Below are 72,089 nucleotides of genomic sequence, written 5' to 3'. Positions count from 1 at the left end.
TAAAATATATAAATATTAAATTCTTCTTCTTCGATCTAATTAACGACTTAATTATATATTAATAATATATAAATAATATTCTATTTAAGTATCTAAATAACTTCTATTAGATCTATCTCGATAATATACTTATTTATAATAAGATAAAAAAGAAATATATTTAATACGTTAGATAAATTCTCTAGAAATTAAAAAATATCGATCTTTTAGATAAATATTCTTAAATATAAATTTTATATCTAGAAAATTAAATTTCTAGATCTATTAATATCTATAGATGGGTTATAAATAAACTCTATTAAAATCTAGATTATTATTAAGTAAACTATATCTATTAATCTTAAAGAGATATAGATCTTTATCGAATTTTATAATTTTTATTAATAATTTATTAGAGACTTCTCTAAAATAGTTAAATCTATAATAAAACTTATAATAAAAGAAGATTATATTTAATTAGTTTCTAGTATATTAAGAGATCTTTTATTTTCTAAAAGTCGTTATTATTAAAGCTTTAATTCTATATTATTTTGATAGAATAAAAAAAATTATTTTAGAGACTAACTCTTTTAACTATATTAATAAAGATATTCTTTTCTAATATAATAATAAGAAAGTACTTTACTCGAATAGTCTTCTATAGTAAAAATCTAATCTTTAATTAAATATAATTATTAGATCTATAATAAGAAATTATTAATAATTATTCGCTATCTAGAATATTTAGCGCTTAAATTAAAATATATAAATATCTTTATTAGTAAAATCTTTATCGATTATAAAGAACTAATATATTTTATTAAGAGAAAGAAATCTTAGTTAACGCTAGACTCGATATTTAAATATATTATTAAAATTTAATATAAAGATTATTTATTAATCTAAATCTTAGAATATTAAGATAAATATATTTATATAAATAACTTAAATATAAATTAATTAATTTCGAAGAATAAATAATTACGCTAATAGTATTAAATAATTCTTATCTCTAATCGATTAAAATTAAATAGCGAATATATCGATATATATATAATTAATAATCTTATTTATTATAAGATAGTAGAGACTAATAAGAAAGATAAATATTATATAAAAATTTATAAGGCTATCGTCGAAAATAAGAATAAGTTTTAAGAAATTACTCTTAATAAATACTTTATATAAGATAAGATACTTTATTATAAGAATCGTTTATAAATATTTAATAATATATATATCGATATTATTCGAGAGATATATAATTAATTATTCTACGACTATTTCGAGATAGTATATATTTATAAACTTACTTAAAAGAAAATATTATTAGCGAGATATAAGAACTATTATAACTATCTATATTAAGAATTACTATATCTATTAAAGAATTAAAATGTCTTATAATTAAGAGTATAATTTATTATAGTCTCTATTAATCTCTATAAAAATAATAATAAGATATATTAATCGACTTCGTTATAGACTTATTTATATTTAATAACTATAACGCTATTTAAATAGCGATTAATTAATTTATTAAGAAATATTATTATATAGTCTATTTTGATATTAATAAAGATATTATCGCTAAGAAGATAGTTAACTTACTATTTAAGAAAGTATTTTATTTATATAATTTATCGATCTTAATAATATTAAATTAAGACTCTTAATTTATAGCTATTATATAAAAGTCTTTTTATAAGAGATTAGATATTATAGTTAAGCTATTAATAGTCTTTTATTCTAAAATTAATAAATAAATTAAATAAGCGAATTAGAATATAAAGCGTTATTTTTAAATATATTATAATTATATATAGAACGACTAGATAAGATAATTATCTATTATCAAGTTCGTCGATAATAATACTATCTTATTAACTATTAATATCTTATCTTTTCTTATAAATAAGAGATTTTATTCTTAAATAACTTTTAGTTTAAATATTATCGACTATAAGATTATATATAAGCGTCTTAATACTACTTAAATAAAGAATATTATAAATTATATAAAATAAGTTTTTAAGTATATTTAAAGTAATATAAATCGCGTTTAGAAGACTATAATTATATAAGTTAATAAGTATTAATAAAAGATTACTTTTTAAATAGACGATAAGATCTTTTTAAATAGTAAGAATATTATCTTTAATCGCTCTTTTTATAAATTAAATTATAAGAGACTTAATTTATTTAAGATTATAGATCTTATAAAAATCTTATATTATCTAAAACTTTCGCTAAGTATAAGAATTTATAACGTCTTTTATTTTAATCTCTTAAGTCTTATAATAAATAACCTCTTATTAGAGTAGATAAATTCTTCGTTAAAATATATTACTATTAATAATTAAATCGAATAAATTATTAAAGAAATATTTATCTTTAAATTAATCTATAGTTATCTTAAGTATAAAGTTAAATAAAAAGATTTTAATAATAATCTTATTTAATATAATACGAATAGCGATAAATTCGAAAATTACTAGAATCTAATAGACGACTTTTATAAGCGATATTTCGAAGAGTCTTATCTATAAAGAATTAACTAATAAGATTTCGAAACTATCTCGAATACTCTCGTTTTTAATTAAATTAAAATCGTTCGATATCTTCGTAATAGCCTTATTTTTTTAGAGTCGAGAATCGATTTCTCTAGATCTATATCGATCGAAAATTATATTATATATAATCTTTCGCGTAGAGTTCTCTTATTAATTAATATTTAAGTATCTTTTAAAGCTATAATACGTATTATCTATAAATCTTACTATCGTCGTCGATAGTCTTTATTAATATCGATTATATAATATTCTATAAAGAAACTTACTTAATATTAAATTAGAGTTTTTAGCGTCTATAACTTAATTTGATTCGAGAGCTCTCGATTAATTACGTTATATTATTTTATCGATATTTTACTCGCTTAGATATAAATTCGAAAATTATTATTATTTATCTCTACGTCTATAAATCTTATTTTTGCTATATTATATCGATTTTCTCTTAACTAGACTCTCTATATACGTCTTAAATTATGACTAACGATATCGCTATAATATAATTAAGAAGAGCTACTATTATTATTAATATCGCTCTTTAAAGAAAGATATTATATTAAAAGATTTTAGATATAATTATTTCTTTACTACTTTTATTATTTTTTAGACGTTAAGCGTATATATATATTTATTTTTCTATCTTTTTACTTATTAATTATAAAATATAATTTAATAAAGAAGAGAGATAGTATTATAAGCGTATTCTTAATATATCTTCTTAGCTCTATAACTAGCGAGCCTTAGCGAAGATATTCTCTATTATATTATATCTTCTTTTTATCTATATAATTCGATATCTTAGTTATCTTATTTAATATATCTATATTAATATTATATCTATATCGATTCTAATATAACTCTTTAAACTTTCTCTTTTAACTCTATTTACTCTCTTAAGAATAGAGATAAATAATTTATCTATTAATAATAAGACGATTAATCTATATAAAAAGTATATATTATTAATAAATAATAGATAAAACTCTTTCTTCGTTAACTTCTCTCTTTTTCTCTTATCTCGCTTCGCTTTTATAGTTATTAAATATTAAAATTATATTATAACTTCTTAAAACTTTTTTTTTTTTTTTTTTTTTTTTTTTTTTTTTTTTTTTTTTTTTTTATATTTAAATTTTTTTTTTTTTTTTTTTTTTTTAATTTTTTTTTTTTTTTAATTTTTTTTTTTTTTAAATAAAAAAAAATAAAAAAAAAAATATAAATTTTTTTTTTTTTTTTAAAAATTTTTTTTTTATAATTTTTTTTTTATTATTTTTTTTTTTTTTTTATAAAAAATTTTTTTATTTTTTATATATTAAAAAATACTTAAAAATAAAACCTAATATCTTTTATTTATTCTATTATTTAATATATATTAAAATAGAGAAGATATAAATTTAAAAGAAGTTTAAGAGATTAATATTTTAGAATAAATAATAATATTATTACTAAGAGTTTAAGATATTAAAAAAAAAAAGAAAATAAATAGAAGAAGAAATAAGAGATTTAGAATTTAAATGAAATTTAAAAAGTAAAGCGAAATTATATTTATATACGAATCTTAAATATAAATATAAAACTTCGAACTTATTAAAGATAAATTACAAGTATAAATTATATTTAAAATAATAACTTAATAATTAGCGAGCTATTTCGCTTTCTATATATAGAATAAAGTTAATAAAAATATAATAATATAATATAATTAAATATATTACTTCGTTTACTCTCTCGAAAATAATATAAAATATTTAATTTAAGTTTTTATATATATAATTAATAAGATTAACTCTTAATTAATTAAGATTTAATTAAAATATATTATTTTAGAAAACTAACTATCGAGCTTTAAGAAATCTTTATTTATAAAATTTTAATATATATAAAAGATTATAATACTTAATAATATTTTATAATTAAATTTATAGATATAGAGACGCTAGCTTTTCTAATAATTAAAATTAAAAATAAATCTCGATAAATTAAGATCTAATTTTATTATAATATAAAGAAAAGAAATTATTATAATTAAAAGAGATAGAAGATTATAAGATTATAATATTATAAATATATTATATATAGATTATATATAGCATTAAAAAATCTTACGCTCTAACTAGCTCGCTTAAATAAAATTAATAATTATTATTTTTATCGTTATATCTTAACGCTTATTCTTTTCTTTCTAATAGACTTATTATAATAGACTTATTATATATCTTATACTCTCGCTATTATTTATAATATATATCTTATAATTATTTTTAAATTATAAGATAATATTTAAATATTAAAGATAATAATTTAAATTATTAATATATCTTGAAAGTTAACTTTATTATAATAGTTATTATAATTAAATAATAATTAAATTATTATAGATTTTAATAAAAAGATAATTATATATTCTATTAACTCGATAAATTATAACTTAATATTATATATATTATTAGAAAATCTCTAATTATATAATTATTATTTAAGATTAAACTCTTATAAAGTTATATATTTATTATTATTTATAATAAGATAATATAGAAAGCTATAAATCTATTATAATATATTTATTATAATATATTTATTATAATATACTTATTATAATATACTTATTATAATATATTATTTATCTTTACTTATAAAATTAATATTAAAATTCGCTTAATTTTTATTATATTATATATTATTTAATATTAATAATATTATAAAACACTTCTTATTATAAAATATCGCGAGATATATAAAAATATATTTTTTATATTAATAAATTTAGATTAATAAAATTAACTTTTTTATATATATTTAGATTATTAAAATAAAAAAGAAAATCGTCTAGCGAATAATAAAAGCTTCGATATATATTTAAAGTCTTTTTATTAAAATTCTATTAATAATAATAAATTAATCTTCTTTCTTTTCGATAATTTCTCTCTCTCTTTCTTCGCTAACTTCTCTTTTTCTCTCTTATTTTACTTTCTTAAAAGTAAAGCTTTCTTTATCTTAATTATTAAATATTAAAATTAAATTATAACTTTTTACTCTTAACTCTATAAACGCTCTTTTTTTAACTTTATTTACTTTTTTAAAAGTAGAAATAAATAATTTATTCGCTAGCGATAAAGATAATTAATTTATATAAGAGATATATATTATTAATAAATAATAGATAAGATAAAAGATAACGAATATTACTTTTATATTAAAAAGATAATTAATAATAAAAGATTATATATAATAATTTACTATTTTATATATAAAAAGTTTAAGTATTTTTCTTATATTAAAAGATACTTAAATATAAAAGCTAATATCTTTTATTTATTTTATTATTTAATATATATTAAAATAAAAAAGCTATAAACTTAAAAGAAATTAAAAAAATTAAGATTTTTAGATAAATAATAATACTATTCGCTAAGAGTTTTAAATATTAAAGAATAAATTAAAAAATAAATAAGAAGAAGAGATAAGAGATTTAAAATCTTAACGAAATTTAAAAGTAAGATAAAATTACAAATCTAGATTATTAAAATAAAGAAGAAAATCGCTCGACGAATAATAAAAGCTTTAATATATATTTAAAGTTTTTTTATTAAAATTCTATTAATAACGATAGATTAGCTTCTTTCTCTTCGATAACTTTTCTTTCTCTTCTTTATTAACTTCTCTTTTTTACTTTTATCTTACTCTCTTAAAAACGAAAGCTTTTTTAGCTTTAATTATTAAATATTAAAATCAAATTATAGCTTTCTACGCTAAACTCTTTAAATACTCTTTTTTTAACTTTATTTACTTTCTTAAAAATAAAGAGTAAATAATTTATTTATTAGCGATAAGATAATTAATTAATATAAAAGAGATATATATTATTAATAAATAATAGATAAGATAGAAGATAATAAATATTACTACTACGTCGAAAAGAATAATTAATAATAAAAAATTATATATAATAATTTACTATTTTACTTATAAGAAATTCTAGATATTTTTTTTATATTAAAAGATACTTAAGTATATAAAGTTAATATCTCTTATTTATTCTATTATATAATATATATTAAAATAAAAAACTATAAACTTAAAAGAATAAATTATCTCTACTTCGCTCTTCGCTCTACTCTTTATAAATTTAATTACTTATTTATTTATATATATTATCGCGACGATACTCTATTTATTTATTTACTTATATATATTATTATAATAACTCTTATAAATTTAATTATTTAAAAAATAAGAAGAAGATTATAATATTTAATTAAAGTAATAAACTAATTAATAAGATTATAATATTTTTTTTAATATATTATATTATTAATTTAGCGAGTATTATAATAATTATCTCGAGAATTATATATTATAAAAGAAATTTCTATATAATATTACGCGTTTATTAAAATATATAATATTTTTAAATATTAATATCGCTATTATAACTAAATTAGCTAAATTTTTTAATAAAATAAAATTAAAAATTTACTTTTTAATTATTATATTATAGCTTCTAATTTAATAAAAATCTATTTAATTATTTATTTAACTTTTATTAAAAATTTTAAAAAGACTATATTACGTAATTATATATTTTTATTAAGAATTATATATATATAAAATATAAATATTATATATTAAATAATATATTAAAAAATTAAATTTTAATAAAATTTTCTATTTAGATTTATCTTAAAATCGATAAAATTAAATTAAAATTATATATAAAAGATTATAACACTTAATAATATTATATATTAAATTAATATAATATTAAGATTTAATATATATAATTAATAAATATAAAAAAAAAGTATATTATAACTTATATAAAGAAGAATAAATTTTAATATTAATAATATAAGATTTATATAATATTAAATTTTAATATATATAAACAAATATATAACGTTAAATTTTACGATATATAAAAATATATAACTTAAATTTTTATATATAAACGAATATATAACGTTAAATTCTAGCGTATATAAACGAATATATAACGTTAAATTTTAACGTATATAAATAAATATATAACGTTAAATTTTGACGTATATAAACGAATATATAACGTTAAATTTTAATATATATAAATAAATATATAACGTTAAATTTTAATATATATAAATACGAATATATAACGTTAAATTTTAATATTAAATAGTATATAAATAAATATATAACGTTAAATTTTAATATATATAAATAAATATATAACGTTAAATTTTAAAACGTATATAAATAAATATATAATATTAAATTTTAAATATATATAAATAAATATATAACGTTAAATTTTAATATATATAAACGAATATATAACGTTAAATTTTAACGTATATAAATAAATATATACGTTAAATTTTAACGTATATAAACGAATATATAATATTAAATTTTAACGTATATAAACGAATATATAACGTTAAATTCTAACGTATATAAACGAATATATAACGCTAAATTCTAGCGTATATAAAAACGAATATATAACGCTAAATTCTAATATATATAAACGAAAATATCGCGCTATAGTAATCTTATTTTTTTTTATAAAGACAAATCTCGAATTCGATTTCGAAGATCTTTAAATCTATATTTTATTTACTATTAAGTATTTATATTAATAATTATACTATATAAGATATTTAAATAATATAAAATAATTTAAATAATAGAAATTAAGTTAGATTTTAAAAATTTTATAGAGAAAATTTAAATTATAATTAGATTTATAAATATAAACTACTAAAAAGTAAATAAATTTAATTAAAATTAAGAATTATAATAAAATAGTTATATCTATTTATAAAAATTAAATTTTATATTTAATTTAATATTTAGCTTAAAGTCTAATTATAATCTTATAAGCGAAGATATATTTTTCTTTTAAGATTTTTTTAAAATAAATTATTATAATAAAGAAAAGAGAGTAAAGAAAGAAAGATTATATTTTTATAAGAGATAAAATTAAATTAAATTAAATATATAATAAACGCGTAGTAAATATAAGTTAAAGATAAAATTCTATATTAAAATAATTAGAAATAAAATAAAAGAGAATTTATTTTTTATTTAAATAAATATTATCTATAGATAATAATAACTTATTAATAATATTTAATTAAATAAATTATATATAATAATAATAGCGTAAAGCTAAATTTAATTAAATATATTATTTATAATAATAAATAATATTAATTTTTAAGTAAAGTAAAGTTAAATTTAATTAAATATATTACTTATAATAATATATAATATTAAAATATTTAACTTCGCGTATTATAATATATAAAAGTTATTATTAAATAAAATATATTAAAATAAATATAATCTATAGATTTTAGCGTCGCGATTATAGATTATTAAAAGATTTTAAATAAAGTAATATATAAAGAAGAAAGTAGATTAGATAATTAAAAATCGAGAATATTATTAGATTTAGCGTATTCGCTTTTATAATCTTAAATCTTAATATTATTATAAAAAGACGTAAAATAATAAAATGAAAATCTAAAAGAAATTTTTTTTTTTTTTTTCTCTAAGTTTTATGTATTCGTCGCTATACATAATTGTCTAAATCTTGATAATAAATAAATTAAGAATTTTTAGTATATTAATAACGTATCTCTTTTCTATTCTTCTTAATAACTTTATTATATTATATTTATCTATAATTAAAATTACTATCTATCGCTTCTAATAAAGATTAAAGTAGCTTAAAAGATAATTTAAGCGTTATTAAAAGAAGCTTAATATTTAAAATAAGAAAGAATATTCTATAAAAGTATTATATTCTTCTTAAATAATAAATATATCTAAATTATTAAAGTATTAATTAATAAAGATTTTATATTATATAGATCGTTAAATATATTTTAAAAATCTTTAAAAGTTACTTTATATTATTAAATTTTCTCTTATATAAACTATTATTATATAAAAAATATAATTATAATAATATTAATTTATATATCTATAGAATATTATTAGTTTATATTTAAAATATTTTAAAATCTATAAAGCTAATAAATCTTATATATAATAATTATTATAATATAGTAATTTATATTACTTTTAATAATTATTTTAATTATTAAAGATAAAATAATATTAAATTAATAAAATTATTAATAAATTAAATTTAAATTTTTTTTATTATTCTTTATATATATATAATTATTCTAATCTAGAATAATTTTATAATCTATTATTAAATAAAATATCTTATTAATTTATATTATATTAAATTTATTTTATATCGATAAATATTAAATTTATTTAAAAAATTATATATATTAATTTATTATATTTAATATATAAATATTAATTAAGAAGATAAAGTATAATTATTTTATTATAGCTTTATTATTATTAGTTCAATAAAGTTAAATTAATAATTATTAATAGAATTTATAATTAAATAATTATTAATAATTCTAATTAAATTTAATAGATTAAAATTAAAGATAAATATATTATATTTAATATTTAAATTAAATTTATAAACTTATTTATTAAATTCTTTATATAATAATATATATTAGAATCGATATAGATATAATATTAATATAGATATATTAAATAAGATAACTAAGATATCGAATTATATAGATAAAAAGAAGATATAATATAATAGAGAATATCTTCGCTAAGGCTCGCTAGTTATAGAGCTAAGAAAGTATATTAAGAATACACTTATAATATTATTTCTCTTCTTTATTAAATTATATTTTATAATTAATAAGTAAAAAGATAGAAAAATAGAGTATATATATACGCTTAACATCTAAAAAAATAATAAAAGTAGTAAAGAAATAATTATATTCGAGAATCTTAATATTATATCTTTCTTTATTAGAGATATTAAAACGATAGTAGCTTTTTATATTTACGCTATAGCGATATCGTTAATTAAGATATAAACGTATATAGAAGAGTCTAGTTAAAAGAAAATCGATATAATATAATAAAAATTATATCTATAGACGTAGAGATAAATAATAATAATTTTCGAATTTATATTTAAGTAAATAAAATATTGATAAAATAATATAACGTAATTAATTAAGAGCTCTTTAAATCGAATTAAGTTATAGACGCTAAAAACTCTAATTTAATATTAAATAACTTTAATATAGTCTTCTCTATAATATATTATTTAGTTAATATTAATTATATTTTATAATAATAATAATATAGATTTATATATATATTAATATAGCTTTAAAAGATCTTTAGAGTTATATTAATAATAAGAGAATTTACGCAAAAGATTATATATAAGATAATTTCTAATTAATATAGATCTAAGAAATTAATTCTCGATTTTAAAAAAAATAAGACTATTATAAAGATATCGAACGATTTTAATTTAATTAAAAATAAGATATTCGAGATAGTTTGTCGAAATTCTATTAAAGTTAATTTCTTTATAGATAAGACTCTTTGAAATATCGCTTATAAAAGTTATCTATTAGATTCTAGTAATTTTCGAATTTATCGTTATTCGTATTATATTAAATAAGATTATTATTAAAATCTTTTTATTTAACTTTATATTTAAGAATAATTATAAATTAATTTAAAGATAAATATTTCTTTAATAATCTATTTGATTTAATTATTAATAGTAATATATTTTAACGAAGAGTTTATCTATTTTAATAAGAGATTATTTATTATAAGACTTAAGAGATTAAAATAAAAGATATCGTAAATTTTTATAATTAGTGAAAGTTTTAGATAATATAAGATTTTTATAAGATCTATAATCTCGAATAAATTAAGTCTCTTATAATTTAATTTATAAAAAGAGCGATTAAAGATAATATTCTTACTATTTAAAAAGATCTTATCGTCTATTTAAAAAGTAATCTTTTATTAATACTTATTAACTTATATAATTATAGTCTTCTAAACGCGATCTATATTACTTTAAATATATTTAAAAACTTATTTTATATAATTTATAATATTCTTTATTTAAGTAATATTAAGACGCTTATATATAATCTTATAATCGATAATATTTAAATTAAAAGTTATTTAAGAATAAAATCTCTTATTTATAAGAAAAGATAAAATATTAATAGTTAATAAGATAGTATTATTATCGACGAACTTAATAATAGATAGTTATTTTATCTTAGTTATTCTATATATAATTATAATATATTTAAAAATAACGCTTTATATTCTAATTCGCTTATTTAATTTATTTATTAATTTTAAAATAAAAGACTATTAATAGCTTAACTATAATATTTAATCTTTTATAAAAAAACTTTTATATAATAGCTATAAATTAAGAGTCTTAATTTAATATTATTAAGATTAATAAATTATATAAATAAAATACTTTCTTAAGTAGTAAGTTAACTATCTTCTTAGCGATAATATCTTTTATTAATATTAAAATAGATTATATAATAATATTTCTTAATAAATTAATTAATCGCTATTTAAATAGCGTTATAGTTATTAAATATAAATAAGTCTATAATAAAGTTAATTAATATATCTTATTATTATTTTTATAAAATTAATAGAGACTATAATAAATTATACTTTTAATTATAAGATATTTTAGCTTTTTAATAAATATAGTAATTCTTAATATAGATAATTATAATAGTTCTTATATCTCGTTAATAATATTCTCTTTTAAATAGTTTATAAATATATATTATCTCGAAATAGTCGTAGAATAATTAATTATATATCTCTTAAATAATATTAATATATATATTATTAAATATTTATAAACGATTCTTATAATAAAGTATCTCTTCTTATATAAAAGTATTTATTAAGAGTAATTTCTTAAAACTTATTCTTATCTTCGACGATAGCGTTATAAATTTTTATATAATAGTTATTTTTTTTATTAGCTCTCTACTATCTTATAATAAATAAAGTTATTAATTATATATATATTAATATATTCGCTATTTAATTTTAATTAATTAGAAATAAGAATTATTTAATATTATTAACGTAATTATTTATTTTTAAAATTAATTAATTTATATTTAGTTATTTATATAAATATATTTATCTTAATATTCTAAGATTTAAATTAATAAATAATCTTTATATTAAATTTTAATAATATATTTAAATATCGAGTCTAGCGTTAACTAAGATCTCTTTCTCTTAATAAAATATATTAATTCTTTTATAATTAATAAAGATTTTAATAAAGATATTTATATATTTTAATTTAAGACTATTAATATTCTAAATAGCGAATAATTATTAATAATTTCTTATTATAGATCTAATAATTATATTTAATTAAGATTAGATTTTTATTATAAAAGACTATTAAATAAAATACTTTCTTATTATTATATTAAAAAAGAATATCTTTATTAATATAGTCGAAAGAGTTAATCTCTAAAATAATCTTTTTTATTTTATTAAAATAATATAGAATTAAAGCTTTAATAATAGCGACTTTTAAGAAAGTAAAAGATCTCTTAATATACTAGAGATTAATTAAATATAATCTTTCTTTATTATAAATTTTATTATAAATTTAACTATTTTAGAGAAGTCTCTAATAAATCGTTAATAAAAATTATAAAATTCGATAAAGATTTATATCTCTTTAAGATTAATAGATATAATTTACTTAATAATAATCTAAATTTTAATAAAGTTTATTTATAATCTATCTATAGATATTAATAAATCTAAAAATTTAATTTTCTAAATATAGAATTCGTATTTAAGAATATTTATCTAAAGATCGATATTTTTTAATTTCTAAAGAATTTATCTAATATATTAAATATATTTCTTTTTTATCTTATTATAAATAAGTATATTATCGAGATAGATCTAATAGAAGTTATTTAGATATTTAAATAGAATATTATTTATATATTATTAATATATAATTAAGTCGTTAATTAGATTAAAGAAGAAGAATTTAATATTTATATACTTTAAGAAAGATAATAAAAGTAATAAAATTCTCGCTATTAAAATATATATATAGTTTATTAAACGCGACTATAATATCTAATCGAGTAAGATATTTATATTTCTAAATTCTTATTAAAATCTTATCTATTAATAAAATTAAATATTAATTTCTTTTAATAATAGCGTTTAGCTTTCGATAGTTTATATAAAAATATAATTCTTTATTTGAGCTTTTTCGCGAATAGAATAAGATAAGATAAATAATATATAACTTAATATTATAAATCTCTTCTTTAGATATTTATTTAGATACTTCTTTATCTATTTTAATTTATATTCTAATATTAAATAGATTCTACTTTTTAAAAATTTTATTTTATTAAAGCTATTATTAAATTTTAATTTATAATTATAAGAATAATATAAAGAAAAGTATATTTATTTTAGTTTTATTAAAAATATTAAGATAGTTATAATACTTCGAAGATAACTTATATTTTATCTTTTTAGAATTAATCTTATTAATATTATTAATCTAAATAAGATAATTAAAATTATAATATCTTTTATATTTCTTTTCTAAGTTATAGAAATAGAGTTTATTAATTAATATATAAGTTTCGCGAGATATTTAAATAATAAGAGATATATATAATATATAGGAAGATTATTATAGATCTTATTTATTATTAATATAAATAGTTTATTATCTTTTTTATACGAGCTAGTTAATAGTAAGTCGCTATATTAATCTTAGCGATATTAATAAACTTAGACTTCTTATTATTCTTATTCTTATTTAATAAAAAAATATTTAAATTAATCTTATTATTATAAGTAAATAAAGAAAGAGCTTTATTATTTTAATATAATAGATAAAGAGATAAGTAATATAAATAGTCGAAGCTTCGAAGTTAATAGAAAAGAGAGAGTTCGTTTATTATTAATATTTAATTATTATTATAATTATATCGATCGAAATAAAAAAAGTATCTTATTTTATAATATATTAAGAACTATCTTATATTTATTTATTTAAGATTTTTTAATTATTATATTATATTTTAATAATATAATTAATATTAAATATATTTCTTCTTAATAATTTTTATTATTATTATTAGAAAGTAAATAATATATAATTAATTATTTTATAATCTAGTTATTATAATCTTTTAATAATTTAAATTATAATAGTAAAAGTAATTTTAAATATAAGACTTTATATATTATTAAGAATTAAGAACTTATTTATAACTATATAAGTATTAATATATTTATTATTTATAAGAGAGTTCTTAAATAAATAAATTCTCTTTTATAAAAAGAAAGTGTAATTTATATATAAAAAGAATAACGTATTAGAGACGTTATTAAGAGTATCTATTAAATATACTTTATAAGTATCTCTTATTATAACTTTAAAAGAGACTATTTATTTCTCGAAATTTAAAAAAGAATTATCGCTACTCGTAATATCGACGTTATTAATTTTAAATTCTTTATTTATTTCTATCGCGTAAAGTTATACTTTCTTAAAGATCTTTTTATTAATCTTAATTTAAATAGTTATTATATAATTCTTTTAATAGTAATCTTTTTTATTATAATTATAATATATTAATTTTCTTAATTTTAAATTAATTATAATATTTAAAGACGTAATAATTATATTTAAATTAAATTTAATAATAAATATAAGATATATATTAATCGCGAATATTATTATTAATATTTATATTATAATTAACTTAATAATAATCTTTATAAATTTAAAATTCTTATAATTAATATATTATAAGTTATTTAATTTTTAAAGATATTCTTTTATAATCTTTAAGATAGTAAAATCTTTTATAATCTATTATAACTTCTTTAATTTCTTTCTTAATTTCTTAAAAAGATAATTCTTTAATATTTAAGATTTTCTTAATATTAAGAATAATATCTAATTAAATAAAATCTAAATAGAAATTAATAAAGAATTAAGTTTTTTATTATAAAGTATATATATTATATAATATATTATTATATTAATTTAAATTCTTATAAATATTAATTAACTTATTTATAATTTTAATAAAAAATTAATATAAATTAATAAAGTTTCAAAGTTTTTTATATATTATATATTATATAATCTTATTATCGAGTTATAAGATTATATAAATTATTTTAAAGTTTTTAATAAGATAATAATCGCTATTAATCTTAAATTTCTATTTTATTTTAAAGAATTAGTTATTTTAAATAAAGTTAATATTATTAATAAATAGAGATAAATTTAAAATCTTAATTAATTTTTCTTTTAATTATCTAGATATATGTTTCTTCTTAATTAAGAATAATTATAAATCTTTTATAGATTATAAATTAAGATTATTAACTTTTCGCTATAAAGAAGTTATATTTTTTTAAAAATCTTAAACTAATTAATTTATCTTCTTAATTATTTTATAAATCTAAAATAAATTATTTATAATTAGATTCTTTTTTATTATAACGATATAATATTAAATAATAATCTTTTAAAAATTATCTTGCTTCTAATAAATCTTATTTAATATAATTATAAATTTATTAAATTAATATTTAATTTAATATTATAATTATAAAATATTAATAATATTTTAAAATATTTTTATTAAGTTAAACTTGTTAACTATATTATCTAATAGAATTAATATTTATTAAAATTTAATTTACTTAAATAAAGTCTTAATTTAATTTATTCTTTTAATATTAGACTTTATTATAAAAAAGGGGAAAGAAGATTTAAAATAAAGTAAAGAGAAGTTTAAATACTTTAAAAGAATAGATATTAAGAATATTAGATATATTAGAGAATAATAAAATTTCTTAAAAACGTATTAAAATTATTCGATATTAAGAATAAAAATTTTTTACTATAAAGTCTAAAATAAGATTATTTCTTTATAAGAATTTAATATACTTATTTCTTAATTATTTAAGACGTATTAAAAAGATTATAAATACTTTAAATAGTAGTTTTTTAAGTATATTTACTTCGCTTAGAGAGTTTCTTATCTTATAGAGAAGTTATATATAAAAAGTTTTAAAAAATAATATTTTAAATTAATTATAACTCGATTATTTCTTATCTAATTAAAACTTTATTAAAACTCTTAGATATTATAATATATAAAGTTATAAGTAATACTATTAATATATATTTTAAATATAAAAATATAAAATAATATTAGCTATTTCTTTTGATTCGCTAGTTATATAAATAATTTAATATCTTCTTTATTTCTTAACTACTATTTATTAAGATCGTTTCGCTATCTTTATTTAAACTCTTTAAAATTAATTTATCTATTTAATAGATTTATTTAGAAATATAAATAGTAACTAATTATAATTTCTTATTAAAGCCTCTATTAGCGCGTTTCTTTAAATTTATTTACATTAATATAAATAAAATAAGTAAATTAATCTTAATTATAGTATTAGAATTAATATAGAATATAATATTAATATAGATATATTAAATAAGATAATTAAGATATATCTAAGGTACGTGTATAACGTAATAGAATGTCTTCTAATATCTCGCTCGTCTTAATATCGAACTTATCGTCGCTAGTTAGCATGCCTATAGGCTTCGGTGTAGATAGATAAGCAAAATTTCTACACAGAGAATTGCTAAGACCATGGATTTGATTAATCAGAAAGCTTACATAAGGATTACTAAGTGTTTTACATGATTTACACGCTGTTACACAGTTTTTGCCTTACAATACTATAATTACTGTAAGGCACATGGCCTTACATGTAAAATTACATCCCTACTGTCCGGAGTCAAGTTGCAGATCAGTGACTCACCGCTTCAGCAGAATCAGCACGCAACCATCATGTCAGCCCAGCCTCACAATTTTTGATGACCTTTCGCTGTCAACATAATCCCTAAAAGGATGGTGTAACCTCACATTCGATGTCTCACCACAACTCGGGATCCGTGTAAGCCCTAAGGCTGCTTAGCTGGAAATCCATCCCGAAATACGAAATCGCTCGTACTCTTGCCTCGAGTGAGAGCTGAAAGGCGGGATAAGTGACCTGCGTTCGGATTGAAGTTAAAACACACGATTTCCGTTCCGAATTCTTGATCCGCCTTTCGTTGTAGAGAAATCGATCCCGAAGAGCAAACACTCTGCCATTAGTGATCTGTCAAAAACACCTTCAAAGACCTCAACGATTCTTAGATCGACCGGGTTTGGAACTCACTTCCATTTCAAAAGAAGCGCCATGATGTACAAGCAACTCCTCAATGCCGCGCTTGCTTTCGCCGCCATCTCGAAAGCTAGTCCCATTGCACCACGACAAAACACCTCCTCATCGATGCTCTCTTCCGCTGTACCGCCTTCCAACCCAGAAATTTCCCAGGACCTCATCAACCAACTTGAACTCGCCGCCGACAGTGTGGATCGTTTCACCATCCTCCAAGCGCAAGGCCCAGCCGACACCTGGCTCAAGTATGATTTCAATCCGAGTGCCAACCCAAATCCCGGAGGAGGCAAAGGGAGCCGGTGGCCAAGGAGATCTCGCAAACCGGAAAACATTCCCCGCCCTTATAAATCTCGGTGTCGCAGCCTCAGCTGGATTCATGAACCCTTGCGGCATGAATAAACCTCATATCCACCCGCGCGCAACCGAATTCTTAATCCTTGCCACCGGCGCTAATGTGAGGACCGGATTTCTTCTTGAGAATGGCTTGCAGACTCAGATGAGCACAACATTATCGCAATACCAGGGTGCTATACTGCCTCAGGGAAGCATCCATTATGAGTTCAATGACAACTGCGAGCCAGCAGTATTTATCGCCGCCTTCAGTAATGAGGATCCTGGCCTGAGCACTGTTGGGAAGAACTTTTTTTCGCTGGACCCGGATATTGTCGATGCCGATTTGGGGTTCCCGGATTTCCTTGATCACACGAACATCAGGCAGTTTGCGAAGAGCATTCCCAAGTCTTTTAGTAACGGTGCCATGGAATGCCTGGACCGTTGTCATATCAAGTATTGATTTAGTCTGACAACGAATTCACTTCATTGTAGGAGATGGTATGACGATGGAGGACTGCAATTGGTGCTGGATAGGACCCCAGTCATGCCCTTTCCTCACGTAAAATGGTTAGCACTACCTTGACCTACGCTGAAGATGATGGACGAAACATCGAGCTCAGCATGCTGACCACATTCGAATGCGGTAATGAAGGGTGCCGCGGAGAAGCAGGCTAGGCCCTTTGGTTTTTTGACTCTACCTAGTTTCGTAATACCGATTTCTCCTCGGCAAACAAAGTCTTAATGATTGTGCATCAAAAGTTTCTCGACGCGAATGTACCATAGCCCTTTTTCCAGTCTCCTAAATAGTCCTTACATACTTGCCCTCGACTTCTCCCGCCTTTACTTGAGAGGAAGTTCCAGGCTCTCGACTGAAGTCCTCGCCACAAAATGACCGGTGGCCCAACAGTCCAAGCAGTCCGTTCTATCTTGGAGGGTTCATACACGAATTCCTGTGGCTGCACCACCTATAGCAGTTGACTTGGCAATTGATGTGGTAACCCAAGCCATGTGGTAACCCAAGCCATGTACGTCTTCTAATAGCAATTTCCCTGGTAGATGACAGATATCTCCATGGCAGCGATAGACATGTCCCCTTTTCTCCCGTCAACTTAAGATCATCTAGACAGCAGGGTAAGACAGCTGGAAAAAGGAGAACGTAAGAGGGTCAGCAGAGATGCGGCAACATGGGTGCGAAAAGATGCGTTATTCTGAGTGGCGGGAACAAGGACAGGGAAATGCTGGGAGAGCTGGGAGAGTCGCGCGTGCATTTCTATGTTTAGTATCGGCCTTTATTGCGAAGAGGGCTGACAGCCAATAGGAAAGTCCACGTCACGTACTATTGATTGTCTCTAGGACTCCCGGCCCTAAAAATGCGCAGGCGAGATAGGACTGGAAAATAATCAGGGTCAGCGCAGCTTGTGCGGAAAACGCGCCACAGTGGGACTGTGTTAGCTTTGCTCATGGCTAAGGGTCCCTTCGGTAACCACATATTTTCAAAATATGACATTTGACTTTTCGTTAGTCAATTATCATTCAATACGTACATGAAAATATTATGTAAGCTTAGCGCCAAGACTAAAATTTGATAATTGAGATTTCAGCCCTAAGGGTTAAATATTTAAAAATATCTAAATTATAGATTAATCTATAATTTAAATTTAGAAAAGACGATATCTAAATAGATAATTTATAAAAATTAGAAATCTTAACGTAATAACGATTTAAATTTTACGCTTTTCGTCTAAGTAAATAAAAAGACTTATTTCTATTAATTATACTCTTTCGAATAGTATTAATTAATAATAATACTACTATATTTTATATAATTTAACGATTCTTAAAGAGATTCTCGAGAAAAGTATTACGAGCGATTATAAAATATACTAGTACTCTTAATATAATATATTATCTCTATTTAAAAATTAAATTAAAAATATATAAGTATATTTTAAAAATATATAATTATCGAAGAGACTTTAAGAGACTTAATATAGAAGCTTAAGAGAGCGATATTCTATAGTCTTACTATTAAAAATTATTAAAATAACGCGTTTATTAAACTTTAGATAAAAGTTAAATAGTCTAAAAAATTAATAAAAATATCTCGCGATAAGATATTAAATAATTTAAATTACGTAAGAAAGAATTTAATATTAAAATTTCTTTACGAATATTCTTTTAAGTAATAACTATTATCTAATTATATATTACGAGTAAAGATTTATAAATAAAATTTATAATTATTTTTTCTAATTAAAGCTATCGAGTAAATTTAATAAGCGAACTTTTAATAGAGAATATTTAAATTCGTTATCTTTAAATATCTATAAGACTAAATTTAGTAATTATTATTTTATTTAAAAGCTTATATTTCGTTCTATAATTTAAAATTTTAATAGAAAATAAAAAAGTTATTTTAAAATTAAATAATATCTATCTAATTAAAGTTATTCGACTATCGAGCGAACTTTAATAAGCGATATTTAAATTTCTTACGCTTTAATAACTATAAGACTAAATTTAGAAATTTCTTTCTTATTTAAAAACCTAGATTTCGTTTTATAATTTAAAAAAAAATCTTAAAAATTTAATAGAAAATAAAAAAGTTATTCTATATATTAATAATATATACTTATTATTTTTTAATAGTTACGAATATTAATTTATTAGTATATACGAGTAAAGATTTATAAATTAAATTTATAATTTTTTTTTAAATTAGAGCTATCGAGTAAATTTAATAAGCGAACTTTAATAAGCGAACTTTAATAAGTAATATTTAAATTTCTTACGCTATAATAACTATAAGACTAAATTTAAATATTCTTTTTTAATCTAAAAGCTTATATTTTATTCTATAATTTAGAAAAAAAATCTTTAAAATTTAATAGAAAATAAAAAATAAAAGTTATTCTATATATTAATAACGATATATCTATTTTTAATAAGAGAGATATAAGAGAAGAAGATTTTAATAATTACGAATATTAATTTATTTACTCGCGATAACTTAGTTAATTTAATTAAAAAGCGTAGATCTAATAAATTAATAATTAATTATATATATAAATTTAAGATTTTTAAACTTAACTTTATCTTATTCTATTATATATATTAATAATAAAATAAGATAAAGTTAAACTTAAAAATCTTAAATTTATATATATAATTAATTATAAATTTAAGTTTACTTCTCTTTTAATTAGATCGATTAAATTATTATAAATAAATAAATTAATATTTATAACTATTAAAATCTCGCTCTCTCCGCGTCTTCTTTATTAAAAAAATAGATATATATTATTAATATATAGAATAACTTTTTTATTTTCTATTAAAATTTTTTTTTTTTTTAAATTATAGAACGAAATATAAGCTTTTAGATAAAAAAAAGAAATTTTAAATTTAGTTATATAATTATTAAAGCGTAAGAAATTTAAATATCGTTTATTAAATTCGCTCGATAGTCGAATAGCCCGCTTATTAAAGTTCGCTTATTAAAGATTACTTATATATTTACTCGATAGCTCTAATTAAAAAAAAATTATAAATTTAATTTATAGATCTTTACTCGTTTATTTATAAATTATAATAACTTAGTCGATTTAATTAAAAAGCGTAGATCTATAATCTATTAAATTTATAATTAGCTATATATATAAATTTAAGATTTTTAAACTTAACTCTATCTTATTCTTTTATATATATTAATTAAAAATTAATAATTCTCTTATTTATAACTAGAGCTATTTATCTAATATTATTACTTTTAATAACTCTTATAATATTTTTAACTTATTCTTTATTAAAGAGATTTTATAAGTTTTTATATAATACGAGTAAAGATCTATAAATTAAATTTATAATTTTTTTTTAATTAAAGCTATCGAGTAAGTAGATAAGCGCTTATAATTTAATAATTATAAAATTAAATTTAATAATTCTTTTTTTTTTCTAAAAGCCTATATTTTATTCTATAGTTTAAAAAAAATCTTAAAATTTTAATAGAAAATAAAAAAAGTTATTTTAAAATTAAATAATATATATCTAATTAAGACTATTTAACTATTAAGCGAATCTTTAATAAGCGATATTTAAATTTCTTACGCTTTAATAATTATAAGACTTAGTTACTTAATTTTAAAATTTCTAAAAATTCGAAAAGTATAAACGACGCTATAAAATTTAAAAAAAAAATCTTAAAATTTTAATAGAAAATAAAAAAGTTATTCTATATATTAATAATATACGTTTATTTTTTTAATAAGAGAGACGCGAAAGAGCGAGATTTTAATAATTATAAACGCTAATTTATTTATTTATAATAACTTAGTCGATCTAGTTAAAAGACGTAATAATCTCGAATTTATAATTAATTATATATATAAATTTAAGATTTTCTAATTTAACTCTATCTTATTCTTTTATATATATTAATATAAATAAGTATACTTTCTTATATCTAATAGTCGAAAAGATATAATATATTTTATAAAATATTTTATATTAAGTAATATTATATTATACTCGAATATAATATAAATAAAGTCGATAAATTTTTTATTTTCTATTAAATTTTTAGAATTTTTTTTAATTATAGAATAAAATATAAGCTTTTATATAAGAAAAGAATTTTTAAATTTAATCTTATAATTATTAAAGCGTAAGAAATTTAAATATTATTTATTAAAAACTTATTTACGAAGAGTAATATTAAAAGTTTTATATATACGTTAAATCTCTTAATATACTTAATATTTTAATAAATCTAATCTTTTTCTTAAATAGCTTTATTTTTCTAGTAATAATACTTTATATAGCTATATATATACTTATTTACTCGCTTCGTAAAGTTATAAAATTATATATTATCTTTCTTATAATCTTTTCTATACTTATTATCGCTTTTAAGATAAATAATCTTTATAATATATCTCGATATTCGCTCTATTTACTTCTAAATTCTCTTCTATATAAGCTTATAATTTTAGTAATATAGTTATTGTTTCTCGATATCTTTATGAGTTTTTAATATATCTTTTTAAATAGTTTAACGCTTTATTTATAACTAATAAGACTCGATTATATTAAGATTTAAAGAGTTATCGTATTAAAGTATTCGAATAATATTTATTAATATATAAACTACTTTCTAATACTTTAATATATAGATCGAGGTCTTATCTTCTATAACTATTATATTAAGTCGCTCTTATTTATACTTCTAAGCGAATTTTAAAAGCTTTAAAATAAGAATCTATATCTAGTAAGAAGAAGAAGTATAAGATATATAAGCGTATATATCTTTTTCTAATAGCGATATCAATTAATTTTCTTCTTCTTCTTCTTAATAATAACTTTTCTAGTCTTAATAGTAAACTTTTACTCGAATTTCTTATTAGAAAGATTTCGTAGATTTATTTATTATATATCGATTTTAAATAATAGTAGTAATAATTTTAACTATAATATTAGCTTCGATTAAAGTAAGTATTTAAAGTCTAATATCGTTATTATAATTAATAGCTTAAGCTTTATTTATAAATATTTTAATATAGAGAATATAGAGAGAATTACTTCTTATAGCTATATTAAAAACTTTATATATAATATAAAGTCTTAAAATTCTTCTTCTTTTCTTATAGACTAGTACGTTTAGTATTAACGTCGTAATTTAATAAATATACTCTTTATATATAACTATAACGTCGCTATAACGCGTATATACTTTATATATATATATCTTATATATATAGTATTAACGTCGCTATTAAGTAAAAAGTAATAATATTAAGAATATTTAAAATATTTAGAATATTTATTAAGTATATTAAGAGATTTAGCGTATATATAGAATTTTTAATATTATTCTTCGTACTTTAATAAGAATACTCTTTTATAGAAGCTTAGATAGTCGAGAGATAATAACTTTAATAAAACTCGAAACTATTTCGCTTCGTTCTCGATTCGAATTTATTAATCTCTCTTATTAAAAAATCGTAAAATCGTAAAAATCGTAAAGTTAATAAAAAATTATAAAAATATAAAAATAATAATATTAGAAATTAAAATAAAAAGGCTATAATAGATATTAAAATTAACTTCTTATTAATTAAATTTAAATATATTTAGAGTTAATTAAATTTTTAAATATCTTTTATTAATATTACTTATTTTTTTTCTATTAAAATTTTACTATTATTTTTTTAAACTATAGAACTTATTCTACGCTTTCTAATAATTAAGAATTTTTAAAATTCGATCTTATAGTTCTAAATAAATCTTAAATTAAAATATCTTTACTCTTCGAAGTTCGAGAATCGAATTTAATCTCGAAATTAGATTTAAAAATAAATTACTTTCTATAAATTTAATTTATAGATCTAAACTTAATTATTAATATAATTAAAATATCTTATTAAAATAGAAGAAAATTATTTTAATAGATATCTCGAGATATATTTAATTATAAGCTATATGAAATAGCGATATATATTTATATTATTTATTAAATAGAGTATTTAGAAGTAATATTATCTAAATAAAATAATAGATTTTTTTAATAGAGAATACTAAGATATTTTATACGTAAGGCGTTAGTAAATAAAATAGTTTATTACGATCTAAATTTTTAGAGATCTATATAAATCGATACGATTAGCTAAAAGCTAAAAATGTTATCTTCGCTAGCGATCTAGAAGTAGCTATAAGTTAATAATAATAAATTAATTATTTACTACGCTTATTAGCTAAAATTTCTTAAAATAGTAGAAGATAGTTTCTTATAGCGTTTTCGTCTCCGTCTTACGTAATTCTAAGGCTTTTTATATCTTAATACTATAAGAGTTAAGCTTAAGACGTTTACGTAACTAAGATATTTCGAGACGAATTACTAATTTATATCTCGAAAGTATAAATTCTTATTAAATTATATTTCTAATTATTAAATTATATCTCTATATTAAATTTTATCTAAATATAAAATATAATTCGATAATTTATTATTACTTAAAGTATAATTTAATAAGAATTTATATTTACTATAGTAATTTATTTAAGTAATCTACTTATAGATATAGCTAGATATCTATTAGAAATTATTTTTTTAAGATCTTTACGAAGGCTTAAATAGAGATATTTATAGTATAAAGTATAGAATAATCTAAGTATTTAAGAGAGTCTTAAAAGTATCTTCGAGAAAGTAAACTATTAATAGCGATTCTTATGAAGACTCTATAAAGGCTTTACGATAGCTCTATAAAGATAAATATTTAGATTTAAATAAGAGTATTCTAGCTATTAAGCGTAGATACTATTATTAATAATTTATAATTCTAAGAATATTTACGCTTAATAGCTAGAATACTCTTATTTAAATCTAAATATTTATCTTTATAAAGCCTTTATAGAATCTTTATAGAGCTTTTATAAAAGTCGCTACTAATATAAATCTCGTAAATCTTAAAGTATAAAATATAATTTAGTCTTCGAGTAGTCGAAATTATCTTTACTCGACTTTTATCTAATATTTTTAAATTAATAGAATTCTTATTAAATATATTATATAATTAGAGAAAATCTTTTACTTCTATAATTAGATAGACTAGATCGCGAATTATCTTCTTTATAATTCGAGGCTACTTTAATAACTTACTAAATTATACTCTAAGTAATAATAAATTACGAAATTATATCTTATATTTAAGTATAATTTAATATAGAGATATAATTCGATAATTAGAGATATAATTCGATAAGAATTTATACTTTCGAAGTATAATTTGATAATTTACTCGAAAATGTATTAATTTACTCTAAAGAGTTTATAAGTGCAAGTCGATGATGTTACTTTTTCTTTAATTCGAGGATCTATATAAACCTCAAGTCTAGAATTTAGAGCAAAATTACATAGAAAAGTAGAGGAACGCCACGCGATAATAGGTTGAGACCTTTGTGGACAACCATTTGGCCCTAGCACTAGAATATCTTACCGTGAAGAGGTCTGCGTTATGCTGGGGTCTTGCGTCCCGAAGATATCCTAAAGGAAATGGAAGCTTCGAACAGTCTCTCAGAATCAAGGTCTCACGCAGATCCTGGAAAGGTGTGGTCACTATCAGATTATAGTTATAGGAGGGTCTTTTCATCAGCTGCACACCGAGACGTACCTTTTGTGGCGCTCAATAATTAATACCTTAGGTTGCTCCTGTTGATTCCTCTCGTCCTAGCGCTTACGAGCCTCAGCCCTAACATCAACATCACCTCTAACAGAGCTAGGCTTAGCCTACTACCTAGCTTCTGCCGACAAGGATTTCACCTCAGAACTTCTTCCACTCAGCCATTGCGCCGTCGAAGGAAAGAAGAATATCACACTTCGCGTCGTCTCATATTGTGAGGTCCTCTGAGTACACTATTTCTTAGGTCGTGCTTCCAGAGACGCCGTTCACGATATAGTCAGTATGTTAACCCTCGGAGAATTCCCGGCCTTGTGTACACCGCTTATTCATCTTGCAGAAGTCTCAACTCCACAGTCTGCGGCTGAGCTCATGCTCAAATGCTATTTGCTGAGACTAGGCGACCACGTCCAACATGCCCTTGTCAGATCGCTATCTTAACGACAATCCCAGCGCTGACACAACGTGCGCTGAGCCGCGGCTGAGCCTCTCCCACTACTTTGGCTGTGACCCTGCAATCTACTATGGCAGCGAGCCTCTTAAATGGAGTCAAGCTTTATCTTAGAGTCCAAGACCTGGTTTCTGCTTCACTTCGTTGCTGAAATACCCCAAGCGCGGGAGTATCTGTGTTTCTTCAGAGTTCCTCTTGCAGCTTTGGGATTGTTGTGTCTCGATCCAGCTCACGGCTTCCAAGGACTTGTGGTTACTCTATCAGAATGTCAGCAATCTCCTTCAGTGTTCTAACGGCAGTCTCGTGGGGTTTCACCGGTCTTGCCATTGTGCTTACGGCAGGCCGGTTCTGGGTCCGGTGCAAGATTATCAGAAGCCTCTCCTGGGACGATGCAGCGCATCTGCTAGGACTTTTGCTCCTGGTCGCGCAAATCTCGATTGTTTCTGGGGGGGCCTCAATTATATATCAAATCGCAAGTTTTGAAGCAGGAGACGATGGCCGCTACGAAGCAGAACACTTGCTTTTCGTCCGTCTTGACGTTGCTGGTATTCTAGTCTCGTGGTGTTGCCTCTATGCCGTCAAGATGTCCTTTTTACTGCTCTACCACCGTATCTTCCAGGTTTCTGAGAGGTTTGTTCAAGCATGGTGGATTGTTCTTGGAATAGTCTTCCTTACCTTTTGGATTTTGGTTGCCAGCTCCCTCACTGAATGCGGTAGTCCATCAGCCCTAGGACATATTGGTACGTGCTACCTATTATTACGTCACTCACAATACCAACAGCGTTACTGACAATAGTAAGAGAGTTGCGATACCCCCTCAATGATACATCGACAGCAGGTCTTCGTCATCTATGGCTGCGCAGTGAACGTCTTCTCAGACCTGGCTAGTAAGTGCTCTGGCCCTAGAATACATTGTTAGCGTTTCAATGCTAAGTGTGTTATAGTCATGGCATTACCACTAGCAATGCTCAAAAGTCTCCAGATGCGCACGTCAGTAAAACTCGGCCTGGCTGGTGTCTTCTGCTGCGCCTTCGTCACAATTGCGTTTGACATTCTACGCGCCGTCGAGACGGACACGAAGGGCCGAATTGAAGGCTCTACCGCGCTTTGGACGAACCTCGAGTCAGCCGTTGCGGTTATTGTGTCCTGTCTTCCTAGCGTCGCTGCCTTATTCAGTCCAAAGAACGAACGCAATGGTGTCAGGAATCGCAGTCCTCATAGGCAACATTCACTGGTCATCTCGAACTCCGCGAAACACTGTGTGAGTGCTGGAAGCTCCGTCAAAGAGCGGATTTAATGGCCGTACGTCTGCCGCCGTAGAGTCAGAGAATTTTGCCGTCTGTTCCAGCAGTTCGATGCAAGAACCTGTTACTGATAATGCTCAGCGCAAATGAAGCCCTGTTGTCTAAAAAAGGGCTCTTTTGTATCCCACAACAGCTCAACTCCAGGTTGCTCAGCACTCGCCGTACGTGACAGGGCGCCCTAATTCTCCGGCCTGCCCGTCGGTACTTCACGCCTGATTGATAGCTTTCTTAACGCGCTGCAACAACCCAATTACGTGCTTTACTTGGGACTAGAAGTCGGACCGCCATAGTATGAGCAACGACCTACGGCGCAGGGTCTCACCATTGAACTATCAAGCCACTTTTCTTGGAGGACTGCTTGGAGGTTGCGAGCTTATTCCCTATAAGCTTTAGAGCTGCAAAGCTGATCAAAATCGCGACTCACCTGGGTAGATTAGGCTGGGTTATATAGGCGCGAATTTTGGGGTATCGGGTCGGCGATTTTGGTACTTTGCACCTTCTGAGGTTGGGGACTCTGAACGGGATAGGGTCCGGTCATCCGTGACAGCAGCTAGCAAGATGACTCCACTTCTTGATGCGAGAAGCGACGAATCCTCATTTGCTATCTACTAGTAGTGAACGCAAGTCGCAGAGAAAACGCGCCTTATGCGCGGTCCGAGTACGCGACTAGCACGGGTATGCTGAATGAGTTCAACTATTTCGCATTAAATCTCAACTCAAAGCACCTTACCTGAAGACTGGCATCTGCAGTCAGAATTCTGACTTACAATAACGACAGGAGCTCTGAAAAGTGTGACTTCAATGTGCTTTCCACTTCGCCCCGTCATCATGTCTCTCTTGCTCCTACTCCCGCCTCCTTTCAATGCATCTCCCACGGCTCCGAATGATCAAAATGTGCCAGTGATTTTCAACTCGACTACGAATGTTATCGTACCCCACTGCTACATTCCAGATGGCCAAGACACCCCCGGAATTCGTCCGACCAATCTGAAAGGGTGCCAAGATGCCCTCGCAGTCCTTGTCCGCACACCAGACTTCACAACACGCTTTCGCTTCAGCAAGAATCCCAGAGCAATGGCCAAAGAGGTCCCGGTGGGCTGGCAGCTGAGCCATGAGTCGGAATGCAGAATTGTGGTCAACTGCGAAAACGATCGCGACACGGCTGTGTTTAGATTTGCTGATGTTGCACGAATTGCGAAATTGATTATGGATAACTGTGTCGGTAAACCAGATCCTTCTGGGAGATACCCGCTACTGGAATGGGGTGGCGTCCATGGAATTGCGGAGGAGGAGACATTCTATGTGGCTGTTGGAAGGCCTCAGTCTTCACTGGAATTCAAGGTGTCGAATCAGACGGTGGTCACCAGTGGGGGACTGGTTGACGGAGGCGTTGAGTCCGCGTGATAGATATCTCATACGAGCTGATGAAATCACGGCTACTGCAACGGTTCCTGATCTCTTGTACGAAAAGGGTAGATGTAGAATTTTTTATACGAAGATCTAAAATGCATTGAGACGGTGGAATCCCAGATGCTAGATGGGACAGACTTTACACATTAGCACGCAGGCAATGGAATGTGTTCTGTGCGGGAAAGAGGCGTGATGGTCTACAATTTGACCATGACGAAAGACTACCAACAGTCACAAGAAGTATAAGACTCGCACTCAGGACAAATTTCATCTACGCAAAGATACCCTGCTTCCATCTCACCAACGCTGAAACTTCTACCCTACCCAGGTGTTATTCGCAACCAAGCCGTTGAAATCTCGCCGATTGCGCATGGACCCTCCACATTCGCACTCCCACGCCATTGGGCCATTAGCAGGGCCATCAAGTATGCAAGTACCCCCCGGGCCACAGCCATTACAACAACCCGTTGCATAAGCAACTTTGTCGGTACCGGTAGCTCCACTGAAGCAGGTTGATGGGGTGGTGGTGCAGACATGGTTCCAGACCTGGGGTGAAAAATTCTCTGTCAGCATGTTGTTCGCATGAAACAAAAACCGCATATCACTGCATCTGAAAGTTGTTCTGGACTTGCAATAGAGAGAGAGAACACTTACAATTGGTGAAGAAGGTGGAGTGGTAGTGGGAGTAGGAGTAGGGCCAGCGCTAGTGCTTGGCGGAGGAGGAGGTGTCTGTGCATAAGAAGTATGTTGTTAGCCTATTGCTTGGTTTGGAGACACAGATACCGAAGGCACTTATCGTGATCATTGAAAACGAAGACTTACAGACGTGGATGAAGGTATCGTTGAGGAAGGTGGCGAGGCAGGACCCGTACCAATGCAGTACTGATTACCTGCGATCAGGTTGTCACAGCTTGGAGAGATATTCGGGTTCATTAATAGGAATTCGTCCATGGTAATTTCGTTGTCTGATGCTACGCTCTCGCAGCTAGCACCGGCGGCCACTGTAATCCAATGGTCAAATGGTCCACATGCTCCAAGGACAACCTGATCTCTAGCCACTAGGGTAGCTACGGCTGGAGGCGGGGTGATTGCGGCCTGGTCGTTCCTAAACCCTTGAACCTCGGATGTGATTGAAAGGGCGAAGAATATGTATGTTTGAAAAATGGTACTCATTCCTGATGAGCTACGCATGATGTCGGTGGTTCCCGTAAGGTTAGTGAGAAGTAGAGGCGAGAAGTAGAAATAATTGCACAAGGAAGGCCAGCTTAAATGAATGAGTGGTATGGAATCGAATGTGAGTTTCTGGCAGATCAGTAGGAGAGAGAATGCATCAATTTATGGACTGAACGACGTATCCTAACCAGTTCTTTGAGCCTTGGTCAGGCTCATGTTTTCTTTCTTCAGCAGCAAAGAAGAAGGCAGTGATTCAATCTGGAGCCACATGCCTGTGCCTTTCCCATTGCACGTTGGTCTAACCATAAAAGGCTACGCCTTTGTTGTTGCTTGATATTGTTGCTTAGTATTGTTGTTAATTTGAAAGAGCTCGGATCGGACACTTTGGCTTCGCGAGCGCGATCGGGATCAGAAGCACAAAGAAAGGCGACACGGTTACAACCAAAGCCACTTTGCGACGATACTCGGTAACTCTGGCTGTCCTGTTGTCCAAGCTGGGACGTCTGTCTCTTGTCGCGACCTTTGTTTGGTAATGAAAGCTCGCGATAAGTGGTTATTACTATGAAGTCCTATCATCGTGCTTCGGGCAATGATTGAGGAGTAGCCATCAGCACCTGAGCATTTTCATCCTCCACCTTCACGGCCCAAACTAGCCCTGATCAGATGGTCATCATACTCATCCAGAACTACAACAACAGCTTCCATGCCACCATCTATGTACACAGCTCCCATAAGCGCTTTGATAGTGAGCCGAAGAATGGCGGTAGCTTCATTTTGGTCACCTCCGTAACCGCTTCTTTCGATCATGTCCAACCATCCTATTTTCCTCCCACACACAGACACGCTGTCTTCCAGCCACATGGTGTTATGGGTTTCGTTCGATACTTGTATGACGTCAGTGATTTTGTGATGTCATATAGCTTGAGTAGTATATACCACGAGAATTAGCTAGACCGGTGTAGTTGTACTCGACAGCGGCACGTGCAAGGCTGATAGCGTTGCTACCGACCACTTGTAAACCCGTGTTGTCATCAGAGCCATGCCATCCCACAATCGATCTGGGGAATTGGAGCGCCTCCAATAGAAGCACAGGGTTCTTGAATGTACGGGAAATGCAGCTCTCAATTGTAAGTAATTCAGTCTGGGTTTTACCGTCTATGCCATGAAATCGATCAGAAGCCATCGTCTATCAAAAGAACTTTGATTTTCGAGAGAACAGAGGTCCCAAAGTCTGAGGACCTGTGGTACTCTTCTTCAAATAATGACAGCCGCTGTAGAAGGAGATAGACTTCGCAATGCTGAAGATATTAGAAAAGGGGAGAGTGATGATGTTCTTTGACTGGTTTATCGACGAAAACTAGACGGTCGTTTAGCAAACAAACGTTCGTAAGCTTGATACACCATGCGAGATCTCTTCCGATAAGTGATTACAGCAGTAGCCTGATGAAAATCAAAGTAGGATCTAAACAACCCAATACAACCAACCCCACACAAATTACCCAAATAGGGGTAATGGTAATCTATGGGGTAGATTGAAAAAATACCATAGAGAGGGTTTAATAAGGTAAGATAGCTCCATATAAATAACTAAGTCATCTAAAATAAACTATTTTTTGAGAAGCGGTAGACTTATCGTCGACTATTATTGATAAGGTGGTATTACGCTGCGAACGGGCGGGTTTCGAGGCCGGGTCGGGGCGGGGTTTGACCTCGAAGCTACACCCCGTTGCGCAGCGTAGTAGATTATTCCTTCGGGGACCCACGGGGCCCTACGGGGCCTACGGGACCCGAATAGGGGTGTCTAAGCGTGAAGTGCGGATACCCGGGCTGAAATTGCCCACTCGGCTTTCGTCTGATGTTTTTAAGCTGATAGAATTCTCATCAAATGCGGTCGGAGAAACTCCTTATTTTATGATCGAATAAGCCAGATCGCGGATTATCTCCTTCGTAGTTTGAGGCCACTTAACAACTTACCAAATCATACCCCAAGCAATGGCAAATTACCGAATCATACCCCATATTTGGGTGTGATTGGTGTAGGGTATGATTCGGTCGTGGTTGCCCGTAGCCTGATACATAGCAAGCAAGCCAGATCGGAACCAGTCACCTAGGCAGCTGCATTAAGTCCGGCTGTCACGGTTCCGAAATACATAGCGGAATAGGCGCAAGCTGTATAGAGCTTGTATTCGGCCTCTTGAACTATGCCATCGGGACTGGCCACGGAAACCTACCCGCCAAGGCCCAACGGTGACACTAGCGTCAATGCTTAGGGCGTGATGTCTGGCTCCGTAGCGTTGCGTATTGTTGAGGTGGGAGGACATCGATATTTTTTCACGACCCCTATTAAGCAGGAACTTTTGTTTGTGACACCTGAGAGGACGAGAGAGAGGTCTACGAGGGTATGCCGGTACATTAAGAGACAGATAGTGAAGGGGATACATCCTGGAACGTCTTCTAGGCGCAAATATAAAGCGCAATATAAAGACGGCCTGTCACCTCGAAGGTGGTGTCTCTTGTAGTCGGGACCCTTAAATTGAAACAAGAGTACTCGACTCAGGCGTCTAACCTCTCAATGAAAGTTTCTGAGGACTTAGGATAATTGGGAGATCTCATATTCATGTACTGGTAAGAGGCATTCAGAATTTACAGAGCACCATGTAGGATTAGGATTAGGTTAATGGATGATCTACCACTATTATTCTGAAGATGGTGATTGCGTTGCGTTGAGCCGTTGCGCCCCGAAAACATCTCGCTTGGCCCCTACTGCCACAGGGAACTGAGTTGCACCCTACAGAGACTCAGTGAGCACGAGTCTGCTTCAGTACATTGCATCGGCTAGTATGGCAGAGGAATTCCAACATGCTTCTTCGTATGCGTGCTCATAATCTCTAGTAGGCTACGAGATGTAAGTTGAAAAATACATGAGTTAGGGTTGACCTTGCCTGTACCGTTCAGTCAGGTCGTGCCATGAAGTTCTCAGCTTGGGCTCTTCTGCCGCAGGGGTAAGAAAAAGTCCATGGATAGAGCACATGCTTTCCTGGCGCACATTTGACATTGAACATTATCTTATATAACCTAGACTAACAGATTAAAGACCCGATTTACGTGGAACATCCCGCCGCCGTCAACGCCGCTTCAGCAGCAGTTTGATATCCGGCCAAAAACGCGGGAATCGAAATCTTCTGTTTTGTGAGAGATGCGATCTCTTTCTCGATACTTTTATACTTTGCTCTTAGGTTGGCGCAGGTCTTGGCGGAAGCTTTCGCTGTAGAAGAAGTATGTTGTGGGGAAGGAGCCGTGGTCTGCTTTGCTTTTGCTGTAGTCTTGAAAAGCGTAGTCTTATGGGGTGTGGTGGTAGGCTTGGTAGAGGTTTTTTTCGTTTTGGTGGTCTGTAACGTGTTTTTCTTGCTGGATGTTGGAGTAGTGGTTTTCTTCATGTTAGTTGTTGTTGGATTAGACGTGTGCTCGACCGCGCTAGGGTTCGAAGTGTTGGAATTGGTGGAGGCTGAAGGGTTGGCAAAGGTCTTAGTAGTGGTAGACTTAGTCGAGCTGGATGGAGGGAACTTGCAGAAAGATGAGGCGGATGACGCGGCAACCAATACCTGCGTTTTAGCTGTTGTTGCCTGGGTGGTGCTTTTTGCAGCGCTGGGACTCGAGCTAGTAGGTACCAGGGAGCTCGAGACTGTGGTGACGGTGTTCGCACTGGATGAGACCGAGGTCATGGAAGCCGAGGCGGAGATAGCGGGAGCCAAAGAAGAAATTGTGAGAGATGAGGCGAATGCTACGACCGCGCTAGTGCTGGTTGGGGAGGATTTCGCTACTAATAAGGGGTGCAGAGTAAGCAAGAACGATCTTGTACCTCAAAGACCTAGAAACTTACCGTAACTGCTCTTTGATGCTATTATTGATGCAAGGAAGGACGATGCTGTAGAAGAGGAAAGGCTGCTTCCAGATGGGCTGGAAAATCCAATCGAAGAAGCTCCGGAAGTGCTTGACGCAGCGCTGGAAGAGAAAACACTGGAAGTAAAGCTAGAACTCGACTGTGCCAGAGCGGGGCTAGCTATAGCAGCAAAGAAAACGACGATGGCAAAGATACTCATGACTGCGAAGGCAAATGTAAGTGACGCCTTAGCGTTGCGGGCGTTCTAAAATGTAGGATAATCTGTAGGATAAGACGTCCTCTATATAATTTTGTCATCTGCGATCGAAGCCGTTGCTTTGACAGGGCGTTCTCAATTAAACATTTGATGTGTCACAAATGTAGCCATGGCGAGTTTTTATGCTGTAGGCTTTCTCTTGAACGACTAAGATGGCAGACACTAATTGCTAGGCGGAGAGCACGGGTGGAGAACGTGAGTCTCTGGAGGTCCTCAAAGTGGCATGTTGCGCCGATAAAGGTCTGAGCCCAGAAGATCCAGATCTGGACAGTTTAAAAGAAGGAGTGACGAACCTTCCATGCTGTTGTCAATAACAGCTATTGCGAACAAGTAGAGTAGATAGGCATGCTGAACTCCCAGGATATCATCCGGGCGCGTGAATTCTACCTTGTGATAGCCAGAACTAGTCAAGCGGAGATGGGTAGCTGTTGGCATACAGAAACGCCATTTGCAAAGAGAATGGAACCTTTTGTTGCCGTTTGCTTAAGCACCCATGGCGGACAAGACCAAAGGGACTCTCAACGATTGCCCAACTGTGATTACGACAGCCTTCCACCAGGGTACGCCTCCCGCCATTCGTGGCGTTGTCGTCGCAAAGCCACTTAGCCATGGCCAGCAAAGTGAAGATTTTGAACATCGAGCAAGATGGGTGGAACGAATGGCGTCCCAACTAATGCCAATCTAAGTTATCAATATCCACTGCCCTAGATTGATTTTTTTGTGATATCGCCTGAATAATCTTTGTTCTGGAGTTGCTACGCTAGGCCTAAAAGAGTTAATCTGATAATGATGAGAACTACCTACTTTATCCAGCGATTGACTTGATACTTGTTTTTGATGCGGTCTGACGCCATCGAGGCGAGCAGTAGTCATACATGTCAATGCCTGCTGGGCAAGGAGTACCTAAACCAAAAAAAGTATGTTCTTCCTCTGAAAAAGGGACGACAACCCAACCTGACTTGACTGGTACGGTTGTCCTCGGTCAGAGAGAACGCCCATCGGCTGTGTATACATAGGAGCACTAGGAGATCACTTATCTCAAATGTCTCCCTCGACCCCTACAGATACCAAAAGGTTTGTTCTTGACTTTTTTCATTGCAAGACTTTTCGGGTAGTATGGCCCTTCATTCACTCGCCATTGAGACTGTTACCCATATTTCTCGATCATTTAAAGTATTTAGAAGTTAGTATCTTCTCGTTAGTCTAATCATTCGAGTCTTTTCGAGAAGAATATCTTCGAGCAATTTATTCGTTATGATCCCTCCATAGAGCTAATTACTAATTTATACCTCGAAACTATAAATTCTTATCGAATTATATCTCTAATTACTTAGAGTATAATTTAATAATTTATTATTTATAATAAAAATCGTAAAGGAGAAAATTCGCGATCTAGGTTATTCGATTATAAAAAAGAAAATATCTTTAATCGTATTTAATAGATAATCTATTAGCTTAAATATATTAGATGAAAGTCGAGTAAGTATTAATAATAGCCTTTACGAAGGCTCTACGACGATCTTTATTTAGATTTAATTAGAGGTATCTAACTATCGAGCGTAAATATCTTCGAAATTAGACTTTTTAGCTAAGTTACTAATGCTATAATAGCTAGATATCTCTATTTAAATCGAAATAAGATCTTCGTAAGAGCTATTACTAATATTAAATTAAATTTAACTTCTTAATCTATATCTATAATATATAAGTAAACTATTTAAATAGATTACTATAGTAAGTTTAATAAATTATCGAATTATATTTTAATTTTTAATATAAAAGTATAATTTAATTACTAGTCGAAAAGATATAATATAATATAGAATATTAATCTATTATACTATACTCTAATATAATATAAGTTATTAAGATTTATATAATTTCATATCTAATATAATATGAAATCTTAATAAGATATACTACGATATAATATATCTATAATATTATACTATAAAAGAGTAAATTATAAATTTATATCTTAAACTATATAATTCTTATAAATTTATACTCTATCTTATATTTTTATATCTCTTATTAAAAAAATAGAATATAAATTTATAAGTTATTACTACTTAGAATATAAAAATATAAGTTATTATTTCTTAAAGTATAAAAATATAAGATGCCATTAACTTATAGATATAGTCGTTTCTATATTTTAAAAGTATAAAATATAGTTATAATATATATGTATAAGAGCTCTATTAGTTACTTAATATATATAAGAGCTTTATTAGTTATTAAGATAGAGTATAAATAGACTAAGAGATTAAATTTCTATTTATAAGTTAAATAGTTAAATAGTATTCGATAAAGTATAAAAGTTTTTAGACTTTATAGTCTAGTGAAAAATATAGTTATTAGTTTATAAAAAAGCTCGATACTATCGAAGTAATATATATTTCTTCTTATAGTATATATGTTATTAAGTATCGTAGAAAAACGATCTCGAAGAAATTAGCTTACGTAATTTAAAAAATCATTTATTAGAATATATTACTTAATGATATAATTCTTCTTTTCGAGGCCTATATTTTTTTTTATTTATAATTAAAATTAAACTATAAATCTTAAAGAGTAGTAGCTCGATATTAAGCTAGATTAGAGTTTAAAATATCGCTATAATAATATAAGTAAGTAAGTAAGTAAGTATTATAAGTATTATAAATAAGTAAGGTAAGTAAGTAAGTAAGTAAGTAAATATTATAAGTAAGTAAGTAAGTAGATACTATAAGCGAGTAAGTAAATAAAGTAATTTTTTTATAAGAATCTAGTAGACTTATCTCTTAATTATTTAAAGCGCGATAAAGATTACGAATACTTTAAATATTACTCTTTCGAGTGCTCTTAAAATTCGCCACGAAGTTAGTTATAGAATTATAAAGTTATTTAATAATTTTATATTTTAGATATAAAGCGAAGAAAATATTCTTATATTAGTAATAATAACGATAATATTATACTTTCTAGATATACTATAACTCTCTTCGCGAGTATACTATTAAAGCGTTAAGGGGCTTCGTTTTAATAAAGATTAATTAAAAAATAAGAAAGTAATTACTAAAAAGGTATTTCGCTATAAAATAATTATTTTAGATTTAATATTTAAGAATATTATATTAAGAGATAGTAGTAAAATAATACGATTTAATTAATCGAAGTCTTTTAAATTACATTTAAGTCGTAGTTACTAAACTTAAAATTAATATTAAATAGATTTTAATAGTTTTCTTTATAAGATATTATATAGTCGATATTAATTAAAATTATTAATAATAATAGTAAGATCTACGTATAACGTATAATAACTTTAGGCGATTTCTATACGTATATTAATAAGGGAAGTATATCTAGTTAAATTTATATAAAGTAATCGTTAAATAATATAGACCTAAGGAATTTTTTTTAAATATTAAAAAATAAGGTCTTAGCGTATTTAAAGAACTTCGAATAATTTTAATTCGTTTAAAAATACAATATTCGAGGTTTTTCTAAACGCTTTATTAATTTAAATTAGCTAGCTATATATAAAATAATCTTAATTCTTCTTATTTCACTTTTTATCTTTTCGTCTATTTCTTCTTTCTTCTTTAATATATCTTTCGTCTAGTAATAATAAATCTTTCTCTTAAAATTATATTTTTATTATTAGAGGAGACTTAATTAGCTAGTACTTATAAGATCTCTCGAAAAATTATAATTATAAGAGTACTATAAAACGACTAAGAGTAAATATTAGATTATACGATATAGACTCTATAACGAATATAACTTTTGAATTAAATTTCTTTATAAAAAGATCGATGCTTAAAAGCTTATTATTAACGACTTATATATCTATTTTAATATTTACTTATAAGAATTAAAAATATAAGCGTTCTATAAAGCTAATTATCTTAAATCTAAGAATTATAGCGATTATTATAATAAACTCAACTATAATAACTAAGTATATTAGAATTAATAAAAGAGTAAATTACGAAGTTAGTCTTTTTTATATATAAGCTTATTAGAGCTAAAGCGAGTATTTAATAAATACTTTATAATAATAAGACGTAATCTTTTTAGAAGATATTTACTTTATTCGTAAAGATAAGAGATAATATAGCTAATAGTTAACGTATAGTATAAATAAAATTAAATATTAATATAAGAAGATCGGTTTATTCGATATAAAGTATTTCTAATTACTACGATCTATGCTTCTAAATATATTCGTAATTTCTTTACTATAAACGAAGTATATTATATTATAAATTATCGAATAATATTATTTATTATTATTACTCTTAATAATAATAACGAGACTCTATTAATAATATAAATCTTAGTCTCTATCGAGTTTAAGAAGAATTAGACTTAGTTTTTAAGAATATATTATTCTTGTCTATCGAGCGTAGATGAGAATAACTTTATTATTATAAGTAATCGAGTTAAGAATTTAATTCCAACTATTTATAAGAACTTTTTATATATAAAATACGCTTTTTATATCTTTTATCTTAAGAGAAATATAAAAAAGAGGTTTAATAAGAAGTGTGTAAAGCTCTTTTAGAGGTATGCTTATATAAAGAATAAGACTTTCTTTAAAGACTCGATTCTAAAGATTCGAGAGATAAATAACGAATATAGCAATTATATTTATAAGATTTCTTTAAAATAATATAATATCTACGCCTTTAATCGTTCTTATTATAATTAACTTATCTCTAATATTTATAAGAGTTAGAATATATATTAACTAGATATAAGAGATTATCTAATAGTCTATCTTATAATTAATATCTAAAATACTATAATAATAAAGATATTTATTTAATAGCGTAAAGAGTTTAAAGGAAAGCGAGCTTATTAACTATATATAAAAATACCTCGATAATATATAATTAAGTGACTAAATATATAAGACGATATCGTTTAATTAATATCGTATAATAGTTTAGTCTTCTAATAATACTAAGTATATTATTAAACTTCTTACTCGAGAGTATATTTATATCGACTATTAAGATAATTAATTACTCTATAAGTACGCTATAATAGTATATCGCTATTATTATCTTAAAGTAAAAGATTATATTAATAATAAATACTCTATTTTAATATATCGAAATATCTACGATTAAGACTTTATAATAAAGTCGATTTAAGTAATAAATCTTAAAGCTATAAAAGGCTATACTGCTTCTCTAATTATACCTCGAATAGGGCGACTAAAAAAGAGAAGAATTTAACTTAATAAAAGGGCTTATAATAAGTTAAAGAGAAGTTATCGATATAATATTTATAGCGAAGTAAGATATAATAAAAGAACTTATAACGAAGTAGATCTCTATTTCTCTAACTCTATTAGTAACGATAATATTACTTCTAATATTATTAACGATAGTAGTAATATATTTAAGAGCTTTAAAAGTAACGTTAATAATATTAAGACTATAGCTAGACTTATAGAGATTATAAGTAAGATAATAAATAAGTTATTTTTTTTATTTAAGATTTAGTTATATGCTATATACTATACTCTTTAGACTTTCTAGAAATATCTCTTATATATCGTATTAATTAAGTAACTATCTCGATAAGATAACTAAGAGAAGATCGAGAATCTTATTCTAATATTTTTAAATAAACTTAGTTTCTAACTTTATATATAGTTGAAATTAAATCTATCGCTATTATATTATCTTTTAAAATTAGAATTATATTAAATAATCGAATTAAGCGTATATTAGCGACTCTTAATAAGAGAGATAATAAGAGCGAGTATTATAATTTATAAAATAATTTCGATAATAATTACTTTAATAAGAAAGATTTAGAAGATAATTAGAGCGAAGATAATAGCGAATTAATAAATTAATAGACTTTAATTAATAACTCGAAGCTTACGATAATATAAGTATATCTTAATATAAAAAAGTATTAAGATAAATGAAAGTATATCGAGTATAATATTAAATAACGTCTTAATTAATAGAAAAGAAATCTCGAGGAGTATAAGAGAGGCGTATAAAAGTATTCGATAAAGCTTTATAGTACGCTTAGGCTTTAATAATCGATATATAATAAGGGCGTAATAATTTAATACTATAAATTAGAACGATATCTCGAAGTCTTCTTCTTATTTATATATCGAGGAGGGTAGATTAAATCGCTATATAAGGCGTTCTAAAGATCTAGAACTATATAAAATAATTAATTATTTTAAGGGCTAGATAAGATATAATCTAAAAGATCGAAATATTATTAACTCTCTTTTTTATATAGCTATTAAGATAATAAGATATTAGAGAAAGTATAATTTAGAGAGAAGAATAGCGAATAATCTATATAATTAAAGATCGAAAACTCTATTAGAGCATATAGCGATATACTTATATATTTCTCTTACTATTCGTTTAAAGAATAAGCGAATTATAATATCTATCTTATCGAGGCTTAAAAATCTTATATTATCGATTAATTATTAGATATTAAATAAGTAGCTAGTATTATAGATAATTACTTATAATTTATTTAATTCTTCTTCTTTTTTATCTATTTAACTATTTAAGGCGACTCTTTTATCTATATAATTAAAAAGTAATATCGAAGTCTAGTTATAAAACTTACGAAGAAATAAAGTATATACTCTATTAGATAAGCTCTTAGATAAAGAAATCGATATCAAATAATTAGATAATAAATTAGAGCTTAATAAATTAATTACTATATATAAGAGTAGAAGAGAATAAAAGCGAGATAGTAATAGAGATAAAGGGATTTCTATTAGAGAACGTAGTGATAGTTAAAGATAACGGGCTTCTATTACCTTAGTTAATAATATATTAAAGAGAGATAAAAAATAGAGTTCTTAAATGATAGCGGTAATTATCTAGTAGATAATAGTTAGTAAACTTTATTAAACGTTAGATAGTAATCGTTAACTTCGCTATCGATAACGGTAATATAATATAGTATTATAGAATAGAATACTTACGTTTAGCCCTCGAGTTAGCTTACTCGACTTTCATCTAATATCTTAAAGCTATTTAAATTTTTATTAGATATAATTAAAGAGATTTTCTTACTTTTATAATTTAACGAGCTAGATCGCGAATTCTCTTCTTAATAATTTAAAGTCTTTATAAAATTTCGAAAGTAAGTAGACCCTTAGATAGTAATTTCAGACTACTATAATAACTTATATTTTTATATCTTAAGAAATAACAATTTATATTTTTATACCTCTATTAATAATATCTTATAAATTTATATCTCGTTAAGATATGAAAATATAAGATAGAGTATAAATTTATAAGAATTATATAGTTTAAGATATGAAAATGTAATTTACTCTAAATAGTATATATATAAGATATTTCGTTAGAATTTCTATATTTAGAAGTATAAGTAGCTATTCTAGTTATCTAATTAATCTATTATGACTAATACTATTATAACTAATACTATTATAGCTAATACTATTATAGCTAGTACTATTATAGCTATTATATAATAGTAGACTATTTAAATAAAAAATAGTAATAGCTATAATAGTAATAGCTATTAAAATATTAGATATGTTATATATAGAACGAACGAATTAATTCTCTAAAATCTCTTCGAGACTAGATTCTAAATATAGTATAAAATTAGATGGCTAAAGAATATCGTAACTAGAATATACGAGAATTATATTTCGATAGTAGCTATAATAGTAATAGTTATAATAGTAAGTAATAGTTATAATAGTAATAGTTATAGTAATAATAGTTATAGTAGTAATAGCTATAATAGTATATCGAATGAGAGTAGATACGATTAGTCGTTAACTAGAATAATAATTAGAATAGCTACTTTATACTTCTAAATATAGAAATCTCAACGAGATATCCCGTCAAGATCCCGAATCCATACTAGAAAAATGAAATGATATTCGATTCTATTTATATTATACTCGAATACGGTATAATATTACTTAATATAAAATATTTTATAAAATATATTATATCTTTTCGACTAGTAAATTTAATAATTAGAAGTATAATTCGATAAGAATTTATAGTCTCGAGATATAATTCGATAATTAGCTCTTTCTCTATAATATTAAAGCTTCTAGTATTTAATAATATTAGATACTCGCTCTTTATATTCTATCTCTACACTTTAAGAAAAGATTATATATATATTCGAAAGCGTCTATTATAAGCATATCGCGCGAAGTATAATAAAGACTAATAATAATAGAAATAATTAATTTTAAAGAGTAAACTATATTAACTATTAGATTTATAAATCGAAATTATATTAACTATTATATATTAAAAATTAACTATCTTACTATTAATATATTAATAGTAAAGTAGTTATAATAAAAGCTAAAATATCGCTTAGTAAAAGAAGAGAAGAGAAATATCTATATAAAGTATTAAGCTCTATTAGTTCTATTTTAACTCTACTTTAATTCTATAAATATTAGTCTATTAGCTCTTTTAACTTAAAAATCGACTTTTTAAAAAGATTATTATAAACTACTTTACTATTAATTAAACTAGTTAATTTTACGATTAGAAATATATTAACTATTAATCGATAAATCTTAAATTATATTATTAACTACGAGAAACTAACGATTTTACTAGTAGTAAATTAGTTAATTAATTTATTATTATTAGCTCTAAGTATAATCTCTATAAATTATTTTCTATTTTATCTTAACGCCGATATATTATATTATAAGAAACTTCTATAATAAATTTATAATATAAATCTATTTAGATATTATTAGATCTAATACTATTATAGACCTTAGCGCTACTTACGTTAAGGCGCCGATATCGTATATATTATATTAGAGTTCTTTTTAGAGTCTAATTTTAATAATATACTCTATATATTTAGAGGCTTAACGAATATAAATCTACTTCGTATATCTCGAAGTTTTAATATTTCTTAAAGATTAATTCTATTATTAAATATACTATTAAATCTTATAACGATATTATATCTTTTATAGTTTATATTTACTAGCTAACTATTAATAGATTATATTCTTATAATTTTAATCTCTTTATCTTTTAAAGAAAAAGATCTATTATTATTATAATATCGAGTTTATCTTTAAATTATATAGTAGAAAATAAAGATAATATTAAAAGTCGCTATAGCGTCGATAATGAATTTAAGAATTTCTTATTAATAAAGAATCTTACTATAAAATAACGTCTTATAATCGTTAGAGTCGAAAATTATCGTCTAAAATAAGAATAAGAATTAGTTATATTAAAGGTTTATAATTATAAGCTTTATAATATTAACTTATCGTCTATAGCTAGCGAGAGTCTATTTATATCGATTACTATCGTATCTTTAACGAATATACTAATTAAAATAAAAATACTTCGCTTTAAAAGAATACGTTTTTATAAGAATATTAGTAAGAGAGAGTTATTAGAACTAGTATAGATACGATATTAGTATAAGTGAGATAGATAGAATAATAAGACTATCGAACTATATAAATGAAAAGAAGATATAATATAGTAGAGAATATCTTCTATTAAGATACTAGATTATAGAGCTAAGTAATATATTAAGAGTACGCTCGTAATACTATCTCTCTCTCTTAAATAGCCATAGCCTCTATAATTAATAGATCGAAGATATACGCTTACTACTTATCTTATATCTTTAAATATCTATAATTTCTATAGATCTTAACTAAAGAAGATTTATCGAGATATAGTAATATTACTAGATCGTATACTAGTCTTAACTATATTCTATCTATTATAATATATATTAGAGCGTAGACTATCTAGTAGTAAAAAGCTAGCTAAGTATTATAGAAATACTAAGAATATTACTATAATTAAATATATTTATAATACTATATTTAATTAATTCTTCGAATTCTCTTTATAACGATATCTAAGAAATAGATTATATCGTCGATTAATCTTAGAATATATAAGATTCTCTATAGTCTTATAATTATCGTATCGAATTATAGTAGATATCGCCGAGTAGATATATATATTACAATTAAATACTAATCGTTCTAAGAAGATTAAATAAGACTCGTTCTATATTTAAGAGTATATATCGTTAAGAGCGTTAAGTAACTACTTATAACGTACGTTATCGTCGTTCTCGTCGTCGTTATCCTTATAGTCGTCGTTCTCGTTATTCTTATCTTTACTTATAGTAACGATATCGATAATATCGTCATATAGCTTCAGAATAGTATTATATTTATAGAGAATCCGAGCGTTTTCTAGCTATTCTACCGTACCCCGAAGCTCTTTATCTCGCTGTTATTATTGAATACGAATAGAATTCTCGTAGTCTTTTTAAGTGGGGAGACTATAATCTCGATATAAATTCTATACGTTAAAGGTTAAACGTTATATAGAATCTTAATAGCGAAATTTAAGATTACTATATCGATAAGAAGAATTAAAGAGAAGTATAGTAGACGATTTATTAAAGCCTTCGAATATATATTAAAAAGATTTATAAGATATTATAGGCTGAGATTAATAGCGTATTATAATATTATAAAGTATAAGATCTCGATATTACTATAGATTTTATTAATTTCTCTAAAATTATAGCTAATTTTAAGAGCGTAATTAAGAGAGGATATACTCATTTTTCTATTATTAATACTTTTTTTAATAACGATTCGTAGTATATATAATAGTAGAAGAAGAGGTATTATAATTGAAAAGAGTTAATTAAGATATAATTTATAGAGATAGAATTCTTTTAAAGAAGAAATGAAGAGAGATAAAGATAAAGTTAAGATTACTAATAAAATTTGATATTCGTAGCTAAGAAATTTAGTTACTTCCCGAATAGATATCTAACTTTCTCGATTTAGATCTTAGTAGTACTTTTTAAAACTTATCGATAGAAAGAAAGCTAGCTTTTTAATTACTCTATAGAGATCTCGAAGATATAATCCATATCTTACCTACGTGCCAGCAAGATTCTTCGAGTTCTTCTTCTTATCTAGTCTTCTTATCATAGTTCTTCTTATTATAGTTCTTCTTATTATAGTCCTTCGATAGAATTAAAGAAAATTCAACGCATGCATTTACCTTTAATATCTTTTGATAGTCTAGTCTAAGAGCTTTACTATAGATTTACTCTATATCTCTTATACTCTTATTATTAAGTTTATTCATTTTATTCTTTATCTTAACTTATTACTAATTCGTAGATTTAATAGAAAGATAGAAAAGAATCGAATATATTAAATGTTATTTAATAGTAGACTTACTATATATATTATCGACATACTTAGTAAAGAGATTAAATCGTAGTCGTTTCGAGGCTATTCTCGTCGCCGTTATAGTAGACTTACTGTGAGTATAGAAGTATTTTAATAAGTTCTTTTCGATTCGCTAATTCTATAAATAGTTTAGCGATACTTTATTCCTTCTATTATTTAAAGGCCGTTTCGTTATATTAAAACGAATTATTCGTTTAATAGACTAACTTAAGAATACGATATCTTAAGTTTCTATCTTAATCTTAATCGATTATAATATTTTAATCTTAAGTTAATATCTTAATAAAGTCCTTATTAGCGCGTTTATTTATTAATTATTTATTCGCTAATTCGAATAAGCGTAAGTATACGTTAATTAGCTCGTATATATTTCTCTTCGTCGAATATATAAAGAAGTTTTATTATAATATTAGAATTAATATAGATATAATATTAATATAAGTAAGATAGATAGAATAATAAGGCTATTAAACTATATAGATAAAAAGAAGATATAATATAGTAGAGAATATCTTCTATTAAGATACTAGATTATAGAGCTAAGTAATATATTAAGAGTATACTCGTAATAAGAGTATCTACGCTAATTCCGCGAAGTCGAAATTAAGTGTTAAGGAATCATTATGGTTTGACTCATATATGTATGTGTTGTAAAAGATGTTGATTAATCTATGTGGTCTGCAGACAGATATGTGCGGTGCCAAGCCTACGCTAGTGGCCCTATGAGTATGCCTCAGGTATCTCATGACAATTGCCCACAAAAAACAGAGAAATGCCATGTCCTCATGGCAAGAAGTACGCATGCATGAATGAGTGAGTTTTCGAAATGCTGGAAAGGAATGGAGAGACCAGGCCAATTAGTGGTGTGAATCCCACGAGTTCTCCTGCCGCAGTGAAACCCCTCGAATAGTACCGGAGCAAGACATCAGACGGTTTCAATTCGTCCAAATATCCATCGTCCGATGTTCCTCTGCAGAGACCCAATTGGCCATAGTGATTTGGCTGTGACCGCCGCAGTAGGTCCTTCTCTTGTATCGTCATTGCAGTGATGTACCACAATGTGATATTGCCCAGGCATGCAGAGATAGCAGGCCAAATTGTAGTGTCGTTCTCCTGCTGAGTGGTGGTTTGACGTGGGAGCGTGGATAGCATATGACGTGGGATCTTGGAGAGCTGAGCCGTGTTCTTGGTGATGGTGGCCTTGTTGTCGCTTGCTTTCTCCGCAGTGCTCTCCGCAGTGTTCTCCGCATTTGCCTGTAGTGGTTCCTCCTCTTGCTGAGTGATTGGCTGAGTGACTTGCTGAGTGGCTGGCTGAGTGATTGGCTGAGTGACTGGCTGAATGGCTTGTAAGGCCTCAAGTCTAGCCCATTCTTGACGTATGTAGGCCGCTCGGTCTTGAAGGATTTTGGCTTGCGGTAGGAAGAATTGAGGGTCTGATTTGCTAGCCAATTGGATACATTCTTGAGCCTTGACGTCGTACTCCCATGGGTAGCATTCTCTTGTATGCCATGGGCCGTAGTACTCGGTGCGGTACTGCTCATGTAGGGTCTGCAGGAATGCTTGCATTGTGATATCGACAGGCCTATCAAAAGGATCGATTTGGACGTGGGTTTTGTCAAAAGGTACTCGATGACGCGAGTGTATGTGAGGACCGGCTTGGAGCGTTGCACTATTAGGTGTTTGATGCAGGCTTTGCGTAAACGTGTGGTGTAGACGTGGCTCGTAGAGAGACGTCTACTACATCATAGGATCAAGTGGAATTAGATCTTAAGGTGTTGCTACCAATTGTTAAGGAATCATTATGGTTTGACTCATATATGTGTGTGTTGTAAAAGATGTTGATTAATCTATGTGGTCTGCAGGCAGATATGTGCGGTGCCAAGCCTACGCTAGTGGCCCTATGAGTATGCCTCAGGTATCTCATGACATTAAGTTTCTTATAAGTTCTAAGTATTTTATTATTAATTAAATAAGAATTATTTATTATATATAGTTCTTAGAAAACGACTTTAATACTTAATAATATAAATACTATTAAATCTATAATCTAAGAAATATAACTTTTAAATTTTTTAAGTAATTTCTATTTAATTTAATAGCGGATTTAGTAAATTGCTATTTTCTTATTTATAAAAAGTGAAAGAAGACTAAATAACGCTTTAATTAGAAGATATCTATTTTTAAAATCTATCTAAAGAAGTTAGAGGTTTATTTATTTCTATTTTCTAAAAAGTATTAAATTAATTTCTTCTTAATTAAATTTAGACTAAAGCTTAAAAATAAGATCTTAAATATTAATAATATATCGAAATAATAAGAAGAAATTCTTATCTAGATTATTATATAGGAAAAGATTTTAGAATATATATACTTCGATAATAATTTTTATTTAAAGTTTTTAGAGGGGTTTACTAAGAATAAGTCTCTAAAAAATCGAATTTTAAAATCTAAATTGAGTTTAAACGACGGCGCTTATATAGCGCGTATTTAAGACGATAGCGTAAAATATAAAATTAAATTCTTTAACTCTAATTATAAGAAGAATAGTTATTTTTATTATAATAAATAAGATTATTAAATATCTAAATATCTAGATCTCGATAAATTATTTATTATTAATATTAATATAATATTAATAAAAAAAGATTAAGTCTTATAATCGTCTTAGAAGCGAGATAAGAATAATAATTAATAAAAATAATTTCTTCTATTCTTATAAAGGGATAGATAAAGCTTTAAAGCGAATAGAAGTAACTCGTTACTCTACTCGATATTAGAGTATATATTAATTTAATTTTATAAAAGTTTATAATTTAATAAAATTTAAAATTTTATAATATTATCTTATCGTAATTGAAGATATTAAATAATTAAAGTATATATTATTATAGCGCGTATTAGCTAAATTACTAGTTAATAGATAGTTAGAATTAAAATAAAAAATATAATATACTCTTTTATATTATTAACTAAAAAGGCCTTAATATTATATTAGATATATTCGAATTAAATTAATTATAAGTATTATTAAACTTAGCGATAAAGTAATAATAATTTAAAATTAATGCTAATAAATTATAAGTTAAAAAATTAATTAAATTTATTTAGATTATTAAATAGAAGTTAAATATATTTATAATTATATATATCGCGATAATACGAAGCGAATTAGAAAACGAGCGTAATCTAAAGCTTTCTTAAAAGTTATTAGAGTTTAATAATATTTTTTTTAATAAAAAAATAGAAATCTTATCTACGCTTAAGTAAAGAGATTATATTATTAAGATTAAAAGCGATAAAAAGTCGCTATATAATCTCTTATATAATCTATCTTAAATAAAGTTAGCGAAGCTATAACGCTATTTAAAGAACTTCTTTTAGAGAAATTAAATTCGCTATTTAACTTTCTTAGTCGAAGTATTATTTTTTTTTATTCTTAAAAAGAATAGAGGGCTTTATCTTTATATTAATTATCGAAGTCTAAACGCGATAACTATTAAAAGTTAATACTCGCTACTTCTAATTATTAAGACTCTAAATCGCTTATATAAGTTTAAAGTCTTTATAAAGCTAGATCTTAAGAATATCTATTATTAAATTCGAATTAAAAAAGACGATAAGTAAAAAATAGCGTTTCGTAATCGCTATAATTACTTCGAATATTTAATTATATCTTTTAAACTTATTAATATACTAATAATTTTTTAAATATATATTAATAGAGTTTTTATAAATCTAATAGATATAATATATATAATATATTTAAATAATATTCTAATTTATAATATTAATTTAATAAAGTATTAATAATATATTAAGTAAGTGCTTAAGCGTTTATATTAATTTTAACTATATATTAATCTAAAAAAGTATTAATTCTATATTAAACGAGTTAAGTTTCTAGAATTTATTATATCTATTAAAGATATTATAATAAATTAAAAATATATCGCTATTATTAAGAAGTAGCTAAAATTAAAAAATTATTAAAATATATAAGTCTTTTTAAGCTTTACTAATTTCTATTAATAATTTATCTATAGCTATTCTAGTATAATAGCGTTATTTACTAACTTACTTAAAAAAAATAAAAAAAATAAAAAATCTAAATTATTAAAGTAAATAAATAGCGCTAAGCTAATATTTTAATAGCTTTAAAACATTTTTATAACTACGCTATTTCTATATTATTACGATTTAAATTTAAAGCTATATCTTAAGACTAACGCTTTTAACTTCGATATAGAGATTATACTTTTATAATTAAATAAAAATAATTATTAATAATTAGTAGTATTTTAATTTAAAAAAAAATTTCTATAAAGTAAAATTATAAGATTTATAATTAAAAGCTACTCGTTATCGTAGTATCTATAAAATAATAATATTACTATTTAAAAGATAATACGTTTTATATTAAAATCTTAACGAATTAGAATAATTTTAAAAACTTTATAAAATAGAAGAAATTAAACTTTAGATAAACTCGTTAGACGCTAAAGTTAGCTATTTATAACTTTAAGATTTATTATTAAATAGATAAATTAAACTCTATTAACTTATTATTATAACGCTTTAATTATAAGAGAATATCGCTATTAAATATTAAACTACTATCGATATTATAAAATAAACTCGTACTTTAAACTAGCGGCGAGTAATTATAAAAAAATAAAGAGATTATAATAGCGATAGCGCTCGCATTTCGTATTATTAATATTTAAATAATTATTTTTAAAAGAGAGTCTAAAATCGTATAAGAGATTACTTATAACGTATTTTAAAGATTAATAAAAATATTAATTTAAGATCTATAAGTCTATAATAATTAAATAAGCTCTTTTTAAATTAATATTAATAAGCTAGCGATTAAGCGTCGCGTATATAATTAAGTATAGATTTTAGATTTCGAGAGATTATTAAAATATAATAGTCGTCTTTATATTTTTAGAAATAAGATCTTAAAAAAAGAGTTTATTAGTAAATATTATAATAATTCGTTATTTAGATACTTTAGCGCTACGAAGATATATAAACTACTTATTTATAAATATTATTAGAATAAGAGCTTAAAGCAAGTTATCGACTATATTAAGATATATAATATTTATTAATAAATTAAGACTTCGCGATATCGCCTCTACGACGAGTTAAGTTCGCTTCTTATTATTATTAAACTATAAAAAAAAAAATCTATAGATTTTATTACTAACTTATTAGCGAGTAAATATAAAAATATTATTTATAATACTATTCTAATTATAATAAATTAATTTATAAAAATAATAAGATATATTTCTATATTTATTACGATTAATATCGCTTAACTAATAAAAATATTTTATTCTAAAATAGTATATCGCTATAGTATATTAAATAATATTATTAATAATAGAGGCTCTATATTTATTAATAGCTTCTAATCCGCTATTTACTTTTATTCTAAAATTAAATAATATTTAAATATTACCTTTTACTCGTAAATTAATAAATAAATTAAGCGCTAAAATTAGATACTAGAATACTTCTTATATATATTTATTAATAATAAATAAAATATTTAAATAAAATAATTATTAATAGTAGAGTTCGCTTATATAAATAGTTAGTATTTCTCTATTAAAATAATATCGTTCTTTCTAATATATAGATATTATTTTAAAACTTATTAAGAGATTAAGAATAACTTTATTAAGAAGAAGATATTCGCTATAAATAATAGAGTAAAGAAGTTATAAATATTAAGAAATAAGATAATAAAGCGTTTTTATAGCGCTATTATAACTTAGTTTAAGTATTATAATAAAATATATTAATTTTAAAGCTATAAAATAAGCGATTTAATAATATTAGCAATTAAGAATCTAAAGTAAAAATATCTAAGTAAGAAGTTATCTTATAAATTTATAGAATTATTTTAAATTATAAATAAGATAGAAGCGTAAACGTATCGTCTACTTTTATTCTTAACGTATAAGATTTATAATATCTTTTATATATCGTTATTTAAATCTTATTATAATCGCGATTATAATAATATAGCGAATATCTTTATATAAATTTTTAAGCTTATTAATAATAATAAGCTTTAAAAAATTAAAGAAATTATTAATAAGATTAAGTATAAAAAAGACGTTTAGTATAAAGTTAAATAGATTAATTAAAGTAAAGAGTATAATTAATAACTATTAGATAATAAACTTATTAATATTAATAAACTAATCTAAGTCTATAAATAAATAGATAATAAATAAAAGTATTAAATAATAAATAATAAGTCTCTTATTATTAAAGAGCTTAATTAATTATATAGATTAATAATAAATAAGTAAAGATAATAAAATAAGATATAATTATTAATTAAATTAGATATATTTCTAGATAATACTTATACTATACGCGTAATTCTTTATATTTACTATTATTAAAATATAAATTAATAAAATAATTATATTATTTAGCTATCTATTAAACTCTACTATAAAAAAAGTTTATTATATTAAAATATATATTATTAATATAAATATATTTTTATCTAAGATAGTTATTAAAGAATTATTTAAAAACCTTACGCTAGCGCTATTATTAAAAAAAGATTATTATTTAAATATTCTTTACTATCTTAATATTAGATCTCGAGTTAAATTTATTAATTTAATTCTTTAATAAGAAGATAGTTAAAGTATAATCGCCGAGTTAATACTTATCGATATTCGTTATATATTAATAAAGGCTCTTAAACTTCTTCTTTAATAACTTATTTATTCTCTTTAACTTTACTATACGCTTATTTACCGCTATAAATTAGTTTTAAAAATTTATAAATATAATAAAAGCGGCTAAAGCTATCGCTATTATATATTTTTATAACTTATATTATTAAGTAATCTCTTTATTAAATTTAGCTCGTTAATAAGATAGCTTTTAAGATTATTTAACGCGACGATAGCGTTATATTAATTTTCTTATCTATATTTAAAGATATAGAGAGATTTTAATATAATAACTAATATCGTATTTTTTAATCTTATAATTATTATAAAGAAAAGACTTATTTTAAATATATAAATCGTTATCTTAATAAAAGTAAGTTCTATATAATAAATTAGATATTAGAATTTATTAGTAGATATATATATAAAGCGATAATAATAGAAACGATTAAGAGTTAATAGTCGCGCTTATAAGATAACTATATACTTATTATTAAAGTTATTATTATTATTAAAAAAGAATATTATAAAATTATTAGTTTATATATTAACGCGATTAGTAATAATAAGATATTTATAATAAGAAGAAGTAGATTATTAATATAATAAGATATACTATACTTATATTAATATTAATATTAATATTATAGCGCTAGAGTAAGTACTTATAAAAGAAATATTAGAAGTTATAAAGAATAAAAATAAATAATTTAAAAGAAATTTTTATATTCTTTATCGTAGCGCTATTATTAGCGAATAGTATTTAATAACGTAGATAATAATAATATAGTTATATTTCGCTATTATTTATAAAATTATATTATCTAACTATTATTATTATTTCTACTATTATTATTAATTAATAATCGAAAGCGTTATCGCGAACGCGTCGCTCTATTAATTACTCTCTTTAAATTCTTATAATAAAGATTATTATTATATTACTTCGCTATAAACGTAATACGCTATAAAAACGATATTATCTATAAAAAAACTCTTCTCCCTTTATTTATTTATTAAATTTTTTAAGATTTTATTATAAGTTTTTAAATTTAATATTATTCGCTATAGAAGTTATTAATTAATATTATAGAAACGTTAATACTAAGCGTATCGACTTACTATAGATTATTATTAATTAATATTATAAAAAGTAATATTATTCTTAAAGATAGTATTAATATTATTATATAATATATTAATAACGCGTTTACGACGCGTAATAATTAATTCTATTATCTTATTAAAACGATATTATAATAGATTAACTCTTTTCTCTTATTTCTCTACTAGAATTTAAAGATTTTTTAATAAACGTTTTATTTCTACTTAGGCGTCTAGAGATTAGAATTTAAAAGAGAATATAATTATTAAATCTAATACTATTATAGACCTTAACGCTACTTACGCTAAGACGTCGATATTATATATATTATATTAGAATTTCTTTTAGAGTTTAATTTTAATAATATACTTTATATACTTAGAGGCTTAGCGAATATAGGTTTACTTTATATATCTCGAAGTTTTAATATTTTTTAGAGATTAATTCTACTATTAAATATACTATTAAATCTTATAACGATACTATATCTTTTATAGTCTATATTCGCTAGCTAATTATTAGTAAACTACGCTCTTATAGATATTTAAATATATATATTATCGATTATATATTTTACTCTTAAATTTAATAGAAGCTTAAATATAATATACGATATAAGAGTAAGAGTAAAAGTATTAAGTCTATACGATTTAGTTTACTTTAGATTTAAGTAAACGAATAACTTAGCTATTTACGTTGAAATTATACTTATTAACTCGACTTATTAAGTATTACTTATATAATCTAGTTAATATTACTAATACTATCTAGTTAATATTATTAATACTCTCGAGTATTCTTATTCTAACTCTATTAGAACTAGTATAGATATAATATTAATATAGATAAGATAGAATAAAATAATAAGACTATTAAACTATATATATAGAAAGAATATATAATATAATAGAAGATATCTTCGTTAAGGCTCGCTAGTTATAAGACTAAAAGCTAACTAATATTAAGAGTATACTTATAATATTATCTCTCTTTTTTAAATAGCTATAACCTCTATAGCTAATAGATTAAAAATATATATCTATTATTTATTCTATATTTCTAAATATTTATAATTTATATAAATCTCGATTAAAGAGAATTTTATCGAAGTGTAATAATAGTAATTAAAAGTATTAAATAATTTAAGATTTTATCGAGTTATATACTAATCTTAACTATACTATATCTACTATATTTATATTATTTTTTAGAGATTCTAGAGATATAGCTATATCTTATTTACGTATTAATAAGATTCTTTAAATTCTTTTTCTTATTTAATCTACTTATTATAAATTTTTATATTTTTTTATTTTTAATACTTATTAGTAATCTAGTCTAAGAGCTTTATTATAAATTTACTCTATATCTTTTATACTCTTATTATTAAATTTATTAATAGAATTAAAAAGAATTTAATATATATATATATTATATTTCTTTTAATATCTATTAATAGTTTAATCTAAGAGCTTTACTATAAATTTACTCTATATCTCTTATACTCTTATTATTTAAAATTTATTTTTTATTTTATTTTCTTTAATTTATAAAGTTTAATAGAGATATAGAAAGTTAAGAAGAATTAAATATATTAAATACTATTTAATAATAGACTTATTATATATATTATTAATATACTTAATAAAGAAATTAATATATATTATTTTAAAACTATTTTTATCGTCGTTATAATAGACTTATTATAATATATTATTAATATATTTAATAAAGAGATTAAACGTTTATTATCGTTATAGTAAACTTACTATATATAAAATTTATAATAATTTCTTTCTATTATTAATTCGCTAATTATATAAATAGTCTCTATATCTTATTTATTTCTTATCTACTATTCTAATAAGATTATTTTATTATTTTATTAAACTCTTTAAAATCGAGTTATTTGTTTAATAGACTTATTTAAAAATATAATAGCTTAATTTAATTTCTTATTAAAGCCTCTATTAGCGTATTTTTTTAAATTTATTTATTAATTTAAATAAAAGAAGATAGATCTTTAATAGTTATTTAATTACTCTATTATTCTTAAGTATATAATAAAAAATCTAATTATATCTTATTTATTTAAATTTCTCTTTATCGAGTAAAGAGAATATAAAGAAGTTTTATTATAATATTAGAATTAGTATAGATATAATATTAATATAAATAAGATAGAATAGAATAATAAAGCTATCGAACTATATATATGAAAAGAAGATATAATATAATAGAAGATATCTTCGCTAAGATTCGCTAGTTATAGAGCTAAGAGCTAAGTAGTATTAAGAGTACGCTCTTAATAAACTCGACGTCGAGAAACTATTTCATTAATCCTTTACGGAGTAAGTTATTTAGAATATCGAAGAGAAGTTAAGCGCTTTAAAGTTAGTAAAATAATAGATCTTAATTAGAGTTATTACGCTTCGTAAGATTCTTTTAATACTATTATAGCTTATCGTCTAAGATAGAATTTAATTTAGACTACGACGAGATAAGTTAATAATTATAAAGAAAAATAAACGAGGTCAATAAACTCTCGTCATCTGCAAATCTGAAAAGTTTCTACAAAATTTGAAATTGCTAATCGCGCGTTTATCGCGGAAATTATAAAATCCGTCGAATTAGTAAATCTAATTAGAATCTATTTAAATTCCGCCGATTTAGTAACTATCTTAATCTTTTCTATTAGTTCTATCAATTTAATAGTAATACGTATAAAAAAAGAAAAGTTCTAATAATCGACGTTACGACGATAAGGTTCTACGATAATAAGTATTAACGTTAACTCAAATTTAACTATAGAATTAGACGATTTAATAAAATTAGTCGCGTAGATAATACTCTAATATAACGTATAATAATACGTATATTAATAATAATATATATTAATATTATATATATATAGAATAGTACTTAAAGTATATTAAAGTATATTATATAAAATTTTTAAAGTTATTAAAAAAATTTTAAAGTTACTAAATTAATAGAATTGACGAAAAGAGTTAAATATAGATAAAGTCTACTTAATAAACTAAATCGTACTAAATCGTACTTATAATACGAACCCGACGGAAATTATACGGAAATTCACTTTTTAGATTTACAGATAATACTAATAAAATTAATAACGACTTATTATTTTTCTATAAAGTTTATATACTACTTTTATTATTAAGTATAATAAGACTAAGATATTAAATTCTAATACTTTCTCTATAGCGAAGATTTATTTACTTTCTTCTAGAATTATAGCTATAGCTTTTCATATAAATTAATTATCTATATTCTATTTTAAAGTCTTCTTAAACTCGTAAACCTCGCTCGTATAAAGAAATCGAGAAGAGTACTTTAGATATAAGTATATCTATCGTAATAGAGCTTTTCGAGATAACTTACTATAGAGTATATCGAGTAACTAATTTATAGACTTTAAGCGAGTATTTATTTCTTTATATCTCTCTCTAAACTATTCTCTCTTAACTATCTTATCGAATATCTTCGTAGAGAACTTTATAATATATTATAGAGTATATCGAGTAACTAATTTATAAACTTTAAAATATATAAGCTTCTAGTACTAATATTAGATATAGACGTTATTAGCTCTAATATTAATATCTAATACTAATATCTAATATCTTTCTAACTATTAAGTTCTCTCTCTAGCTATCTTATCTAATATACTTCTATTTTTTCTTCTCTATATTCTAGCTTAAGTCTTTAAGCCTCTTAATCTTCTATCTTTAATAGTATTATAGTCGATATCGTAGTTATAGAATATACGTAGAGATGTGAAAATACGCTAAGAAGTCGTAGAGGTAGTAATTTATAACTTATATTAACGTAGCGAATATCGATCGAGATCTCTACTCTATAACTTAAATTAATATAACGTAAGAATATCTTTAATAATTTCTTACGAAGGAAGTCGTCTAACGTTCTACTTCGTTATAAAATAATTTTATTAGTTAGTAGCGCTAAATTCTTTAAGCCTCGTTTAGATAAAGATAATATCTCGTCTATATAATATTCTTTAGCTCTTAAGACTAAGTCTACTTAGACTATCGTCGCTAAGAAAAAGAGTTCGAAGCTATTAAGAAATTAGTTTACTTTTATAATAAAACGTAAGACGAAACGTCGAGCAAATTATCGAATTATATCTCGAAAGTATAAATTCTTATCGAATTATATCTCTAATTATCGAATTATATCTCTATATTAAATTATATTTAAATATAAGATATAATTTCGTAATTTACTATTACTTAAGATATAATTTAATAAGTTATTAAAGTAATCTTAAATTATAAAGAAGATAATTCGTAATCTAGTTTATCTAATTATAGAAGTAAGAAATTTTCTTTAATCGTATTTAATAAGAATTCTATTAGTTTAAAAATATTAGATAAAAGTTAAGTAAGAGTAATTTCGACTACTCGAAGACTAAATTATATTCTACGCTTTAAGATTTATAAGATTTATATTAATAGCGACTCTTATAAAGACTCTATAAAGACTTTATAAAGATTCTATAAGAGTAAATATTTAAATCTAAATAAGAGTATTCTAGCTATTAAGCGTAGATACTCTTAGAATTATAAATTATTAATAATAGTATCTACGCTTAATAGCTAGAATACTCTTATTTAAATCTAAATATTTATTCTTATAAAGCCATCGTAGAGCCTTCGTAGAGTCTTTATAGAAATCGCTATTAATAGTTTACTCTTAAACTCTTCTAAAGACGCTTTTAAAACCCTCTTAAATACTTAGATTATTCTATATTTTATACTATAGATACCTCTATTTAGACCTTCGTAGAGACTCTAAAGAAATAATTTCTAATAGATATCTAGCTATATCTATAAGTAGGCTACTTAAGTAAACTACTATAATAAATATAAATTCTTATTAAGTTATACTTTAAGCAATAGCAAATTACTAAATCATATCTCATATTTAGATAAAATTTGATGTAGGGGTATGATTTAGTAATTAGGGGTATGATTCGGTAAGGATTCGTACTTTCGGGGTATGAATTAGTAATTCGCCCGCACATTTCCTATTCTCCCCATCTCAAGTATCGTGCCCCGAGGAGTCTATCCCGTGGTGAGACCTGACAAGATGGTCTTAAGCATCATTCTCATGCCTTTCGGAGTTTGCTGGTTTGAAAAGTGCCTCAGCAGTGACCGACTTGGACATATACTCGAAGGCGGAGAAGACGGTTGCTGCCGGGTTTGAAGCCACCTGCAGTATACCGAGGTTCTACCGACCAGTCTTCGGAATCGATATGCAGGAAGGCGCGAACGTCCAACAAGAGCGCGGCGATTCTTGGGAGCTACGAATTGTACTTGTCAAAAGCTCGGACCTGTTCTTCTCCCATTTTGCAACCAGCTGCAAGGTCTCTGTTTCTGCTACAGCCGTAAGCGAAGTTTGAAAACGTAACCTATCAGCCTTAGAAATGAGTGTGAAACCCTATGTACTCTGCGAGCGACCAAAACTCCGCCGTGTACCCCAATATCATCAAATCAGTATGAGAAGGTTTCCAGGGATATCCGGACGCTCGTAAGAAAGATCACCAGTATGAAGATCTACTGTTGTGACAAGTATGAAATATGCTGCTACTCTAATACAAATTGGCTGAACGATTTGGAGTGGGATAAGCTTTCACTAGCTGTAAGTGCTGCGGCTTTGGAAGACGTGAGGATGGACGTTCTCCAGTGAGTCCTTCTCCAATTTATCGGGCACATATCGTAATCCTTTGTATCCCGCTCATCAAATCCTTTCATCAGGCTCAGATGGCTAGCAATATTGAGAGTCGGACATCTCCCAGCGGGAATCGTGCGCGTCATCTACGACATGGTTTCCAAGTCGAAGTATCAGGACCACGAAGATCCCTGGGACAAGGTCCTCGAGCAGAGTCGTTTCTCGATCATGATCTCCGCCAGCGGGTTTCAATACAGTCCGAGCGATGAAATAGTGAGCCGGTAGACAAGTCATGCTTGTCTCATCGACCTGCCACGAAGATCTGAGAGAGTGGATGCATAGACTGTTCACAAGCGATGAGATTCCACCTAGCTCTAGATGACGAGGATGAGCGCTACCTTGAAAGCACGACAAATCATTTGCTTAACGAGGACATCACGTCAGGTTTGAGTCCAAACCATTTCCCGGAAGCCGGCATAGAAAGCTTTCACAGCGAAATTGAGGACGTTTCGCAAGGACTGAAACGAGAACACTTAAGCAGCGCGAGCGACGATAGTTTCCCAGCAAGGAAGAGAAGTTTTGAGCAAATTGAGGAGGCTTCGCCGGAGAGAAGTTCATGAATGCCATGAAGTTGGTCAGATTTTGTAGACCACCTAAACCTCCTGTTAACGCTTTCAATGACTCTCGCATGATAGCATTGCAGACCATTATGCCGTCCGATTTCATTCAGCTTTAGCCCGACAAGGATGTTACAAATGCTCCCGGCCTAGTGTCACTGCTGCCGATCGTTTCACCAAAGCCACGGATTCTCTTTTCTCCTAGCGAGGCCCATTCTGACGTGCATTATGCAGCCCTACAGATCAGTGCAGAGTTGAAACACCTCCCGGCGACCCATTTGACGCATTATGGCGAGATGGCTTAGCCTTATGTCAAGAGATGAAAATCAGTGGTTCTGAAAGTGCCAATCGTAGATTTATTCCACATCGTCCTGTCTCACTTTTTTCATAAGCTCTTGGCGCTTACTTCTGCTGCCGTCTGGGCGCCCAATAGTCTGGTAAGCCGGGCATAGCCGGATTAACATTATTCTGTACTTCTGGGCAATCCCTTTTTCCACGATTCAAGAATGCCGAAGCTTCAATGGACTTTGAGGCCCGGTGATGCTTTTCCGGTGACAAAGATCTCTAAAGTTTCATGCGGAATTTGTCTATCGAAAAGGAGAAAAGGTTCGATTGTCTTCTCTGTTTCATCATTCTCGGCGTCCCCAGGTAATCCTGCCTGGCGATGGTCTGGTCTCTGACAGCTGGGACCCGTCAGGTAAGTTCATATCCTTGCAGCTTGTAGTCAATCGATCTTCAACTCCAGTGTCTACCGATAATAATTGTTCTACTCGCAACCCTTCTCTCTGCGCCGCTTATACTACGCCTTTCGGTCGCCCAGATAGTCCTTGCTCCTCTCGAAGAAGCAGTGGTATTGTTGTCTATCAAGCTTGTATAAGTGTGATTGAAGGAGAGTCTTGAATTGGGAGCAGATCAAGGTCGTAGAGAGGGATTGCATGGCGCCAGTATCCCAATGAATCAAGTTGATATGACAGATCAACGCAGAAACAATGTCGTCAGATAGGTGCTATACACTAGGCTATTAAATATCCTAAACGATATTTAATTAGATAAGGTTATTTAATATTTAATTAGTATATATAAAAGAATAAGATAGGGCTAAGCTTGAAAACCTTGAATTTATATATGCAGTCAATCATAAATTCAGAGTTACTACGCTCTTTGATTAGATCGACTAAGTTATCGCGAGTAAATAAATTAGTATCCGTAACCATCAAAATCTCGCCCTCTCGCGTCTCCCTTATTAAAAATAGATATACGTTATTTACGAATAGAATAACTTTTTTATTTTCTATTAAAATTTTGAGTTTTTTTTATAAATTATAGAGCGTCGTTTATGCTTTTCAAATTTTTAAGAATTTTAAAATTTGATTCTATAGTTAATAATAATCAAGGAGTTTAAATATCGCTTATTAAAGTTCGCTCGACAGTCGGATAGCCCGCTTATCAAAGTTCGCTTATTAAAGATCGCTTATCTATTTACTCGATAGCTCTAATTAAAAAAAAATTTATAAATTTAATTTATAGATCTTTACTCGTACTAATATAATAAAAGAAAGATAAATAATTTTAGCGAGTATTATTTATATAATTACTATTGTCATGGTTTCAACCGGCATTCCTTCTCAGACTTGCGCTAGGCTTCATTCGGGCTAGCTCCTTGGCGGCTGGCACTCTGATGACTTCGGCACACATGTTATTAGCAACCTTCATAGTTAATATTCCATTCATATGACACCACTAATATCATTATTCGATACACGGTTTATTCCCTGACATAATATTAACTATTCAATATAGCCGTGAGCTAAGCTATTGTTGCCTGCCTGCTCCTGCCTGCCTGCCTGCCCTGCCCTGCGGAGATCTCTCGAATATCGACTACTCAATCGCCTTGTTGTGGAGGAGATATCCGGACGATTCCCGCCTGCCTACCTGCCTGCCTGCCTGCCTGCCCGCCTGCCTGCCTGCCTGCCTGCCCTGCCCTGCGGGGATCTCTCGAATATCGACTACTCAATCGCCTTGTTGTGGAGGAGATATCCGGACGATTCCCGCCTGCCTACCTGCCGCCTGCCGCCGCCCTGCCTCTGCGGGGATCTCTCGAATATCGACTACTCAATCGCCTTGTTGGGAGGAGATATATTCGGACGATTCCCGCCTGCCTGCCTACCCTGCCTCTGCGGGGAGATATTTCGACTATCTCTCGCTTGCCTTACCTGTTACCTGCCTGCATCAGTGGAGAGTTCTCCACCTGATCCGTTATGGACTCGGATCAAGAAGAAACCCATCCTGAATCATTGACGATTCAGCATTACTAGGCCCAGATTCGTGGCCTCAACACTACTATTCAGAATCTCAACACAACCGTAACACGACTTCGAGAGTTACGGGACCTTCATCGTTTCAATGTAAAGACTCTCACTGCTACGAACACGGAATTGTAGGCAAAATTCAGGCCTTAACTATTAAAGAAGAAACGGTTACTTCAGTAGAGCCCTAGATTCCGATATAAATGAATAACTAATCAAATTGGAAGTTACCAAGACTGGAACACTATCTCTACTGTCCTTGTTATCGGGAATAATAAGAAATACCCAATGTGCCCTACTTCTATGGTGAAAAAGAAGTAGGACAGTGGCGATTCCACCTAAACTCCAAGTTTCGGTAAAGTGCCGTATTATTTCTCAGTGAAAAAAAAATAGATTACATTCGGGACTACTGTAAGTTAATTATATTCGATGGCTTAAGACAGAGTAGATTCACTGAGCGAGGATCTTTATAACACTACGAAAGAGATGATTTTAGAGCTTTATAGTATGTTTAGTAATTACGATAAGCTGGAAAGAATAACGCCCACCTATAACCCGGCGTTTGCTATAAAAAGAAGAAGGTATTTGACGAGTTCTATACTCGATTTTCAGCTATCATTACGCTATTAGACTATAGCGAAAATCATAAGATCGCTGCACTACGAAGACTTATTACTCTTAAGCTCCGTACGAATCGCCGGTATCTTATCGTCTTCCTTCCGCTTAGTTATTAAGCATTTGCGGAAGACTAACTAAGACCTCCGTTAATTGGAGGCTATATATAGAATGTGGAAGAGATTAATAAACAGGAGTTCAAATCAGGCATACCCTATTCGGAACAGCTGAAGGACAGCTAAAGAAAGAAGGCCGATGTTTCAAATGCCTTAGCTATAGCCACCAGCCCAATCAGACTAAGGCATGCATGACCTCAAAGGCATTGTCGTTTGAAGAGGCAAAGGCTATTGTGGCCAAGGAAAGGCTAGGAGAAGGCTATGGAGAAGCAATAACGGCATAGGCCTTGCCTGCAGCAGCAGCAATGGATTTCTCCTCCTTCCCCTGACCAGCAACAACCGTTCCGCCTAGCCGCATGCGGCTAGCGCATTCAAATCAGTTTCGATTCGGCAAATCATCGGACTTTGCGTTTTTGAACGAATTGGCCTCATTCGATTTCGATTTTTTCGCTTTTTCGGCAATACGCCAAGCGAATCCACCACACCACCTCTCAGCACCCCACACCATTACTTCAAGCACCTTCCCGGGCTATTACCCCACATTGATACCCCTATTACCTACGTCCGCAGGCCTGCTACACGAGATTTAGCTCAATGCCACGGTCAGACACTAAGAGTGTCTGCGAGAAAAAGTTCAAAGTTGTTATTTCAGGGGGTAGCAAATATCTTCAGGCCATAAAGGCCAGTGCACCATGGATCATGACGATCGTCTCGCTGTTACCACCTCGCCGTCGCCATGATTTAGACCATAGGGACATGGCCATTTGAGGGGGGTAATGTCATGGTTTCAACCGACCGAGGGTTGGTGACAAAAGTCGTTGCACACTTTGGTAGGGCTTAGCGGGGATCGGTGTGCAACGACTTTGTCACCGACCCTCGGACATTCCTTCTCCAGACTTGCGCTAGGCTTCATTCAGGGCTCCTTGGCACTCTGATGACTTCGGCACACATATTACTTAGCAACCTTCATAGTTAATATTCCATTCATATGACACCACTAATATCATTATTCGATACACGATTTATTTCCTAACAACTATATTAATAATTAATTAATTCTTTATTTAAATTACTCTCTTTTAAAATTATTATTATTATTATTATTATTATTATTATTATTATTTATATTTATATATAACTTTATTTTTTATTATAAGATATATTATTTAAATATAAGAGTTTTTTTAACGCTAAGAATTCTTTTTAAATTATTTATATATATATTATTTATATATAATCTTATTATTTATAACTATTTATTTTATTATTACTTATATTTACTAGAATTTATAATCTCTAAAATTTAATTTTTATAGATAATCTATTTTAAAAAACTTAAAAAGAAATCTAAGAGAATATAATTAGATAAGATTTTTATAGTTTTAATCGAAATTTTTAACTCGTTAAATTTAAATTAATTAATATTCACGTAATATTCAAATCGAAATTCTCGCTTAGCGATTAATAGTAGGGATGCTCCAACCCGACCTTGTTTGGTCTGCCGATAAGACTTACAATTCGGAGGGGTACTAACCTGATGGCCTTCAGTAACCACATTATCGCGCAGCAAGAGGTCGTTATCTGCAAGATAATTGCCACTTTCGAAATCAGTGGTTGATTGGCCGAGCGAATAGATGTTAGTGCCCACCGGACATTAACACGGGCCGTCTCTCAGCCTGTCAAATGCTAGACTACAACAGTACCTTCCTAATCTTCCCGCACCCGCCTTCACAACACAACAACATGACGTGATGGCTTTTGCGAGATTCCACTCTCGGGACAGACGTCGGCGAGGCCGGATTGGCCTTGGCCTCAACCTGAGTTATTGTCGCGAGACCTCACGCACAAGCCAACAGAATCTTCGCAATGCCTATGCAAGGCTTGGAACGAAACTTGATCAACCACCTTGATGGTTATTGATAAGTCATAATAAGCCCGCTAGCCACTGCCTTCTTTCAAGGGAAGCACATTATCTCCTCCTCTCGGATTTCTTCACCTCATGAATATCCAACTTTGAACACAGCTACGACCAACTACGATCAACTACGAACCATGTCTCGTGAAAATGAAAAAGACATTGCCATCATTGGCATGTCATGTCGTGTAGCTGGTGCCAATTCTCCATCTGACTTGTGGGATCTTCTGGCCTCCTCAAGAGATGTCCAAAGCAAGATCACTCGCTTCAACAGTGAAGGCTTCTATCATCCGGACGGCGGTCCACGCAAAGGCCTCACCAACGTCAACAAAGCCTACATGCTTGACGATAACATCATCGACAAATTTGACAACGCTTTCTTCTACATTACCCCATTGGAAGCCGTCGCGATGGACCCTCAACAACGCATGCTTCTGGAAATTGCCTACGAAGCTATCGAGAATGCTGGAATACCTCTGGATGATTTTGCTGGAACGGACACAGCAGTCTTCGCAGGTGTGTATACGAGCCACGGACAACACAAGAAGACGCTAACAGCCTGCATCAGGAATGGAAGGCTGCGAATACCATACGATCGCCGCCCGCGATCTCGATGCCACTCCTCGATACCTTGCTACTGGCACCCCAATCTGCATGGCAGCCAATCGAATCAGCTACTTCTTCGATCTATCTGGTCCTAGTATGTCCGTTGACACGGCATGTTCATCTGCTATGGCAGCATTACACCAAGCCGTGCGTACCTTGCAGCATGGCGATTCGAAAATGGCCGTCGTTTGCGGCGCCAAGCTCATCCTCAGCCCAGATATGTTCATGCCTTCCTCAGAGCTAGGCTTTCTTAGCCCAACTGGCAGATGTCATACTTTTGACGCTGCAGCCGATGGCTATGGTCGAGGAGAGGGAGTCATAGCGCTTCTCTTGAAACCCTTGAAAAAGGCGCTGGCAGACCGAGACCCCATCCGCGCTGTCATCAAGGGGACCCGATTGAATCAAGATGGCAAGACACAAGGAATTACATTGCCATCAGCTGACGCTCAGAAATGTAACATGCAAGCCCTCTATAAGGAATTAAGCATCTCTCCAGCCGATATTCAATACTTAGAGGCTCATGTAAGTCAATCTCGATCTATGGCCTACTGTTACATCTCACGTGTTGTAGGGCACTGGAACAGTAGCGGGCGACCCCCTGGAATTCTCGGCCATCAACTCAGTATTTGGACAATCTCGCGGAGCCGTTGATCCTCTGGTGGTGGGCTCGGTCAAGAGCAATATAGGGCACCTCGAAGCATGCTCGGCGCTTGGGTCCGTTATGAAAGTCGCTCAGTGTCTTGAAAGAGCCCAAATACCGCCTCAGATGAACTTCAGAGTCCCCAATCCGAATATCGATTTTCAGAACGTCACAATACCAAACCAAATGACCTCTTGGCCAACATCGAACGATGGCAGTCGGAGAGCAGCTGTCAACACATTCGGAGCAGGGGGGCACAAATGGCCATGCTGTTCTAGAGGCATACACAGGATGGCTATCTCAGTCACCCACCTCCGAGAAGAAACCATACTTGTTCAAAGTCTCCGCCGCGGATGATATGTCTCTCAAGCAGATTTCATTGAGATTTGCAGAGTACGTGAAGGCTTCTAAGCCAGTACTTCGTGACCTTGCACACACCATGCTTGATCGCAGGTCGACGCTTAGAAAATCGGTTTTCTTCACAGCAAGCAGTCATAAAGAAGTGGTTGCGGCTTTGTGTGCAGATGGCCACAGTGTTCATGCGAAGCCGAAAGAAGCTAACAAAGGGCTCGTTTTCCTGTTTACGGGTCAAGGGGCTCAATGGGCACAGATGGGGATGTCCTTAATGGACGATTGCCCCCTCTTCGGATCCATGCTACGTGAATGTGACCGCTTACTATCAGAGCTACCTGATCCTCCGGCTTGGACAATCATAGAAGAACTCTCCAAGGCCAAGGAAACCTCGAATGTCTACAAGGCAGAATTTTCTCAGCCGCTCTGCACCGCGCTTCAGCTGGGCCTGGTGGCAGTGCTAGAATCTTGGGGTGTGGCTCCAGATGCGGTGGTGGGGCATTCTTCTGGGGAGATCTGTGCAGCGTATGCTGCCGGTATACTTTCGTTGCGAGATGCGATGGCAATCTCCTACTATCGCGGTCTCGTACTGGGCTGGCACCCAGCCCAGAAGCCTGAAGGCTCCATGTGCGCTGTTGGGCTGAACGAAGACAGCGCAAAGGCTCTGATCGAAGATTTGGGCGGCAATGTTCAGATTGCAGCAATCAACTCGCCAAATAGTTGTACGCTTTCAGGTGACGCTGCTGCCATCAAGGAAATAGTGAAGCAGCTTATCGAGGAAAAGCAATTTTGTCGGGAGCTGAAGGTTGATCAAGGTATGAGCTGGTTTCTCTGCACTTCTGTCTATGCTGACGTTTTCACTAGCCTACCACTCGCATCATATGTTCCCATTGGCCCCGAAATATGAAAATAAGCTCGTGCAGGCTAAGATAACACCTCTACGTGACAACGCAAAATGTGCCATGTACTCCTCTGTCTATGGTCGCAGAATGGATGCCTCAGAATACACACCATCTTACTGGAAGCAGAACATGATATCAACAGTCACATTCCAGGCAGCATTGGAAGAGTGCATGAACGGTCACCCAGACGCAGCTGCGATTATTGAGATTGGGCCTCACTCGGCATTGAAGGGACCAGCGCAAGAGATCCTCCATGCCTTGGGCAAACCCCATGTAGGCTATTTGCCCACTTGCTTACGCGCACAGAATGCTCTTGAATCTCTCCTTTCTAGCGCTGGAGTAATGATTGGAATTGGTCTTTCCCTCCAGACCTCCAACATCAATGCTCGAGCAACAGTCGATGGTCTCCGATGTTGCCATGAGCCAGGCAACGTCCTGACTGATCTTCCAAGCTACCAGTGGAACCATTCACAAAGTTTCTGGGCAGAATCGAGGGTCAGTCGCAATGTACGGTTTCGAACGTTCCCACGACATCAATTGCTCGGTTCTCGATACGTAGATGACATTCCGAACCGACCAAGTTGGCGGAATCGGCTTATGCTGAAGGAGATTATATGGCTTCAAGAGCTCATGGTGTGTAGGTTGGTCCCGATTTGATGCTTGTTTGCTGATTACTCTTATAGGCTGAAGGACTTACCGAGATACCCGCCGCCGCGTACCTTCTTATGGCTTTGGAGGCTGCTCGTCAGCTCTCCGGCAATAAAAGCTCTGATGCTTACTCACTTTGCGTGTCCAACGTCCATTTCGAGCAACCTTTACTACTCTCTACCTTTTCTGTTGCTCATTCTGGTCTGGAAATCCAACTGATTGCTAGGAAAACGGACGGCACCGACAACATTGCATTCGAGATCTTCTCTCAGCCTTCAGCAGACGAAGGCTCATGGACCAGGCATTGCTATGGCAATTTCGAGACGCAAGCGATTGCAGAGTCGCCTGTCCTCAATCTCCCAAAGCTCCTTCATGACCAATCATTGTTAGACAAGGCGCGAACACTGAAGCTTAGTGTGGGAGTGGGTGTAAGCAGCCTCAAGCTGAGCCTGGAAGGCTCATCTGGAGAGTTCGAACGCGGTACAGACGATATGGAGACCTACGCTGTCCATCCCTCAATTTTGAATTCTATCCTGGAATTACCTCCAGTGTCGTTGATGGGCCAGAATCTTCCAGCTGAGCACCGCCTATCTTCGGTCGCTTCAATCACGGTGTCGATCCTTCGGCTTGGGTCGGACTACGGGCGCTTTACTACTCGTATCAAGCCCTCAGAGTTCTACAACGTAGAGAGCGATATTCAGATCAGCCAATGCGACAGAATCATCTCGTTAAAAGGCTTAAATCACCAAGCTACGAAGTTGATTCACCAGAAGCCAGCGCTGAACTCGTTGTTCTTCAAGCCAGTCCTGCTTCCCGATGTTACAAGGCTATCGGTAGCGGCACCCATGAGTATCTCACGATGTGCCGAACTTTTGACCTACAAGTGGCCCATGTGCGACATCAAGATTAATGGCGTCCCTGAGCGCTGTACCTTATCTATCCTGAAAGCCTTTGGTGCGGCTGGTGGCCAAGCAAGATCTTACTTTCGATCCATAGAATGCTCCTCAATTCCACCAGGTGTTGTCTCAGATCGCATACAGCTGGTTGATGGCTCTGACATGACCAGCAAATATCACATGGTCATCACACATAACAACCCTCCAGCAGGGCTGCTGAGTGAACATTTGCTTTCTGGAGGCTTTTTGTGCATTCCAAAAGCCCATCTCGAGGTTTTAGAATGCAAAACCAATACATCATTTGAGTTTGTCTGCGATATTAGTGGCTTGGGCTCAGACTCATGGGCGCTTCTCCGTAAAATCACTGATCCGGATGCGGTGTCCGCCGGTCGAAGAGCCGTGTTGTTCACCAATCAGGGTGGACTGCCCTTTCGCAATGCTCTCGGGAAATTGGAGTCTATTCCGCTCGAACCTGCGCCAGTGAGGCATTTTTGCAAGCGAAACAGCTTTGCGAGATTCGATGCCATAGTTATTGACTTTCTGGGAAAGTCAGCCATTACCACATGGACCGGGAGCGTACTCATGCCGTGGGTGCAAACTCTACTGAAGTCCGCTGATAGCATCCTTTGGGTCACACGAAACAGCCATGAAAGCCCGTATGCCAAGGTTGCGGGCAGTCTACTACGCACGCTGCAATCAGAGCAGCCTTCTCTCAAGATCTCATGGCTCCTAACAGATGAGATGATAAACAAGAATCTAGACACTTTTGCATCGCAGGTCGAACAAGCGTTTGTGCGTATGATCGAAGGTGAAAATGAGCTTGTGACGAAGACTGGAGGATTGGGACTAGAGATCTTGCGGTACTTACCTGATGATGATCTCTCAGTCGATACTGGTCTGAGCCTCCCTCGACAAGTGCGAAGCCCATTAGGCGAGGCGGATTACTCGCTTGATTTTGCAGTACCCGGGGAGACCGTCATCCTGTCTTATAAAGATAGCGCTATGCAGTCATTGAGCGGCGATACCATCGAGGTGCTTGTTGAAGCATCGGCAGTAGGCATTGATGATCTACACATGTTCAGCGGTAGAACTAACATTCAAGTCCCTCGGTCTCGGCCTGGATTCTTCTTCGCTGGAAGGGTACTCAACAGCCAAGATTCAGAGTTTCCACCTGGATCTCGCGTAGTTGGCTGGCACCACGATCATACCCATCGTAAGAAATTAAGCGTTCAATCTTACGATGTCTGCCGGTATCCAAGCTCAACGCAGCCATCACATGCTGCCTCAAGGTATTCAGCCATAGCAGTTGCGTGCTGTATTGTCGATGGGGCTGCAAGAGCTCGTCAAGGCGAGACCTTCCAAATCAACGTCCAAGGGTCGCTCCTGAACGCCGTCGAGCAAATTTGCAGGCGTTTGGGAGCACTTGTGCCAAGTTCATGCACCCGGTCGAAAGCCGATTTTGTTGTCACTTTCAAATGCCCCGAAGGTATCCGCGTCAACGACAGGCCAATCGAGGTCGCCAGCTACCTGCAGTCAGGTCATGGCAGAGCAATGGTACAGCGAAGTTGGCAAGAGTTGGCCAACCTACCGTTGCAAATTGATGAGTACGAAGTTGCAGACTACAAAGAGGCATTTAACAACGCAAAGCACCCGTATTCCACCGTCCTCCTCCATCGCAACACAGCAAAAATCGTAAAGCATGTACCTATGTACAGGGAAGCGGCGCACATGTTCATGGATCATGCTAACTATATAGTGATTGGCGGACTAGGGGGCCTTGGCCGCTTTATCTGCTCATGGATGATCGAAAACGGAGCCAAGCACATAACAACCATATCGAGGAGCGGGGCAGACACTCTGGAAGCAAGAAATGCCGTATCTGCTATGAATGCCTCTGGTGCATTCATTCAATGCGTCAAAGCAGATGCCTGTGATCGCAAAGCGATCTCCAAGATTTTCTCCCAATTGCGTAGCAAATGCCCCATCAAAGGCGTCATTAACCTGGCCATGGTTCTTGGAGACGCACCAATGGCTTCCATGACTGCCGAGGAGTGGGATCGCGGCCTGCGTGTTAAGATTGACTCTAGCTGGATTTTGCATGAAGAGACATTGCAGGATCCGTTGGAATTCTTCATCTTGTTCTCATCCATCGCGAGTGTGCTTGGTAATAGGAGTCAGGGCAACTACAACGTAGCTAATACATTCTTGAATGCATTGGCGGAATACCGGCAGTCGTTGGATCTTCCTGGGATCTCTGTGGCTTTGGGGGCTGTGAGTAAGTCCCCCAACGTATTTTGTTCTGCAACTCATCGCGACCGGAGTTTCTGACAGTCACGCTGATACAACTGACCTTTTCGTTCTAGCCGACATGGGCGTCCTGTACAGCCTTTCCAAACCAGACATGCTGCAGATCCTGAGCCGCAGTGGGCTAACTTACCTTACAAAGTATCATCTCGCTAAGATCATGGAGGCCGCAATACTCGAATCCCCACGCAGGGATCGCTCTCTGGTACTCACTGGGTTGAGTATGTTTGAGCGTGAAGCAGATGGAAGCCTTGCCGGTCGTACCGACCCTCTATTCTGGACCGATTGGCCTGAATTTGGGCACTTGCAGCAGTACAAGCTCTCAACAGTTGTAGACGGGACTAAAGGTAGTCAAGCCCCGCTCAAGGATCAAGTCGCCGACATGCGCCACAAAGGGGATACGGAACAAATAAGGGGTGCCGTACGAAACGCCTTCTTGACCTTCTTATCGCAATTACTAGGCTTCGGCGTAGACGCCTTTGATCCGTCACAGGCTTTGATGATGTATGGGATTGATAGTCTGAGTGGGGTGTCGTGCCAGTACTGGTTCCACAAAGGTACGCAGGCATCATGAAACGGGTCGAAGCTCTATGGCTGACAGCAAGGTACAGAGCTTGGAGTCGATGTGTCC

General features: G+C 28.6%; 10 protein-coding genes across 10 annotated transcripts in view; 6 read left to right on the top strand and 4 right to left on the bottom strand.

Moving 5' to 3' along the window:
- Positions 1 to 17,766: 17,766 nt before the first annotated feature.
- HO173_007094 (uncharacterized protein) lies at positions 17,767 to 18,519 on the top strand (the record flags this gene model as incomplete). The annotated part of the gene is made up of 1 exon (XM_037308999.1): positions 17,767 to 18,519. The coding sequence occupies one exon, from the start codon at positions 17,767 to 17,769 to the stop codon at positions 18,517 to 18,519; it is 753 nt and encodes a 250-aa protein (XP_037164263.1).
- Positions 18,520 to 26,946: 8,427 nt separating this feature from the next.
- HO173_007093 (uncharacterized protein) lies at positions 26,947 to 27,978 on the top strand (the record flags this gene model as incomplete). Its single annotated transcript, XM_037308998.1, has 3 exons — positions 26,947 to 27,421; positions 27,482 to 27,568; positions 27,626 to 27,978. 3 exons carry the CDS (start codon positions 26,947 to 26,949, stop codon positions 27,976 to 27,978), a joined length of 915 nt encoding a protein of 304 aa, XP_037164262.1.
- Positions 27,979 to 28,813: 835 nt separating this feature from the next.
- Positions 28,814 to 29,389, top strand: HO173_007092 (uncharacterized protein; the record flags this gene model as incomplete). The annotated part of the gene is made up of 1 exon (XM_037308997.1): positions 28,814 to 29,389. The coding sequence occupies one exon, from the start codon at positions 28,814 to 28,816 to the stop codon at positions 29,387 to 29,389; it is 576 nt and encodes a 191-aa protein (XP_037164261.1).
- Positions 29,390 to 29,996: 607 nt separating this feature from the next.
- On the bottom strand, positions 29,997 to 30,586 carry HO173_007091 (uncharacterized protein; the record flags this gene model as incomplete). The annotated part of the gene is made up of 3 exons (XM_037308996.1): positions 29,997 to 29,999; positions 30,050 to 30,124; positions 30,218 to 30,586. 3 exons carry the CDS (start codon positions 30,584 to 30,586, stop codon positions 29,997 to 29,999), a joined length of 447 nt encoding a protein of 148 aa, XP_037164260.1.
- Positions 30,587 to 31,192: 606 nt separating this feature from the next.
- HO173_007090 (uncharacterized protein) lies at positions 31,193 to 31,751 on the bottom strand (the record flags this gene model as incomplete). Its single annotated transcript, XM_037308995.1, has 2 exons — positions 31,193 to 31,452; positions 31,505 to 31,751. The coding sequence occupies 2 exons, from the start codon at positions 31,749 to 31,751 to the stop codon at positions 31,193 to 31,195; spliced, it is 507 nt and encodes a 168-aa protein (XP_037164259.1).
- A 1,918-nt stretch (positions 31,752 to 33,669) lies between these two features.
- On the bottom strand, positions 33,670 to 34,668 carry HO173_007089 (uncharacterized protein; the record flags this gene model as incomplete). Its single annotated transcript, XM_037308994.1, has 2 exons — positions 33,670 to 34,388; positions 34,449 to 34,668. The coding sequence occupies 2 exons, from the start codon at positions 34,666 to 34,668 to the stop codon at positions 33,670 to 33,672; spliced, it is 939 nt and encodes a 312-aa protein (XP_037164258.1).
- A 12,124-nt stretch (positions 34,669 to 46,792) lies between these two features.
- Positions 46,793 to 47,575, bottom strand: HO173_007088 (uncharacterized protein; the record flags this gene model as incomplete). The annotated part of the gene is made up of 1 exon (XM_037308993.1): positions 46,793 to 47,575. One exon carries the CDS (start codon positions 47,573 to 47,575, stop codon positions 46,793 to 46,795), a length of 783 nt encoding a protein of 260 aa, XP_037164257.1.
- An 11,844-nt stretch (positions 47,576 to 59,419) lies between these two features.
- On the top strand, positions 59,420 to 59,827 carry HO173_007087 (uncharacterized protein; the record flags this gene model as incomplete). The annotated part of the gene is made up of 2 exons (XM_037308992.1): positions 59,420 to 59,556; positions 59,635 to 59,827. The coding sequence occupies 2 exons, from the start codon at positions 59,420 to 59,422 to the stop codon at positions 59,825 to 59,827; spliced, it is 330 nt and encodes a 109-aa protein (XP_037164256.1).
- A 5,421-nt stretch (positions 59,828 to 65,248) lies between these two features.
- HO173_007086 (uncharacterized protein) lies at positions 65,249 to 65,812 on the top strand (the record flags this gene model as incomplete). Its single annotated transcript, XM_037308991.1, has 1 exon — positions 65,249 to 65,812. One exon carries the CDS (start codon positions 65,249 to 65,251, stop codon positions 65,810 to 65,812), a length of 564 nt encoding a protein of 187 aa, XP_037164255.1.
- A 756-nt stretch (positions 65,813 to 66,568) lies between these two features.
- The window catches only part of HO173_007085 (uncharacterized protein), a gene marked incomplete at both ends in the record, with an annotated part of 5,599 nt that continues 78 nt past the window's right edge, over positions 66,569 to 72,089 (top strand). The window contains 5 exons of the mRNA XM_037308990.1: positions 66,569 to 67,523; positions 67,573 to 68,243; positions 68,294 to 71,429; positions 71,518 to 72,015; positions 72,070 to 72,089. The exon at positions 72,070 to 72,089 is cut by the window's right edge and continues 78 nt beyond it. Coding sequence (XP_037164254.1) covers positions 66,569 to 67,523; positions 67,573 to 68,243; positions 68,294 to 71,429; positions 71,518 to 72,015; positions 72,070 to 72,089 — 5,280 coding nt within the window. The remainder of the gene's footprint in view (positions 67,524 to 67,572; positions 68,244 to 68,293; positions 71,430 to 71,517; positions 72,016 to 72,069) is intronic.

Source organism: Letharia columbiana (genome assembly GCF_014066305.1).
Source record: "Letharia columbiana isolate WasteWater2 chromosome Unknown Sc0000022_s0, whole genome shotgun sequence".
Classification (NCBI taxonomy): Eukaryota; Fungi; Ascomycota; class Lecanoromycetes; order Lecanorales; family Parmeliaceae; genus Letharia; species Letharia columbiana.
The sequence above is the reverse complement of the archived record's forward strand: the minus strand, read 5'-3'. Positions and strand labels throughout refer to the sequence as shown.